We start from the raw sequence: 71,669 nt of genomic DNA on the forward strand, positions 1-71,669 counted from the left end.
AGGACCCAGACCTTATGACTGAGGAACTCACAATTTAGGGTACACGTTCTTAGCAGGGCAATAGGGCACCTCAGAGGGTAAACACTGGTTATTGGGTGTCAAAAAAAAAATAGTACAATCCTTTGTGGCCCTCCAAAGGTCAACTCTATTTGACAAAATCTTAATCCTATTTAATTTCTCTCCATGGGTTTTCCTGAATACCAGTACCTTTGACATTGACTTCATGGAAAATACACAAAATGTATGGAAGATTAGTGCTACAAAACTATGGTGATGAGATGGCTGTGATTGGAGGTCTTCCTTTCAATTGACTGCACCATCTTAGAATTGCATTTGGAGAGGTGGCCTATATGTGCTTGTTGGCTGAGATTAGCTGCCTTGTGAATACTGTTTGTGTTTGCCCCTCAGAGCCTTTGTCTTTGAGAATTAAATAAAAATAGTTAACTGAATAGAAATCTGTTTATTGTTTATAAATCTCTTTACAAAAATTATTCCACCAGTAATTAGGTCAAGTGCTGGAAAAAAAAGTCTATTAATGCAATATCAAATGAATATCTAGCAGCTAAAGCTACTTTCTCATATTGAGTTAAAATAAAAAGTTAAATTCACCACAAACAATTTTAAGAAATTACTTTACTTTCCAATTGTTATATTTTTGTTGGAAAAATAACTGTGTGAATGATGTTTTGAAAAATTTTATCACATTGATATTATTATTCAATATTTATATCAGTTGATTTTCACTGGTAATTTAATATATTACAATTTATGTAAAAGTCATTAAAAGTCACTCAGCAAGAGGAGTTACAGATATTATAAATTATAAACATATTAATATCTTTTAATTTTTAAGTTAAAAAATTCAACATTTGATTTAATCTTAATATTGCATTGAATAAAAAGTGAGCCTCATACTTTTAAAATGTACACACAGCATTAGACACTGTATATACTGTATGTATTTTTCTACATAGCACCTGAATGCATGGTAAGTCGCTTTAGTCGTGTCCAACTCTTTGCGACCCCATGGACTGTAGCCCACCAGGCTCTGCTGTCCATGGAATTCTCCAGGCAAGAATACTGGAGTGGCTTGCCATGCCCTCCTCCATGGGGGTCTTCTCGACCCAGGGATTGAACCCAGGTCTCTTGCATTGGCAGGTGAGTTCTTTACCACTACCACCAACTGGGAAGCCCACACCCAGCACAAACATGTATAAATATCTGCTGCGTACAAACATATGTACAACATATCTGAAACGCCCGCTCCACTTCCTCTCCCGGAATGTTACAATGGGAAACAGTAGCGGTGGCTGAGCACAGAGATCCTTCTGCTGAAGACTACCTGCCTTGGGCTCTTGGAAAAGGTTGTGGCAGTTTATAATTATGCAAAAGAAAAGGAAGATGAGCTGTCCTTTCAGGAAAAAGCCTTTGTGTTATCAGGAGGAATGACGATGGTATGAGGGAGCTCTGCATGGCATTGTCAGGCTGTTTCCCAGGAATCACGTTGCTTCCCAGGTGGCACTGGTGTAATGAACCCGCCTGCCAGTGCAGGAGACACAAGAGACCTGGGTTTGATCCCTGGGTCGGGAAGATCCCCTGGAGGAGAGAGAACACGGCGACCCACTCCAGTATGCCTGGAGAATCTCATGGACAGATGAGCCTGGCGGACTACAGTCCATGGGGTCCCAAAGTGTTGGATATGACTGAGTAACACTTTTACTTTCGTGTTGGGTTTACCAGGCATTATTCTGAGCTCAGCTCAGCAGGAGATAGGTCCACCAGATTATTATAAGGCCCTCGGGGTTCCCCTCCAGTGAAATGAAGGAAAGATACAAATGATAAAAATTATGTTTTTTTGGTTATCCCCTAGTATCAAGACAAAAAACAAGCTAAGCCTGAACAAATGAATCTTTCTATCATCATTTGCACTATACTGAGATGTCCAAATTAAAATAAAGTGACCATTTCCCAGTATGTTAAAAATCAATGGCATATTTTTTGGAAAATATACCACAAAAATAAGGCACATGTACAAATATATGTGCAGCTTACAAATACATGTTGATCTGTGGTGTTAATCTATCTCGTGATGATGGGGCCTGTCCACAGGTCGGTCAGCACTACCTAGCTGCAAATTAATTGTGTCTTTGGGACATCAAGTCATCATTATACACAGTGATGTATGAAAGGGCACCAGGACATGGACAGGGCAGGAAGAACCCAGAGAAGCCCGGGTATCAGATACAGGTGGCCTGCTTCCCTGAGCTGGTCCAGCAGGTCCTGACTGGGATGACTTGCTTCCAATGAGCCAAGGCTTTCACGCCTCCCAGCCTTTGCCCTCATGGTTCCTTCTGCCTGAAGAGCTGTCTCTGGCAGAGCAGGGCTACTCACCAGCTCAGGGCTCTGCTCAAAATTCATGTCCTCAGATTGCCCTGCTGGCACCCCCTCCCAAAGCTTTATTCTGTTCTTCGTTATTTTTAAACTTATGATACTTATCATAAGCTTATGATAAACTTATGATACCTGATGCAAAGAGCTGACTCATTGGAAAAGACCCTCATGCTGGGAAAGATGGCAGGAGAAGAAGGGGACGACAGAGGATGAGATGGTTGGATGGCATCATTGACTCAAAACACATGAATTTGAGTAAACTCCAGGAGTTGGTGTTGGACAGGGAGGCCTGGGGTGCTGCAGTCCATGGCGTCACAAAGAGTCGGACACGACTGAGCGACTGAACTGAACTTATGATTCCTATCATCACCTGACATCATAGTATGTGTCTATTTGGTTATTTTGTTTATTGTCCACCTCCCCCATTAGACTGTAATTGCCACAGGATGGGGCTTTTGTTTACTACTGTACCTCCAACTTGGGGGCTCTGTATTGCTTGAATGTGTTTCAACAAACCCATGAATGAATAAGGGAGACCAATCTGATTCTTCTTGGCTTAAACGGAGTACAGCTTGAATTTTTTTTTTTTTTGCATTACTTTAGGCCATGGGTCCCCAACCTTTTTGGCACCAGGGACTGGTTTCATGGAAGATGGGGTGGGGATGGTTTCAGGATGATTCGAGCACGTTACATTTATTGAGTTCACGGAGCGGGAGGCGGAGCCCAGGCGGTATTACAAGCAATGGGGAGCGGCTAGAAATACAGATGAAGCTTTGCTGTCTTGCCCGCTGCTCACCTCCTGCTGTGTGGGTCACGCTCTTGGGGTTGGGGACCCCTAGTTTTGGCAACCCCTCCTTCTGATTGTGGTAGCGAAGCTCCTGAATGAAACAGACATCTTTTTCTCTCTCTAGTTCTTTTTCTTTCTTGTACATCCTTCCTTTTTAAAAAAATCTCTCTCCATCACTTTTCACATTACAGATGGCTGATACGGTCTGAGACCCCATGGGAATAAACTTCCAGTGGACCCTCTCCTAACTCCTCCTCCTCTCTCTGCCCTGCTTAGAATAAGTCTGCAACGAAATGTCCTGGGCGAGCAGGTTTTGAAAGCGCTTTCTTCACCTGCTTGCAAAGGGAGAGACACCCATCCCTCGGTCACATACCACGGGGATGACCGTGGGCCTCTCGCCCAGCCCTGCCTACTATGTCCTGTTGCCAGGTGTGAATTACTGTGACCTCCTGGGTCTCACCCAAGAGTGACCACAGTCTCCCCCAGGAAGGCCATACGAAACATGTCCCTGGAATGTATTGCTCTAATCAATTTCAGACCTTGCCTTAGAGGTCCTCGAAGCTTCCCAGGAACCATCTGAAAGTACATTCCCATGAGATTCTGACCCAGGACACCAAAACATCTTGAAATTAAACTGCCTGATGAGTTTAGACATTTCTATGTACCTATTTTGGGAGAGATCTGCAAACACAACTTAATTTCTACTCTGGGACAGGGTTTGTGTTTGTCTATCATGTAAAATTTTTGCAAATGTATATACCTCTTTTATAGCCTCTAAAGAAACGAAAGAAATCAGAGACTTGGTTTGCTATTGCCATATGGATTATAGTGTGAGAAAAATTTACCAGCTTGCAAACCTACAATTTCTGGTCTTAAATCTTACCTATGACGTGTGTTTTTCTTCTAATATAATGGAAATCCCTGAACATTTAGATGGAGATTCACTTGCTTGTCCCCTGAATTGTAGTTCAGTGCAGAGACCCTTTTCACTGGATTAGATCATTTAAATCTCTCTAGCCATGAAAATGTTTTTCCTTTTCGTCCATATTTCTTTCAGGAAAGAGAGTAGGTCAGGAGGAGAGCTACCAACCTGACTTAACCTTTATGTCAGTGACATGAGTAGTACAGTGTCCTAGTTAAAGGCTGAGCTTTGAAGTTGGGCAGACGTGGAAGGGAATCTTTTATTCTCAACTTCACCAGCTCTGTAATCAGGGCAAGCTTTTGAAGCAGGTGGTATTGAAAAGCAGTTAAGAATGCGAGCTTCTAGGTATGACAACTTGAATTTGAATCTTGGTTCTGCTACTTATTTTACTTATTTTATGTGGTGGTTTAGTCACTAAGTTGTGTCCAACTCTTGAGACCCCATGGACTGTAGCCTGCCAGCCTCCTCTGTCCACGGGATTTCCTAGGCAAGAATACAGGAGTGGGTTGCCATGTCCTTCTTCAGGGGATCTTCCTGATCCAGGGATCAAACCCATATCTCCTGCATTCTATGTCCTTGGGCAATTGATTTTACCTCTCTGAACCCCCAGTTTCTGCCTCTATAAATGAATACTTTCCTGGGTGAGGGTTAAGTGAACTAAAGTACATGAAGTTCTTAGCACAGTTTCTAGCACACAGTAAGGACTCAATCCATGTTAGCTGTTATCATCAGCATCATCCATACCATTAGTAACTGTGGTGTTAGTTAAGATTACACAGCTAAACCAGCACACAATTGCACTCATCTCACATGCTAATAAAGTAATGCTTAAAATTCTGCAAGCCAGGCTTTAGCAATACATGAACCATGAACTTCCAGATGTTCAAGCTGGTTTTAGAAAAGGCAGAGGAACCAGAGATCAAATTGCCAACATCTGCTGGATCATTGAAAAAGCAAGAGAGTTCCAGAAAAACATCGATTTCTGCTTTATTGACTATGCCAAAGCCTTCGACTGTGTGGATCACAATAAACTGTGGAAAATTCTGAAAGAGATGGGCATACCAGACCACCTGACCTGCCTCTTGAGAAACCTGTATGCATGTACGGTTAGAACTGGACATGGACCAACAGACTGGTTCCAAATAGGAAAAGGAGTACGTCAAGGCTGTATATTGTCACCCTGCTTATTTAACTTATATTCAGAGTACATCATGAGAAACGCTGGGCTGGAAGAAGCACAAGCTGGAATCAAGATTACCAGGAGAAATATCAGTAACCTGAGATGTGCAGATGACACCATCCTTATGGCAGAAAGTGAAGAACTAAAGAGCCTCTTCATGAAAATGAAAGAGGAGAGTGAAAAAGTTGGCTTAAAGCTCAACATTCAGAAAACTAAGATCATGGCATCTGGTCCCATCACTTCATGGGAAATAGATGGGGAAACAGTGGAAACAGTGGTTGACTTTATTTTTCTGGGCTCCAAAATCACTGCAGATGGTGATTGCAGCCATGAAATTAAAAGATGTTTGCTCCTTGGAAGGAAAGTTATGACCAACCTAGACAACATATTAAAAAGCAGAGACATTACTTTGCCAACAAAGGTCCGTCTAGTCAAGGCTATGGTTTTTCCAGTAGTCATGTATGGATGTGAGAGTTGGCCTATAAAGAAAGCTGAGCGCCGAAGAATTGATACTTTTGAACTGTGGTGTTGGAGAAGACTCCTGAGAGTTCCTTGAACTGCAAGGAGATCCAACCAGTCCATCCTAAAGGAGATCAGTCCCGGGTGTTCATTGGAAGGACTGATGCTGAAGCTGAAACACCAATACTTTGGCCACCTGATGCGAAAAGCTGACTCATCTGAAAAGACCCTGACGCTGGAAAAAATTGAAGGTGGGAGGAGAAGGGGACGACAGAGGATGAGATGGTTGGATGGCATCACCGACTCAATGCACATGAGTTTGAGTAAACTCCAGGAGCTGGTGCTGGATAGGGAGGCCTGGCGTGCTGCCATTCATGGGGTCGCAAAGAGTCAGACACGACTGAGCGACTGAACTGAACTGAATGATGGAAGTGAAAAAATCCTTAGATGCATTATTCTTGGCCAAGTGATTTTTCTATTCAAAATATGTAGACTTGGGAGAAGATGTGTCTGCGTGTGTGCATGTTCAGTTGATTCAGTCATATCTGACTCTTTGTGACCCACAGACCACTCGCCAGGCTCTTGTGTCTGTGGGGATTCTTCAGGCAAGAATAGTGGAGTGGGGTGCCATGCCCTCTTCCAGGGGACCTTTCTGACCCAGAGATTGAACCTGCACCTCCTGCGTTGTAGGCGGATTCTTTACCCTTGAGTCACTCGGGAAGATGTGGCAAGAAGTTAAATAAATGAGGATGGAGATGATATTAGTAATGACAATGATAACCTGAAACATAGTTTTCTTGACAGTAGTGGTCCTCATCCTTGGTTACCTACTGGAATCATCCGGGTGGTTTCCAAATACTGATGCCTGAATTTCATCACTGAAGATTCTGATATTAATGGTTTGGAGTGCAGCCTGGGTGATGGGATTTTTAATATATCCCCCAGTAATTCTAAGCCAAGATCAGGCTCCAATGTTCCTGTTGAGGAAGACCAACAGAGGAGTTTTATTCCCCAGTTCCCAATTCCCAGCTGATGTAAGACGGAGAGGGAAGCTCAGTGCTGGGAGTCAAGACAGGGAACCCACAGCTGCTCATTGCCTCCCCACCTGGGAGCAACAACCCTGCATTCTCTGCGCGTGTCTCTCTCTGCACCCGGCTGTCAAAGGCTAAATCAGAAGACAGAGCATCCACATAAGGGCCCACACATGTTTAAAAGCATATTAGAGATTGCCATGAGAATCTCAAAATGCCTCTGTATGCATGTATGTGGGAACATGTATACATGCATGGGTGTGTAAATAAAATCACTACAATCAATCATTTCAGATTCCCCTATATTCAACCAGAGTCAACATAAAACAGCTAAATTATTTACAGTTATTTATGGGACGGGGCTCCTGATCTTGAAAGAACCTTGAGGCTGCTCTGAGTCACCGGGTAGCACCGTGTTGCCCGTCTAGCTTCCCGCCTTCTGTTTCAGAGGGTTGGTCAAGTCCACTTCAGGATTCATGGTCAACATCCGTCAGGACGTGATCCCGCTTTGCCCAGGGCTGAGTGATGGGAGCTGGGGCCTGCCTGGCTTGAGCAGATCTTGTAAAGCTGAGCTGATGTTGAAATTGGGACGTGTCCAGTCGCAGAAAAGAGACTCAGAATTACATCCTCGAGGAGTCAGGAGGGGAAGCTGGGGTAGCAACTCCAAGAGCCAGGGTTCTGCAGCAGGAACCAAGCTGTGGAGTCCAAAAGAGATGCTGTGATATCAGCAAGGCAGGGGGCCAAGGATCAGAGGAGCCGGAGACACAGAAGGGGTCTCGGAGCAATTCTGGGGAAATGTACCAAGGCGCCTTCTTTTTTAGGGAAGCAGGGACCAGAGTGCAGTGCACAATTATATTTGTCTACATAGCTATTATAGTGTTTGTCTTTTGAAACACCAGATACTTCAAATGGCTGAAGCTGGTGAGTTTATCAATCCACCAGTCTCTTCTAAGCCACTGTGGAGTCTCGTCCATGGACGCTGGGTGCTTCTGGGATCCTCACTTTAGTTATTATTTCTCAAGTCAACCTGCTTTTCTCCCCTCCGGCTGTTCCTTACTGTTAGGAGCCACTCCTGCCCTTGCCGCCATGACATGGGACCATTGTTTCTGCTCTGTGCCCTGGTCAATTTTGTGTCTAGCACAAAATTCACTCTGTGACCAGCTTAGAAGAGCTTAGTCTGTTACCCTTTCCTGTAGGGTATTTGCCTTTATATAGAGAAAGACATTAAGGTGGAGGTGTTCTAAATAGAATTGCAGGTGCCCGTCATTACACCAGCGACAGATGATGGATACTTTTGGAAGAAAGGAGAAGTTTTTTGAGAATTAATAAAAAAAATTCTCATGGCCACATTCTATGCCTGAGAGACAAGAACTGTCTGAATGTAGCTGTCACATGCACGTCTGCGGAGAGGTCTGGGCAGGTGAGGCAGTGACCCAGCAAGGAGGAGCCACCACTGAGAATCAGAAACCTGAGCCTGAGAGCAACTTGGCACCGGCAGTGTGACCGGCAACAGACCCAGCCTTCCGGAGTCCTGCGTCTTCATTTGACCAATGAGCTCGGCCAGCATCATTGAATGACCATTAAGTTCCAGTTAAGCTTGGGGTTCAAAGCGAGCAGCAGTTACCGAGGGAGAGCGTGCCCCCAAGACAATGCTCTTCTAGACGTGCATATAAGAGAAGTGGAAGAAATGTATTAACTCTGCAGGGGTGCTGGGTACGTCATCACAGAGGAGAACCTCTGAGCACTTCATTCTGGAAGCAGCCTCAGGGGCTCTGTGACAAGGGGGTTAGGAGCTATGACGCTGGCGTCCAGGAGCAAGCTCGCATCCAGGCTCTGCCACAACTGTTGGGAATGTTATCTGAGAAATGTATACATCCTATAGGTGAGAAGTAAGATGACACAAGTCAGAATGATGCTTAGTGGACTTGCCAGGTGGTGCGGTGGCTCAGACTCTGGGCTCCCAATGCAGGGGACCAGGGTTTGATCCCTAGCCAGGGAACTAGATCCCGCATGCAAAGATGTGGTGCAATCAAACAAATAAATAATAAAAATAAATACTTAAAAACCCCTAAAAAGTTGTGGCTGGTACCTAGGAAATACCTTTATCATTTATCACTGTATATATATATATATATATATACACATACACTCAGTCATTTCAGTCATGTCTGACTCTTTGCAACCCCGTGGACTGCAGACCACCAGGCTCCTCTGTCCATGGGATTCTCCAGGCAAGAATACTGGAGTAGATTGCCACGCCTTCCTCTAGGGCATCTTCCTGACTCAGGTATCAAACCTGCATCTCCCGCATTGCAGGCAGATTCTTTACTGCTGAGCCACCAGGGAAGCCCATATATATCAACCCACTCCAGTATTCTTGTCTGAGAAATCCCATGGACAGAGCAGCCAGAAGGGCTACAGTCCATAGGGTCTCACGAGTTGGACACGACTTAGCAACTAAACCACTGCCACACATAAGCACGCAGGTATAGGCCGCCCCACCCAGCCTGTGGGATCATAGATCCCCAACCAGGGACTGAATGCAGGCCCTAGGCAGTGAAAGCGTGGAGTCCTAACCACTGAACCACCCGGGAATTCCTTATCATTGACTATTGAGTAAACAATACAGAAGGGAGAAAAGAGATTGGGGCCAAGCATGCTAGATGTAAGAAAAGAAAGGCAGAAATACAAAAGGGAATGAAGTACTAGGGTACAAGAGGAGCGAGGCCGCCCTGGGAGGGTGAGGACAAGCCTGCAGAGGCAAGTGGGGGCCGGACCTGGGCAGGCCCTGGGGGTCTCTCTCTGCAGAGTCAGGGGAGCCTTTCACGGCAGTGGGAGGGTTGGAGGGTTCTAGGAGGAAGTCTCTGGCAGCTCTGGGGTAGCTGGGCTGAGGAGGGAGGCTGTGACAGGGATGTGGGACGATCAGATGTGAAAAAAGCTCATTTGGAGGTGCATAGATGAATTTGAGAGGTGTGGAGAGACCAGGGCGGGGCTGGGAGCCTCTCTTCCTGGGAGAACCTTTAGGCAAGAAATGTTTTCTTGCCCTGGGGGGAGGCAGGGTTGGGGTCAGGCTCCTACTGCCCTCTGCCTGGTGGAGCTGGTGGCAGGCGGCTGCAGGCCGTGGGATGGTGACTGAGAATTCACCCTCCTATCCTATCAGTCTCTTAGATGAAAAACTCCCCATTAACAGCTGTTAACAGACTCAGGATGAAGTCTCTAAAGGCAGTCTGAACTTGAATCTGTTTCTCTCAGTTACTAGGTCTATGACCCAGGCAAGTTTCTTAACCTTATACTAATTGCCTTTAGCCTCAGTTTTCACATCCATTAAATACAGTTAGTAATACCTACCACATAAGAACCCAATGAGGATTATGTGAATTAATATGTGGAAAGGACTACAATGGTACCTGATGCAGACTAAGAGCTAAGTAAGACTTTGCTCATTAAAGTATGTAGAATGATAATAACTGGACCTGCTTCAAAATTTATCATGAAGTATTTGTGGCCAAAGTCTGACATATCACAAGCCCTCAGTTAAGTTAGCTGCTACTAATACAATTCCAATAAAGTCAATCCTAAAGGAAATTAGTCCTGAATATTCATTGGAAGGACTGATGCTGAAGCTGAAACTCCAATACCTTGGCCACCTGATGCGAAGAACTGACTCATTGGAAAAGGCGCTGATGCTGGGAAAGATTGAAGGCAGGAGGAGAAGGGGATGACAGAGGATGAGATGGTTGGATGGCGTCACTGACTCAATGGACATGAGTTTGAGTAAACTTTGGGAGCTGGTGATGGACAGGGAAGCCTGGCTTGCTGCAGTCCATGGGGTCGCAAAGAGCTAGACATGACTGAGCGACTGAACTGATTACTATTCCAAGGGATGCCCCAAGCTCAGGGAAAACCCAGAGGGCAAGTTAAAAGTGTGCAGGGGAGGATATTTTCCATTTCAGTCAACACACTTGAACACAGGACTGGCTTTGCTCTATTTCTACTTGAAATTTAGTTGGGTGTATTTATTTGTCAATCATTTTTTTGCATTTATAGATTTTCCCCTATATAATCAGCAAGTTCCATCTGTGAAGAGATATTTAGTCCCTGCTCCTTACAGTAGGACAGGTCTTTATCTGCCTGAAGCTGTTTGAGTCCCCTGCCCCCCTCCCCCGCCTCGCCCCGCTGCCACCAGCTCTGTGGCCAAAGGATGGACTAAATGACCTCCTCTCACCCTAAAGTTTCTTTTCCTGAAAGGGATGCGGCAGGTCAGATTTCCTCTGCTGTCTCACACGTCGCCCTGCACCTCTCAGCCCATTCAAGTCAATGGTTTTGCAAGATAAATGCAAGATCCCTTCTCAGTTTCCTGGAGCTGCCCCCCTGAGTTGGGAGAGAGAAGAGCCACGGGGAAGGAGCCTCAAGGAGAAGAGAAGGTGAACATTTCACAAAAAAGCAGCGAGGTCAACAGGCACATGAGAAGCTGGGGGAATTGGGACATCACTGCCATCCAGGGGCTTCGTGTCCCTGGCCCTCTCCCATGAAGAACAGCATGCCCACCCTCAAGAGGACTGGTCTCCTGGGGGGAAGCCCAACTGGGGTCCTGGCTCCATCTCTTGAGCTACAGGGTCTGGGGCTACTTACCTCTCTAGCTTTTTCTCATCTGCAAAATGAGAACAACAAGAAAACAACAATATGCCATGAGCAGTTAGAAGGATTCTGTCTTTCTGTTTCCCAGACATGCCAAACTTCTTCCCACCTCTGGACCTTTGCACATGCTGTTTTCTTGGCCCAGAAGGCTCTCCCATCAGATTTGTGTGGTGAGTTTCTTTTCCTAATTTAGGCCTCAGAGAAAATATCCTCTCCACAAAGAGCTCATTTCTGACCACCCCATCAAAAATGGCCATTCCTGAATGCCTTTATCACACTACTTCATTTTATTGTTTATGTAACTCTTATCACTATTTGAAATGGCCTTTCCTTATGTACTTGGTTATGGTCTGCCTCCCCTTACTAGCATGTAAGTTTCACAAAGACATGTCCACTGCTGTATATCCCATGCTTGGCACATTCAATGAATGATTAATGTATTAAAAGCACTTATATTTTCACTCAAAACTCAATAATAGTATTATTATCATCATTAATTTCATTTCCAGAAAAGGACGGTCAGGTTGACTATTGTCTTGCTTTATTTCTAACAATCCAGAATTCTCTAGGCTTTGATCATAGACAACTTCAGCCTATGTCCCATTCAAGTCTCATAAAAATCCATCTTTGGTGAAAAATGCCTACAGAGGCATGCCATTCTTTCATTTTTCTAAGCATTCCAGATGCTACATGATCGGAAGAAAAACTACTTCCTCATCCCTTGGACCATTAGAGCCCATTGTCATGATTTTTGGAACAACTGGATGGGCAGGGTTCATCCTCTGGTGGCTGCCATGGAGATGCCCACTGCCAGAATGGAGGCCCATTCTAAAGGGCACCCACTTCCTCTGGGCCAAGTCCACGTGCTGCATTTGCTGCTGGCTGGGCCACTCTGAGGAGAAGGTGGGAGGATAGCAGGTACCTTTTGATGGGTTGGATCACTGCTGATTGGGAGGAAGTCAGGCTGGGCACTGGATTCCCCATTATGCAGACGCATGGAGGCCAGAATACTGGCTTTGCCTTGCTGTGGTTCTTTCCTCTCCAACCCCTCCCCACCCCAGGCTCAGCACTTGCCTCTTTAATCACTTTATACCCAACACCCAATGCATCTACGCTACACATTCTTCTTAGCCTCGTCTCAGCCGAGATACGAGGGACATGCTGAGTGTGGGTTCGTGGGGCATTGTTCTCTCCAGAGCCCGGGAGGACCGTGACATTTTATATTAGTTAATCTTGCAACAGGAGGCTGATTTGACCTCCCAGCCAGCAAACCCCCAGGATGATGCTGGGCTACCAGGCCACGTTTCCAGGGCAGCGGTGCTGGACTCTCCCCATCTCAGGCAAGAACAGGACTATCAAGTTGTGTTGAAGACGGTTCCTCTCCTGGGGGCATTAATTGATTTCCTCCCCCTGCCCAAGCTTCCAGAATTTCAAAGGCTCACGTCGCTGTTTGAACACCAGAGGGCGCCATCAGCCTGGTTTCTGGAGTCGCCGCTGCTCCGATCAGGGAACTTGACAGGTATAGCCCCGTGAAAGAAAACAATATTTTATTTTATTTTTTTTTTTTTTTTATGGGTTGAAATTTTTTTTTTTTACTTTCTTTTTTTTAATTATTTTTTTTTCCAGTGGGTTTTGTCATACATTGATAGAGTTGATAATTGGCTCATTGCTTTGAAGTAAGGCCACTAACAGTTAAATAAGGCAGCATTTCCTTGATTCCTTCCTGTCTGATCTTACGATGAACAAGAAACCAGGAGGCTGGTTTTAAATGGTTTTCAGGGAACTAACGGGTGGCTCAGTGGTAAAGATTCCGCCTGCCAATGCAAGAGAGGTGGGTCGGGAAGATCCCCCGGAGAAGGGAATGGCAACCCACTCCAGTGTTCTTGCCTGGAGAATCCCATGGACAGAGGAGACTGGCGGGCTATAGTCCATGGGGTCACAAAGAGTCAGACACGACTTCGGGACTAAGCAACAAGAAGAAGGAACAGATAATTCCAGGCATAAGGACAAATAGTGATTCTGGGCATGAGAAGCAAGTGGTTTTCTATGGAAGTTGAGGAAGGCTTTGAAATAATTTCAGGAAGAAGCACTTCTGAGATCTGCCTCTTCATTCATCTCGAAAGAGTCATCCTTGCCCTGGCCCTGAAGAGCCAGCATTCCGTCAGGCCGCTGGCGTCCAGCACTGTCCCCAGAGCCTCTCTCTCCAGGTGAGTCCCCACGGGGGTCAACAGCAGCCATCAGGACTCTTCTGCTGGGCCTCTTTTTGAATCTACCTGACCCACAGTAGGTTTATGGAGAAGGCACTTTTTAAGCCAACGAACACTGCAAAGGTTGCTGGGGTGTGTGATCCAAAGCGTTTGGTCCACAACTTTTTATTGTGTGTAAACAGACTGAATTCATAAATGACTCTCAACAGGGCCATAAAAGCTGGTCTCATCAGGGCCTTCACTTGGAAACGCTGGTAGCTGTTATGGTTTAAAAAATAATAAAAATACATTAAGAAAATTCGTAACTCAGACTCTCTGTTCATTCACCCACCATTCAATTAATTACTCTTGAAACACCACTCTCCACTGTGTTCCATAGGCACCCCTTTGCCCCGGGTTCTTCACTGTCTTATGGGGGATAAATATACATGAAAGGCAACTGAGGTGCAGTGCGGTGAGGACTGGAATGTAAACAGTGCTTCTGCAAGAGAGGAAGAGAACAACGTGGTCTGGAGGGTGAAAGACGCCTTTCTCCTTCCATCATTCTCTACCTGATCATGCTCTCATTCATTCTGCACATATTCATTGCATGGCATCCAGGTAGCAGGCATGCATGACAAGGTCTGCAGAAATCAGGGCCCTATAAGCTCTCCTTGCAAGAAAAATTATGACAAATGCAGACAGCATATTAAAAAGCAGAGACGTCACTCTGCAGACAAAGATCCGTCTAGTCAAAGCTATGGTTTGTTCCTGTAGTCATGTACAGACATGAAAATTGGCTGAGCACCAAAAGAATTGATACTTTCAAACTGTGGTGTTGGGGAAGACTCTTGAGAGTCCCTTGGACTGCACGGAGATCAAACCAGTTCATCCTAAAGAAAATCAACCCTGAATACTCGTTGGAAGGACTGATGCTGAAGCTGAAGCTCCAATACTGTGGCCACCTGATGTGAAAAGCTGACTCATTGGAAAAGACCCTGATGCTGGGAAAGACTGAAGGCAGGAGAAGAAGGGGATGACAGAGGATGAGATGGTTACAGAGGATGGCATCACTGACTCAATGGACATGAGTTTGAGCCAACTCTGGGAGATGGTGAAGGACAGGGAGGCCTGGCATGCTGCAGTCCATGGATCATAAAGAGTCAGACATGACTTAGTGATTAAACAACAAGCTCTCAAAACTAACCAGCCGACGCTCCTGTGTAGGACAAGTCCCTCCCTGAGGAGAAACCTCTGGCAGACTCCTCCGGTCCACATGGAGCTGACACTCCTGTCTTTCCTTTTGACCTGAGAGGTGTTTCTTTTTCTCTTTTTGATCATATTCATAGAAGGAAATGGGTTGTACTTCTCTAGAGGAGGAGCGGAAACAGTATTTCTCCTGAGGGCCACCGACTCATGGAGAAATTGAGGAAAGAGAAAATGAATCTAGAAAAGTCAAATACAAGTGTCAGCAACCCAGCCCGAGCAAGCGTACACTGCAATTAGGATCCATCAGAATGCACTCTTGCTATGACTCATAGCCCCGAAAGAACACCTGACCATGCTAGCCTTGGGCTTGCGTCTGGGGACCTCAGTAGCTGGAAGCAACTTTCGAGTTACTCAAAACTCTTTTGATTGCAAGTGACAGACACCTGACTGAAACCAGCTTCAGCTGAAGAGGGCAGGGGTGAACTACAGATGGTGGCTCTAGAGACTCCTTCCCTCTCTGGGATGTGGGCTCCATTCTCTCCTCCAGAGAGCTAGTTCTATCTGGAGGACGAGAACCAAAGCTGCTGGCAGTTCTTTGCCGACATCGTCTCAGCTTTGTCTGTGTAGCGTAAAGCGGTCCTCCTTCCTAACTTCTCTTAGAGGAATCTGGGTGTAGATCCTCATTGGCTCAGCGCCCATCTTTCTTCAACCACAGACCAATCACAGAGGGGATGGGGGACGGGTCGAGTATGGAGGCTGGCCCAGCCTTGGTCCTACACCTCTTCCTATGTCTGTGGTGAGCGTGCTTGGGAGCAGAGGCTCAGAAAGCACTTCGAAAAATTTGTTGCCATTCTGTGTGGTGTAGGGGGGCTCTCCAGGTGGCGCTAGTGGTAAAGAACCCACCTGCCAATGCAGGAGATGTAAGAGACAAGGGTTCGATCCCTGGGTCGGGGAGATCCCCCGGAGGAGGGCATGGCAACCCCCTCTAGAATTCTTGCCTGGAGAATCCCATGGACAGAGGAGCCTGGCGGGTCATAGTCCACGGGGTCACACAGAGTCAGATAGGACTGAAGTGGCTTAGCACGTGATGTAGGGCCCATACAGATAACCTGACCAGGCCTCCGTGGGCACAGTTACTCTATCTTATAATTACGGTAGCTGCTTTGGTGATCTCCATGATAGTCATCAGACTGTGAGTAGCTTATCCTCAAGAGAGGGGTTTAAAATTCAAGTTACCCCAGAAGCAGGAAGCTATGATTCCTTAAGGGCATTAGCATAGACATCTCCAGATTTTAACGTCCTTGTTTTAAATTTTGAAAGAATCAATGTGTCCTCTGGCATATTACCAAAATAACTATTTTCACTTGTGATTCATACCAGCTCTACTTTCTTTTAGGTTTATCACTTGAACTAGGTTTTAAACATAATGAGATTCAGCATATGATCACCAAAATTCCAAAGATGTTAACTGCAACTAAAGGAATGGTTTGGGAAGGCAATTTACAGCATTTACAGAGTTTTATTAAGTGTCAGACACATGCATTATATCTCACAGATGTTAACATTGGTATTTGAACCTCAAATTACTTTTATTAGGAATTTCTCCCCAAAACTCTCATGTGAGCTATAGCCGGCCCTATAGTAAGAACAACAATAAAGACTTTAATGGGGAGACCTATTTACAAATACATGATTTTTTAAAACATAGTGTGATGAGAGGGAATTTAACTTATAACTTTTATTATGACTGGTTTGTCCAGCAAGAGAACTTGTTTATTACTTCTTGAGCATATCTTATTTTTCCCGGGAAAGTCACATGGATAGTCCTCAGATATGTGAGTGCTCATTGGCCTTGGGCAGAGGGCAAGTGTAATCAGATTTTTTTGTGGCCAAGCAGAGATGCTTTTCCCAATGCTCCTTGGTAGATCTGGTGATTTGGGAGCAGGATGGGAAATATGCAAGAGTTACAGTAGGAGGAGAAGAAATCAAGACTTCAGAGCCCTTCCTTTCTGATTAGAATCTTTCTGATGGATTGAGGTGGTCTCAACTAAAGTCTGTGACAGAAAGGACCCCAACGATCATTGAAGAGAAGGCACAGGAAGGAGAGAGGGAGAGTCGGCGTATATTGGAGTCTGGGAGTCACTCTTGACTTTGACATCTTGTCAGAAAGGCAGAGTTGAGAACAGAACCGGAGCACAACCCTCAAAGCTTTAGCTGGAGAACCTAGATGTTTAGGAGCTAAATTTTGGAGAAATAGGGAAAGGCTGGCTCCTTTGGACTCAGTTAAGTCTCTGAGGTTCTCAAACCATTCAACTGGAGGTGGCGAGGAGGTAACGGGAGAGAACAAGAGAAACTGGGTCTCTGTTAACAGCAAATGATTACTTGAAAAAGAAATGAGACCTTACTGGGACATCAGGCAGGTCATACTAGAAATAGTGAAATAGTAAAAATATTAAAACATAGCAAAACAGAGAATTATCATCCATCTCAGATTTACAGGGCTTCCCTGATAGCTCAGTTGGTAAAGAATCTGCCCGCAATGTGGGAGACTCAGGTTCGACTCCTGGGTCAGGAAGACTGTCACAGGTTTTAAAAATCAGTTTCTGAGTCAAGAAAGTTTTTGAAATATCTATAATAGAAGAGGGTAAATGCTATTAAATATTAGAAACAAATTTTTTACAAAATGGATACCACTTCTGCATTTAAAGATTACATATTTCAGGCCAAGGTAAGGATGCCTTCCTCAAGAATGTAGCCCCGATTCAAAACAAAAAGCTAGAAAACCAAAGAAAATGAAGCTGTAAATTGCAACCTGTTTGCAGGCTCTGGTATGTAATGGGTGGAGGCAGGCTCTCCTGGGTGACTGTTGCTTTGTAAGGTATTTTCATGGGCCTTGTTTCTTTTGAGCAGCAGTGAGGGAGGAGACAGGAGTTGATCTGATTTATATAATAAAGAAGTGGAATTTTGAGATTCCCAGGACAATCTACAAGAGAAAGGGGTGGTGGTGGTGGTGAGGAAACAGGGAAGAAGCTAGGAGGATGGAGAAGAGAGAGGACCAGTGAAAAGGTCTCAGAGGTGGGGTCCAGGGAGTACCGCTCAAGGGCAAAGACCTCTAAAGTTACTTTATCAGTCACCTTCTGGGCCTTGCGGCCCTGTAAGTTTTCTACACCTTCAGCGTAGCATGCCTAGCATACGTGGCATCCTGAGTGCTGTGGGGAGCCAGGGATCAAGGGATGATAATCACATTGAAGACAAAATAGCAAGAAGGAACAGAGAAGGATAGAGCAAATGAGTATTCCTCCTGAAGAGGATCCTGGAACAAGAGGGAACCGGGGAAACCTACTCCTCCATGATTCCCCAGAAATATCGGGAGCAGGAAAATGCTGGTTTTCTAAGCATTAACCTGAGATGCAGGTTTCAGATGTTTTAAGGTGAATTATTAATGAAAGGATGCTCCCACAAGGACAGCGAGGTTCACAGGCACCCAGATGGCTGGCCCTTCCATCAGGCGACCATCCCTCAGGCTCTCTGCTAGGGATTTCTCATGGGTTTCTTCACTGATTTCCTTAGAGACATTTGACTATCTGGGTCTAAAGCATGTTAGTACACCCTCAAGATATCCGGCATGGATTGAGTTTTTCTAAATGAGTGAATTTCAGAAACAGGGATTTGATGGGAGTCAGAGAGAGAGCTGGGTTTTCCTGCCTGCCAATGCAGGAGACATAAGAGACATGGGTTTGATCCCTGGGTCAGGAAGATCCCTTGGAGAAGGGCATGCAACTCACTCCAGTGTTCTTGCCTGGAGAATCCCTATGGACAGAGGAGCCTGGTGGGCTATAGTCCATGGGGTCACAAAGGGTTGGACATGACTGAACGACTAAGCAAGCACTTAGCACGCATGCATGCAGGTAAAGAGCCAGGAACAACCAGGTTAAGTTTGCTGCCTATGTATTTGAGCTTTATGAAAGAGAGTCTCGAATGAAATAATCACTTTGGACAGTTGCTGTGAAGATCTCTTCCAGTTTCTCTCTGTGTGTGTGGGGGGGTGGTGGTGGGGCTAGGGAGAATGGCAGCTTGAATTAATTGGCCTCAGTTATTGGTTTGCTTTCATCTGCAGCCACGTAAGAAAGATAACCCCAGGACTGTGCTAATTGTAGAGCCATCGGAACAATTTGTTAAAAGGTAAGCCTAGCTGGTGGAGCCCTAGCGATTCTGTAAACATTTTGTCAGTTTGCACATTTTGCAGACAACCTTTAAGGAAACATCTGCTTGTTTAATGGGCTTCCTTGGGTGAGCTCTGTCCTGGGAGACACTGACTCCAGCTTTTAATCCTCCTTGCATTCGAACTGATGGCCTCTAATGTTTTTTTTCAGCCATTAATCACATGGCCAATGCAACCCGTCTTGCTGGAAACTTGGAGGCTATGGTCCGGGCTGGTCCCAGATGGTTTTCTGGAGAATGGCCACTGTGAGCAGCCCCTCCCCTTCCCTGGAAACTGTCCCCCCCTGCCCCCCCATACATGACTCCTCTGTTCTCCTGTTCTTTTGCCTGGAATGAATGACACTGTTGAAGTAGGTGAGCACTCAGGCAAAGAAATTAGTAGAAAAGGGCATTTATTCCAAAGGAACAGCTGTATGCCTTGCTAAAAAGTATTGTGGAATCCTTTCTAAAAAAAGTACTTTTAAGAATGTTGGACTTCCCTGGTGGGGCAGTAGGTAAGGATCTGCCTGCCAGTGCAGGGGACACGGCTTCGATCCCTGGTCCAGGAAGATTCCACATGCCGCGGAGCACCTAAGCCCGTGGGCCACAACTCCTGAAGCCTTCGTACTCTAAGGCCCTTGAGCCAAAAGTCCTGAGCCTGTGTGCCACAGGCGCTGCATGCGAGAAGCCGCTTCAATGAGAAGTCCAAGCACCATGACGAAGAGTAGCACCCCCACCCTGTCGTCCGCTGCCTGTGGCAACGAGGTAAAGCCCTTGCGTAGCAACAAAGACCCAGCAGCTCCCCCAAATTTTTACAGGGGCAACCCACAACACACACACACACACACACACACACACACACACACCCCCTTTGAACAAAAGTCTTCCAAGAGAATATTTGTACTATGCAGCATAAGACATGCTGGTATTTCCTATCCTATTCTATTTGATTCTATCCCATTCCATTCTGTTCTTTCAGTGAAAAAAAGCCGCGGGCCATGACTCATGACTCCGATGTGATAACCCACTAATGTGTTACAACCCACAGTTTGTAAAACATTGTAATCTAGAGCATTTGGAATTGGGTCACAATATTAAAATCCCATTTGTTTTTAATCCAGCATGCCTGGAAAGTGATTAGGAGGCATTAATCAGGCTCTCTACACTCCAATCAGTCCTCTTTCTGATCTAAAAAAATCAGCCTTTCGAATCAAGTTGAACTTCACAAAGGTGCAGCCGTCTTTCTCTTACCTGGCAGAACGGGAGCTGGGAAGACCTGGTTTTGCAACCCAGCTCTTGTCCCAGTTCTGCCACCGACTGTGAGACCCTGTTCAGGATACACCTCAGCCTCTTTTTCTAGTCTGTAAAATAACAATATTGTTAACAGTTAAGATGTTTCTATGTGCTGGTCTCTATTCCAAGTATTTACGCGCACAATTCACGGCAGATCTGCCAGTGAGATGCTGTGTTGGCCCCCATGTCATAGCTGTGGGAGGCAGGCCCAGGAGAGGTTTTGCTAAGGTCCACAGGCTAAGGCTGTAGACCTGCACCAGGAGAGCCAGGATCTGTGCCTGGGCGACCTGTACCGTTATTATACACCACCTATTTGCATGCACGCTGAGTCCCTTCAGCCGTGTCCGACTCTTTGCAACCCTATGGACCATAGCCTGCCAGATTCCTCTGTCCATGGGATTCTCCAGGCAGGAATACTGGAGTGGGTTGCCATGCCCTCCTCCAGGGGATCTTCCCAACCCTGGGATGGAACCCGTATCTCTTATGTCTCCTGACTTGGCAAGCCGGTTGTTTACCACTAGCACCACCTGGGAAGCCCACACCTATTTGGGGCCCATTAAAAATAAGTGACCTCTTAGGTCTTCCTTGAATCTAACTTTCTGTGCCTCTCCTTGTCATGGTGCTTGGGAGTTTCTCAAAGACTCAAACTATCCTCCTTGTGGGTTTTTTGGAAAAGCTCTGTGATATATAGTCCTAGAACATTATTACCTCTATACGATGAACCTCAACCCATGTTTCTTACTCTCAGAAGAGGTGTGAGTGTATATGTAGGTGGTCAGAGAATCTGGAAGGCAGGGAAGCTGATAAAATCATTCAAGCGCTTTTGTTTCTTCGCCCTTCATCTCCACACCCCCACAGTCCACATCAGGCCATATCAGGCGCTGGCTGGAAGTGGGCACCGTGGAACTGAAATTGTTACTGCTAAGCGCAGATGTAGAGAGGATGCAGACAGGCCAGCCTTCCAGGAAGTCAGTGGTGAGGATACACGGGCGGGTCAGAGGTTCCAGGACACCAGGTGTCAACAAGAGCTGCCAGGTGTAACGGGAGAGAGGTTAGGGCTAGCCAGCAGTAGGAGGCTTGAATGCCAGGAGAATTGAAGATGCTTCTAAAAGAGACCATTAGCAATGAAAATCAAAATTCCAAGTATTACTGTGTTACACTTCTACATTGATATTCTTGGCAAGTCAGGCACTGTCTAATGTTGCTAAAATATGAACTGACTTCTAACAGAGGGTCAGACAATCCACGACAGCCATTTGAACCTTGAAAAAAAAATGCAGCACGGGAATTGTCATGTTGGTTCCACCCAATTATAAAAATGTACTTCACAAGGAAGCAATCCATATTTACTTGATGCTCTGTTTAAACAAACATCAAATAATAAAATCCTCATGGAGGAGATAGGGTCCCCCCCCCCCACCCTTTCAGGACCACTGTGGGAAAAGAAATCTCTTAAGGGACACACGTTTAAATAAACGGGAAAGTAGATTAGTCTCAAGGGATAGGTTTTTTTGGTTTTTCTTAAAGAGGAAAATATAAGGTTTGATTCATTTGGTGCTTTAATTAGGATCAATGTGAAAGGAAAGTTTTTAAATGGGCTGCAGTTCCCGATGGCAGCTAGTTGAAGGAGACTAGAAACAGCGATGAAATGAACAACAGTGAAACACAAGGCAGGGAGAAAGAGGAGGTGGGGGTGGGGGTGTAGGGAGAGACTCTCGGGACCCAGGAGCGGGGCAGGCGACCGCTGGGTGCTGAGCTGAGTGGGAAGAGCTCAGGGCGAAAGGGGCGGTGGCCGAACGTCTGAAGGAGGCAGGAGCGGAAATAACTGAAGGCAGAGTGAAACGGTCTTATTTAAGGGAAAAAATAATCATATGAAGAAAAGGAATTTAGCATGGCTGCCATATATTTGGAGAGGTGAAGCAGGGATGGATTTTAACCCTAAAAGGACTAATGTTGTTTAGTTGCTGGGTCATGTCTGACTCTTTTGCAACCCCATGGACTGTGGCCCGCCAGGCTCCTCTGTCCTTGGAATTCTCCAGGCAAGAATAGTGGAGCGGCTTGCCATGCCCTTCCCAACCCAGGGATTGATCCTGCATCTGTTATGTCTCCTGCATTGGCAGGTGGGTTTTTTTTTTTTTTTTTTTAACCACTAGTGCTACCTGGAAAGCCCCAAAAGACTAATGGAATTTTCCATTGACATTTGTGTAGATAGGCATAAATCCACTCCTGGTTAGGCATATTGATAGGTTCTGTGTAAAGGCGTTAAAAGCCAAAATTGTCTACAAAGCTGTCTACAAAGTTCTGCCCTTAAGCATATTGTTTTATAAATGGGCATTTCTTGAATTGTTTTTATTAAATCTTTGTATTTTTTTTATTGTGGTAAACTACACCTTAAAAGGGACCATTTTAGCCCTTTTTAAGTGTACAACTCAGTGGCATTCAGTACATCCAGGTTGTTGTGCAACCGCTATGATTATCCAACTCCAGAACTTTTTCATCTTCTCAAATTGAAACTTTGTACCCATTAAACACTAACTCCCCATTCCCTCCTCCCCCCAGCCTCTGGCAACTACTATTCTACTTTCTGACTCTGTTTTTTAAAGACCAATTCATTATAAGTTGTAGCTGTGGCATTTCATCATCTTAGCATTTGGGAAGCAAAGTCATGGAGGGAAAGCTTTTCAAGGAAAAGTAGGGCTTATGGTGACATTTCAAACTCTTAAATCTCATATTTGTTAATTTCCAAATAACGTTTCAACCATTTTTCACGTCTAAAGTATTCATTTAATTAATTCTAAATGAGTAGACAGCAAAATTGTCTTTGTTTTAGTGATTCCTAGGAATGGATACATTGAAGTATCTTCAAAAAGAACATGAAATTAAATTGTTGTTCCACCAATCCTTTCTATTTGACTAGAATCTACTGAACATAAGTCAGTATGGGCTCCTGCCCTAAATTCTAACAAAATATATGGAATTGTTTCTATAATGATTGAGAAAACATTCACCAAGCTAATTGTTCTTTGCCATTTCTTTTACAAGTAAAGCCTGGGATATTAACAAACAGACGAGAGCAATAAACAACAGATACTGTGATCATTTAGCTAATTCTACTTAGAGTTCGGAAGCAAGAATAGATTATGATACATTGATAGTAAACATGACATTCACAGCACATGTAAATAAACCCTGAATTTGAGAACCTCTGTTTTCCCAGAGCCCTAGTAAATACACTTTTAACAGAGATCTCATGTAAAGTAGCCATATGCTTATAATTATCCAAATATTGTAGATCCCCTGTGTGAAATTTCACATCTTTATTGCTTCTATTTTAATGTTGACAAAGTTGGTAGTGATTTTTAAAACCAAGTCTGATCCTAAATAGGAAAGACAATTTCCTATGTAATTATAAATTTTCTATGCAAGATTTGGCAAAGATCAAATCATGTCTAGAGTTTAATCATCTTTACTCTCATAAGCATACTAGATGCTCATTTGAGAAGGCATTTTGTCTGCTCAATTTAAGTATCCCAATACTTATTAGTGAACTGCAATGTGTTTTTAATCTAGATGATTTGGACAAACATAAAACATGTTGAATCATTATAGAATAAAAGTGTTGCCACAAATTCAGAGTGAAATACAGTAAAAGATCACTATGTCAAACAAATTAAGCCTTTTTAGAGAAGCAACTTAACAAAAGAAATTCTTAAGAGAATATGAGAGCTGGTTAGATTGAAGTTTTAAAATGTAATTCCAGGGCGAAAGTATAAAAATTGAGAAAAAATTACGAGAGACTTATTTGACATTTAAAAAATCCAAGTGGCTGAGTCACTAATAGTCACCATATTTACATATGGGTTTCCCCAATGGCTCAGCAGGTAAAAGAACCCACCTTCAATGCAGGAGACACAGGAGACTCGGGTTTGATCCCTGGGTCAGGAAGATCCCCTGGAGAAGGGAATGGCAACCCACACCAGGACTCTTGTCTGGCAAATCCCATGAACAGAGGAGCCTTGTGGGCTATGGTCCATGGGGTTGCAAAGAATCAGACACAATTGTAGTGACTGAGCACAGTGTATACATACATGCATCTGTAATAAGAATGTGCATAATTTGCAGTATGCAATCTGCATAAAAATCCCAGAGGGATGTATTTTTACTTCCATCTGAAGTGACAGAACTGAAAGCAGAAGGTTTTGAGTTCATATAGCTAAGAAGTGTCAAAGCTGGAATTCTGGTCATCTGCTCCAAGCCCCTCCCCTTTCATTCCATAGTACACAAGAAAGTGTCTACAGGTTGCTTCATCCTGATACAGTTTCTGTCTCCCTCCCGGGTTCTAAACAGGCCCAACCCTTCTTATTTTTAGAAATCTGGCCCAACTAGCCACAATTTGACCTGATATGAGTGGGCAATTAATATACACCTGGTTTGCATGGGGAATGAAAATTATTCGCTCATTAGGAATGAATCATTCATTTAAGAATAAAGTTACATACGGTGCGTTTCCTTTACAACTTTCTCTTAAAGATCAAAGCATTTGTTGAAGTTCTTGGCAGGTAGCTTGCCTCTAATTTCATAGTGTAGACCGACGGTTCTCAAACCTCAGCCTGCATTAGAACCTCTCCGAGGGCTTGTTAAAGTATAAACCTCTGGGCCCTGGTTTCTGATTCTGTAGATCTGACGTGAGACCTGAGACTCTGCATTTCTAACAATGATGCTGCTGGTCCAAGGGCCATCCTTCAAGAGCCCCTAGTGCTGGCAAGCTGACTCCGTCATGGCTGAACGTCTACGTGCCCCATGGTGTAGCCAAACAAGGCCAGCAGTGACTGGGCTGCTCTGATGCCCCCTGATGGGTGTTCACGCTTCTTTCAACATCCAGAACTGGAATTCGAATTCCCTGCCAATCTCAGTACTGTCGGACTGGAGCCAGGCACAGGGCTGACCTACGGAAAGTGTGAGTCACACCTGTTCAGCTGATAGGGTGGGGAAACTGAGGCTCAGAGAAGGTATGAGCATTGTATCATGGGGCACAACTCTTCCTTCCACTTCATTTAACTTGTCTGTAAACCCAGCCTGTGAAAAAAGGGGATCGCCAAAGCAGACAGAGCTAGTGGCGTGATAGGTCTCCATATCACACTGGGGAAAGCAGGGGAATCAGAGGCTGGTACCTCTCAGGCTAAATTGTGCAAGAGCAGTTTTATCTTCATGTGCACCATTTCCTAAGGGGCTTTTTTTTTTTTTTCTCCCCTCTCTTTTGCCTTCTCCACCACTTTTCTTCTTTCTTCCTGTTGCTCAGGACTCCGTTGATTTTTCACCCTTGACCTCCTTTGAGGAAGACTGCTCAGTACTCTAAGTATTTTCTTTTTTCTTCTTGGAGGGACTTTTGCCTGAAGATGAAGTCAGGAAAGATCAGAAACACAGAGCAGGGATGCTCAGCTTGTGGAAATGTGGGGCGCCGGGGCCTCAGTGGTAGGTTTTCTCCTCACGCCTCTTGCTGGAAGCTCTAGGAGCTCAAAGGAAGAGAATTTTAAACGTACTGACCTGGTCCTTTTCGTCCATAACCTTCTTTTAATAATAAAAAAAAACCAAAACCTGCCAGTCTCATTTCTCTTGGACCACACAGGTGTCAAGTAGTTACTGTTCTGATTATCAGCTTGTCAGTTTATTTGGAATAGTTCAGTTCAGTTCAGTTCAGTCCAGTCTCTCAGTCGTGTCCAACTCTTTGCGACCCCATGAATCGCAGCACACCAGGCCCCCCTGTCCATCACCAACTCCCGGAGTTTACTCAAACTCATGCCCATCGAGTTGGTGAAGCCATTCAGCCATCTCATCCTCTGTCGTCCCCTTCTCCTCCTGCCCCCAATCCCTCCCAGCATCAGGGTCTTTTCCAATGAGTCAACTCTTCGCATGAGGTGGCCAAAGTATTGGAGTTTCAGCTTCAGCATCAGTCCTTCCAGTGAACACCCAGGACTGATCTCCTTTAGGATGAATGGGGATTGTACCTGATCCCCATTTGTTTAACTGGGACATTATGAAAACAGTACCACAAACTAAAGAAAGTATTTCATTTGTGCAAATTTCAGGTGTTAGACTATCCTCCTAGAATATATTTCAAGAGATTTTACAGAATGGTTACTTCCCCTGTGAGTAGGGCCCCCTTCCCCGATGGCTCAATGGGTAAAGAATCCACCTGCAATGCAGGAGACACAGAAGATGTGGGTTTGATCCCCTGGAGGAGGAGATGGTAACCCACTTCAGTATTCTAGCCTGGAGAATCCCCATGGACAGAGGACCCTGGTGGGCTGCAGTCCATAGGGTCGCAGAGTCGGACATGACTGGGCGACTAACCACACAGGGCCCATGGTAAAAGTTAATCTCCTCTGTCACTTCTGTCATAAAAGCTGCTCTTCCAGTGATAGTCTAATGGAAAAGTGGCATAATGCAAGAGATAAGCTCATTTTAAATTAACATATTATTTATTTTAATTAAGTATAGTTGATTTACAATGTGGTGTTAATCCCTGAGGTACAGTAAAGTGATTCAGTTATATACATTCTTTTTTATATTCTTTTCCATTATGGCTTACCACACGATATTGAATGTAGTTCCCTGTGCTGTATAGTAGGGCCTTGTTGTTTATCCATTCTCTCTATTTATGTCCCTAGTTTATATCTGGCAACTCCTAATTCTCACTCCATCCTTCCCCTACCTTAAGATAAACTATTTACTTAAGAGAATCTTCTCTCCCTGGGTTAGTATGAAATAATGCTTTAAAGACAACAACAACACAGATTTCAGATAGTAACAGGGCAATTCTGTTTGCTTTGATTCTGTATCTCTGGGCAGGTAGATCTTTATTTATGGATGTTTTGTGTGCTTCACACACCTAATAGACGACCCTCTAATTTCTCAAACTAGTGTTAATGTCAACGTCACTATCCCTTGCTTATCTTGCAAGCCCCTTGAAAACTTCGCCAGGTCCCGCACTGTTTTGATTCACCACCGGTAACTCCCTCAGTGTCCACACGGGGGCAGGACACACCATACTGCACAGTTGTCCGTATTCCCTTCTCTTTGGAGGGAAAAAAATCTAACCATGAAAAGAGTACCTATTAAGCTGCTAAAGCTGCCTATACCAGATCTTCTCATTTCAGCTCAAGAACCTCTCCCCCTTTTTGCTGTTCCTCATAGAAGAAACAGCTGAAGAAATTACAAGAGAATCTAAGACTGGACAACAAATAGCTGAAGAAATTACAACAGAATCTAAGACTGGACTGAAACATTCTACAACATTGTTTCAAATTCTCAAAATGTTCTGAGAAGGTCTAGAGGCAGATCTTAGTAGTTTGTTCTCATATCTTTATTTTTTACAAGACATAAACACACACGCACACGGAGCAAAGGCCTCAGTGTGGCCTTGTTAATACTGAAATTTTTATTTGAAACATATCCACGAGGGAGGAAGAGGTACAGCTTTATCCCTTACTGGGGATCATTGTCATAATACTTGAGATGTGAAATGCTTTTTAGTATAGGGAAAGCACTGGATTAAGAGTCAGAAAGACTTGCCTCCCTCCTAGTTGTGAGTAGATCCCTGACTGGCTTGTGACCCTGGGCCCCATTCACTGAGTTTGTCCATCTGCTCACCGGTGTCATGAGAAGTGCTTTCAGGCAAAGGAGAGCCAACACCTCCTTTACTTGGCCCTGAGTCTGGTAGCCATGCAGGAGGATAATATCTGCACCAGCGGAATCCTGCAGGGAGAACAGACCACATCCTCTGTGGTCCCTATCCTAGTGTCTTATCCTCTTACCCATGACTCCATCCAGTGCTCCTAAGATACAATAGGCTGATGACTTTGGTTCCTGTTTACTGATAACTTGTGGCAGATAATAATTGCCATGAGCAAAAAGAAGAGAGAACATAATAGGACAGTGGCTGCAGGCAGGAAGCCTTCTTATTGACTGGGGGATGGAGAGAGACCGCAAGGAGGAGGCCTCTCCGGATTGACACGGGAGAATACAAGCGGCAGGCGGGAGGGGAAATGCTTCCTCTTCAAGTGGGAAACAGGGGGTTTTAGTTTGTGGTTTGGGAGAGGTGGCGTGTGCAGGCAGGGGGAGGGCTGGTGGGGGACAGAAAGGACACGGAAGACACACATCCAAGGAAACGGCCTTGGCAATAAAACCAAACCAAACCAGCAAACGGAAAGAAGGACCAGCAGACATGCTTTGGACATAACGTTAAGTGACAAGGGGTGGATACGACATAACATCTGTCCCCGTATGGCAATCATAAATACACAAAAGACAGAGACAGATTACAAGGGGACCCATAATGGCAAGCACATTTTGAAAGTCTGTTGTAGTGGCAAAAATCTGAAAAACAATTTGTTTTGTTCAGTTCCACTTCCTTTTATGTTGTTAAGTTTGTAAAAAAATAAATAAATAAATAAATAAATAAACTATTTGGAAGCCCAGAGAAAGGAAGGAAGGAAAGGTTATGGTAAGACATCTTTGAGTCTAACATCTCAGAGCTTGATAATCTTGAAATGAAAACTGGGACATAAGTAGGCCTGGGATACAGCCAAATGGGACACCCACGGCAGAGACTGAGAGGAGAGTGGCCAGTTCATAGCCCAGCGGTTAAGAGTCAGGTTCTGGAGCAGTGTGAACTTGGCCCTCAGTTCCCTTAGCCGTAAAATGGGGATAACATAACCCTGATCTCATAAGATCGTGTTGAAGATGAAAGGAAACAGGTTCTTTCGGGTGTTTGCCATTACCTAGGGAGGCCAGTGTCCAGACCTCAAGGAAGTTGGGAACGAAGGGAGCTAGGAAGCAAAAATCCTTCTTTACGCAGTCAGGTGACTGGTCTCTGCAGGGACAGAAGGAGGAATGAAATAGCAAAAGGGAGAAGGGGGAAGAAAGTGAGAGGGTGGGAAATATGAAGACTGGGAACACGTGCGCGCACACACATGTACAATGCAGTGTGGGCGAGGAAATCATCTGACAGCAAGTAAAACCATAAAGAAGAGAAAAAAGCAAGAATGAAGTAGAGACATCGGCCCAGGAATGGGACGAGCACTGGGTCTGGAGCCTGCGCCCTCAGATTCTGTTTCTGGCCGTACATCCTGTTGGCGGAGCGTCCTTGGAAGAGTCATTTATCCCCTCTGAGTCTCATTGTTTAAATCTGTGAAAGTGGAAAACTGGAAGGCCAACCTCCCATAGAGTCTGGGGCGATTCAAGAGAATTTTACGGTCGGTGCCGGGAGCACCCAGTAAACGCACGGGGAAACTCGACGTCCACAGCGCTCCAGGGGCACGCAGACCAGCGAGTGAGAGGCAGCCCCTCCGCCTCGATTTCAGCCGTCAGGCCCCGGAATGAGCGAGGCAGTGGGTGGAGAAGACAGGCACGGGGAATCTGGGGACAGATAACGTGACCGGGCGAGGCTGAGCTGAAGAGAAACAGATTGGGGAAGAGCTGCAAAGGGAGGGGTCCACCGAAAGGGAAGGGGGGGCGTCCGAGGAGGGAGAGGGTGGGAAGGCAGAGAGAGGTGGGAGGGCGGTGCGGGAAGAAAAGCAGGCTGGGGGAAGAGGGATTGGAATGCCGAAGGAACTTGGGGAAGGAGGAAGTATGGAAGGCGGGAGGGGAAGAAGAGAGGGGAAAATGGGGACGCATTGGAGGCGGGGGCCAGGCCTCGAGAGGGGAGAGGACCGGGGGGACAGCTGGAGGAGAAAAGAGTCGCCTAAACCCAGCGTCCGAAGAGGCTGGGGACTGCGAGGAGAGGGGCTGGGGCCTGCACGAGAGCGCTGCAGCTTTCAGCATCCATCCAGACTCCAAAGACTCATGGCCTTTGCGTGACCTCGAGGGTCGGGAACAGACGCCCGGTCTTTGTGGAAAGCGGGAACCCCAGCAAGAGAACGGTGCTGTTCTGGGCTGAGCCCTACGCCTGGCGCGCGCGGCGAGAGGCTTCCCTGGCCCCTGGGCTGGCCACTGCGGGGGCGGGGGGGGGGAGCGATCGACTGTCCCGGGAGGCCGGGGCCGGGAAAGGAAGGTACCACCGCCCGGAGTCGACGCGCAGTCGGCTGCAGAGGCGCCTGCTCGGAGCTGTCTCTGGGGGGCGCCGCCGCCGCCGCCGCCGCTTGCCTCCTCCCGGGGCTGCACGCTCCCAGCCAAGTGGAGGCGACCGAGGTGGGGCGGGTGGGGGGAAGACCGGGAGCCCGCGCAGCGCGGCGCTGCGGAGGGACCGAGCTTCGAGCAGAGCTGGAGGGGCTCTGGCGCTGCGCAGGACCCTGGCTTCCTTGCCGCCGAGCGGCCTCGCGCGCCTACTCCTGCCCGCCGCGCCGGGCCCCGCTCCGCGCGCACCGCCCGGCAACCCCGCGCGCGTCCCGCGGGGGTGCTGCGTGCCCCCTCCCCGGCCACCCCGGCCCACAGCGGCCCCTTCTCCCCCACACCTCCTGCCCACACCACCAGCCTCTCCTCCCACCCTCTCCTCCCCTCCCCTCCCCTCCCCTCCCCTCCGTCCTCTCCCCTCCCCTCCCGGCGAGGGGCGGGAGGGGGCGTGGCAGGGCCGGGATTTGTGTGGCTGGGACCCGGCTCCTCGCACTCCGAGTCCGCCGGAGGAGCCGGGCCCCGGCCGCTGTCCAGCCGCTCCGTGCCGCCCCGCGCGCCCGGTGCCGCCGCCTCTCGGGGAGCCGCTCGCCATGGATGCCTCCAGGGTCCTGCTCTCGGCCGTCTTCCTCGTCAGTTTCCTGTGGGATCTGCCGGGAGTCCAGCAAGCTTCCATCTCTTCCTCCTCGTCATCCGCCGAGCTGGGCTCCGCCAAGGGAATGCGAAGCCGCAAGGAAGGAAAGATGCCGCGGGCGCCGAGAGAGAAGGCCACGGCCCGGGCGCCCCTGGATCGCCAGGAGCCCCAGCCGAGGCCGCAGGGGGAGCCCCAGAGGCGGCCGCCCCAGCAGCCAGAGGTTCGGGAGCCCCTCGGCGGGGGCCCGCGCGTGGTGCCTCACGAGTACATGCTGTCAATCTACAGGACTTACTCCATCGCCGAGAAGCTGGGCATCAATGCCAGCTTTTTCCAGTCTTCCAAGTCGGCCAATACGATCACTAGCTTTGTAGACAGGGGACTAGGTAAGTGGCAAAGAGGACGCCCGACTCCTTTCTCCCTGGAGATCAGCCGCCAGGGCTCAGCTCCGGCGCTGGCAGGACGCTGCATCTGTGAATTTGCCTTCCCGCTCTGCATACCTCCTTTTCTTTTCTTAAATTGCTTTTTCTCAAGCCCAAGAACGTTTCTGAACGCGGCTGCAGATTTTATTCCAGTGTGCAATTCTCCCTGCCTCTCTCTCGTCTGTTTCTTTCTCTATTCCTTCCTTCTTCCTCTCGCCTTTTGCAGAAAGCAGCGTGGGGGCCGCACGTCTGGTGGCTGCTAGAGGAAGCGTGGAAGGTGGGAGGTGGCGGGTAGATGACCCGGGCTGGAGAGGGGTCGCGGAGGGGACTGATGGAACCCGCGGCGAGGAATCCCGGATGGTACCGGGTGCGCGGTCCAAGGCCCGGAGCTGCGCGGTGACGGACCGAGCGGCCCTGGGACCCGAGCGAGCGCTGGGAAGCCCCGAGCTCCCATCGGCTCCGGGAAAAGCCGGCAGAAGGGAGTGCCGCGGTCCGGAGCAGCGAGTCCGCGAGCGGCGGGTTGGCAGTACTCCGATCCAGCCGCTCCGCCGGTACACAACGGCTCCCGGCACTGGGTGTGGGCATGGTCAGCCCGCATAGGAGCCCCGAGACGTCGGGGCCGCAACCAAGTCATTTCTGCAGAGGCAGCGGCAACAACTGGCTGGGAGAGCCGGGAGCAGAGGCAAGTGGGCTCAGTTTGGGTGTTTTGTTGGTACTTAATCCACGTGGGTGCCTGGGTGTGCTCACCTACCTTTCTCAGCCAGGCAACTCGCCTCTCTCTGCGCTTCGACCCAGGGGCCCCGTCTTTGGGCCCCGCTGTGGGCTCGGGTGCATGTGTGGGTGTCTGCGGAAACCCCTGAGCCCCCTCCCTGCCACCCGCGCGGGTCTGCAGCGTGGCAAGTGTCTTGGAGAGAACCGCGCGCTCTCCTGGTCCCAGAAATTGGGGAGGGATCCGCCGGCGCCGGGCACTCAGCTCCTAAAGAGACGATAACGTGGAAGGAGATGGGATGAAGGCGGAAAAAGCAAAGGGGAGGTAGGGGGCGAGGAGAAAGGAAGGAGGCATCGGTCCACTCCGCCACCCGCCCAGACGTAGCTCCTCGGCTTTGATATACCTTCCCCGCCTCCCACTTCCAGGTCAGTGAAAGTGGGGTCGCCCAGGAACTGGCCAGCGCCGGGGTTCGGACCGAGAGGACCACCCGGCTGACCTGGGGACTTGGCACGCCCTTGAAATTTACAGAGCAGGCCCCGAGCCCCCCAGCTCTTTCCAGGCTTCAGGCCCCAAGCCCCCTTCCTTGCCGCCGCCTTCCTGACCCGCATGGGTCCAGCCCACGAGGCGTTCCCGTCTGCAGCCGGAGGTCAGCGAGGTTCACGAGCTGCCGAAAGGTCTGGGCGGCAAATTAACGCCAGGTATTTTATGGTGATTTCAGGACTAGTAAAGCCACCTTGGCAAATACAAGTGGCTTCTTCGCAGCGTTGCATCAGGGTCCCCGGCCTCCCTGCTGCCGGCGCAGTTCGCCCTGACCCCACTTCCAACCCTAGCCCTACCTCTGTTGTTTCTCTGCCTCCAGATGCTGTGTATCCTTCATCCTCTCTGATTCTCTAGTCGAAGACTTACCCCAGACTTCCCCAGTCCAGAGACTGAGGAAGAACAGAGAGGATTACTCTAAAGGCCTTTCCCCAGGGGAAGAAGTCCCGGAGGCCCAGGGTGGCCGGCGTTGGGCGCGCCTTTTCTTCTCCCGCGGGAAGTGGCCAGAACCTCTGCCCCTCCCCCAGACAGACGCCCCCTAACTCGCAAGCTGCCCCCCAAGAGTTTGGCACAGGACCAGGGGACGCTGCGGGCTCCTGGGAGGCGTCTACCGAAGCCTGCGGCGTCGGGGCAAGTGTGGGAGGTCTCTGGGGACTCCAGGTCGGGCGCAGACGCGGGCTCGCTTCACCCCGACTTGCGCGGAAGCCTCTCCCCGGGCATCGCGCTGGGCGCCCCTGGGCGCCGGAGGTAGGGAGGGGACTGGCTGCGCGCCCAGCCTGAGGGAGGCGGGGGCTGGGGGGCTGGCGGGGGGCTCTGTTCCCGAGCCAAGCTCTTCAGGCTAGCCGGACCGAGATCCAGACGTCCGGCTTCCACTCCCGAACGCGGTCCCCAGCCGGAGGAGACGCGGCCTGACCACCTGGCCCGCCGCGTCCAAGGCGCGGTCTCCCCCGAGCCTTCAGGTTCCCAGAAAACGGGAAGAAAGGCAGTTCGCTGAGCGGGAAGGCTGTGCGGTAGCACGCCGCGCGGGGGCGAAGGAGTGCGAAGCCGCGGGCTGGAGGGGGCGCGCGGAGGAGGGGGCGCGCAGGGGCGGGGGTGCGTTGCGGGCCACAGCCCCAGCTTGATAAAGGGAAAGCCTCACTTTCCCTCTCACTGATTTTGATTTGATGTGTCACCGGCGGTGACCTCGGGCTGGACCTTCCGGGGCTTGCTTAGCATCGGGCCCCTGATTGGAGTGTTTCAACTCAGCGATCTAATTGAGGGTTCATGTCATAACACATCAAACGGTGTCTAGTCTCCCGTGATGGAAGGGACCCGCCAGCCGCGCATCCCGGGCTCCTGGCGAGGACTTCCGCCCCTCTCACGTGGGGACTCTCAAACCGCGCCAAACCCTCGGGCCTCCCCTCCCCCAGCTGGCGATGGCAGGACAAGGAGCAAAGAGAAGCGGCCAACCGAGAGCCGCGCCGGCCGCGCTGACTTGGCGCCTTGCCTCGGGGATGTTTAAATCGCCGTCGAGTGTGGCAGGCTTGGCTTTGAGAAGCAAGGGGTCCCGCAGGGGAAGGAGCAAAGACCACGTAAGGAATCCTGAAGCCCGCTGTTGAGGCCTGGACTACTTAACGTACAGTATTTCTAAAAAAAGTCTTCCTCACCTGGGGACCCCGGAACCCCAAAAGTTACACCCAAAGCTTGCGTTTTAAGAATGGGAGCTTGCGGATGAACTGCCCAGCGCGGATGGGTTCAGAGCGCTTTAGATCTGTGACGACTGCATGTTCTGTATTGCCTCGCTCCCTACCTCCTTCTCTCAACCCGCCAGGAGAAGACTTGATGGCAAACTTTTAAAAATATGTCCACCCATTCAGTTTGCTTTCCCATATAACTGGGATATATTGACATGTTGAGCATTTACTGTATACCGAATGCTTGGCTAACATCTGTTACATGAATTATTTCATTTAATTCTAACAACACCTCCCTCCCCCAGGAAGAAAGTGCTACAATCCCTGCTTTACAGATGTTTTTAAAGAAGGCAGAGAGGTTGTTCAAGGTCACACAGCTAATGAGAGCTGAAGCATATAGCCAGTTCTGCATGCTTACCTCTGGCGCTATATGGATAGAGTAAGGCAAGAGGAGATTTCTAAGGGATGGTGGCAGGAAACAGAAGTAGAAAAAATTGACAGACTTCCTACCTCTGTAATCTCTCAAGACGCAGTTAGGAGTTGGAGTGAAACTTTGAATTCACAGGTCTAAAACTGAGATGCACCTTGCTTCTTCTTTGATATCCCTGTAAAAGGCAAAATCCACCTTATCCCTGACCTTTAATTTTTAAAGGTAATTTTCACATAGCATGTATGTGAGTGAAAGTCGCTCAGTCGTGTCCGACTCTTTGCGATCCCATGGACTATACAGTCCACAGACTTCTCCAGGCCAGAATACTGGAGTGGGTAGCCATTCCCTTCTCCAGGGGATCTTCCAATCCAGGGATCGAACCCAGGTCTCCTACTTTGTGGGCGGATTCTTTACCAACTGAGCCACCAGGGAAGCCCTGACCTTTAAGAATGCCTCCAAATTGAACTTTCAAGATGATTTTGGATCCACAGAGATGGGAAAATGTGTGCATGTGTGTGTTGGCGCAGTCATGGGATCAGGATAGACCAGGTTGGATATACAGACATTGCAGTTAGCACATGATAACATTAAAAGACCACAAGTACAGGAGGCTTGGATCCCCAACCCCGGGGCCTGGGAAAGGCAGACGGTGAGAACTGTGAGTTCAGTGTGGCCGTAAGATAGAGGGTGAGGGAGAGCGAGATGAAACTCATACTTTTTTACCTAGTGAGAAGCACCACGTTAATTCCAACAAGGGACCCCCCCCCCCAAAAAAAAACAGCCTCTTAAGGATGAAGAAAATAAAATGAATCTAACAACACTGCTATGAGTTAGGTTTCCAGATAATTTTGAAATAAGAATACGCTTTAAGTTTTTTGGTTTTTTTTTTTTTTTTTTTTGGTTGTTGTTACAATAGCACTCTCAGAAAGGAGGCAGTAGGGAACAGATGAAAACCAACCAACCAAACAAACCAAAAAAAAACAAAAAAACAAAAAACCGAGATCTGAACATCCTTGAAGAACTTGACACCCTGGAAATGAACCTAGGGAGAGTTTGCCTGGGATCGCTGGCTTCTAGGTTTACCTTCTGGGTCGCGATTGCCAGGGGGCAGGGCAGGACAGTCTTGGGGATAGTCTGGCGGCGGGAAGCACTTCTAAGAGCGGCACCGTTCCCTCCTGATTGAAGTGAGTCTGGCGCGGTATGTTTATGCAAAACAGCGAGTTTCTGGGTGGACCTGGGCCGCAGAGTGGTGCAATCAACGCAGCCGGGCTTTTGCCCGAACCCTGTTGTCGTTGGCAAACGGAAAATGAAATATAAGCAGGGAAGTATTTTAATGGGGATGGAGGGAATTCACAACTGTTAATTATTTGGTGACCTTGTATTCGATTTGTTTGAGTCCCTTATAAAAACACTAATGCAGACCAGACGGCCAAGTGAGGAAGCCGGCAGAAGGTTCCAATCTAGGCTTTATTTCCCCGGAAAGAGGGAACAGCCTTGGGAAAGGACTGCTGAGCGTTCAAGTGCGTGCGGGTGAGGACGCGCCCCCGTGAGCCCCGCGCAGGGTTTGCAAAGCCCTCCAGATTCAGGATCCCGCTCAAGTCCAGTGAACGGGCAGGTCCTGGAACTAACCCCGGGGGTAAGGGAAGGAAGCCTGAAACCAGAAGTTTGCTCTGCCCTTCTGGATGGGATGACTAAAACATTTTTCAGGCCATAAACCTAACCCTTGGCCACGGGCTCGTTGTTAAACGGCAGTTACTGTCACTCCCATCCCTAAGGCCTTAAGGGCCGCCTTACAAATGCCGCTTTAGCAAGAGGCTAAGAACGCCTAGTGTCGTCTACAGCGAGAGGGCAAGTATCGCCAGAATTCTGGGCCGGGCTTCCTCAGCAGGAGAGACTAATCAGAAAAGGACAGTGTGCTTTTTCCTGGCGCGGGAGGCTCTGGGGCTCCGGGAGTTTGCGAGTTGCTGGGGGGGAGGAGGAGGGGATCGAAAAACGTGCTCCAACATCCTTGTCGTTTCTGCACATTAAAAAAAAAAAAAATTGCCTTAGCCACAACCCACTACAGGCCTTGGGAATCCCTTCCCGCGCAAACTGAGTCAAGACATGAAAGCTCCGCCTTCTGACCAGAGTGACCTCGGAGAACGCAGACCGTTGGACTGATGGGCGCTCTAGTGCACCCCGTTTTTTTCTCCCAGCTGGAGCTCTGGGGTTCTTGCCGCACACCTCGGGGAAACTGGTGACATCTTCCTGGGGGCGGCGTGGTCGGAGAGGGAGAAGGCAACTGAGCAGACAGGTGGGGGAAAGATGTAGTAGGGCAGAAAGAAAACTTTTGTTTCCTGCCAGGACTTCTGCTTGTATCCAACGACCCAGAGCAAACCAACAATAATCCCTGGGAGCCTCTTAAGTGCAGAGGAGGGCTCTAGTTCTAGAACTCTGCGGGTATGGAATACCCCTGGGTAAGCGATGCTCTCTGGACGTGGGAAGGGGTCCGAGTGGAGGCCGCGAGGGGTGGCGAGCAGGAATGTGGATTCACAGCGCGATTTCCTTGCTCGCTACCTACCACCTCCCTCAACCCCATTCCCATCACTCCCACTCCCACCCCCGCGCCCTTAAAGCCTGGCTGTTTATTTTTAAGCTCAGTGCCGGTTAAATGGTGTCTCTTCTTTGGTGGTGGTGGTGGTTTAGTAGCTAAGTCGTGTCCGACTCTTGCGACCCTATGGACCAGAAAGCCTGCCAGACTCCTCTGTCCATTGGACTCTCCAAGCAAGAGTCCTGGAGTGGGCTGCCCTTCCCTTCTCCAGTCTCTTGTTTACAGGGATCAAATAGGTCCTCGTCGGCAAAATGCGTTCCAGAGAGGCTGCTACCTGCCTTCCAGGACAGTCCATTAGCGCTGCTGGGGGCCCACGGTTGGGTCCGCTGTGTTTGAGCTGCTGCAGGCTCTGGGAGCCGGCGGGCTGAGCGGACCGGCGTTCGCAGGGAGCCGCGCCGCTGCGCCGCCCGTGGCCCGGGAGCCTGGGGGCCGGGGAGGGTTTAGGGAACCGGTAGTGGGCGTGCGTGCAGGGGAGGAGAAGGCGGGCCTCCGGCCCCGGCGGGCGCGGGTCTGACGGCTGGAGCGGAGCGGAAAGCAGGAGCAGTGGCAGCGCGGAGGGTTAACTTTGGGGTCGATCGGGAATGGTTTACCCTTCCCCCTTCCCCTCCTAAATAACCTCGGACCCGAAGAGAATCCGTGCGCCTGTTTTGTAAATCTGGCTTCCGGGCAACTTGGTCCAGTCGCGATCCCACTTCTCAGCCGACCGCCGCTCCCACGCCCAGTGGAGCGGTGGGGCGGGGCGGGGCGGGGCGGGGGGGCGGGAATTGAAGGATGCTAGACTATGGGCCATAACTGCCACCAGGAATCTTGTTTATGCTAGCGCGTTATTTCGGGATTCAGCCCGAGGTGAACGCAGTGGAGCTGAGTTGCCACGATGCCGGCCTCAGGAGGAGTGTCCGGCTCAGCACTTGAAGAAACTGAGGTTTCTCCTGCGCAGGAAACCCCCCACCCCGTCCCCGCCCCCGCCCCGGCCTTGACCTTCCAATATCCCGCCCATAACCGTAGGCCAGTTTGAGACCGTCCTCCCACCTGCAACTTCAGGACTGGTCGTGGAGGGGAAACAACGTAAAAAGGGAAGCTTTTCTTCTAGTTTGAATCTCCAAGCTCTCAAGTCCAAAGGCCACGATCATGTTCCAGCCCAAAAGGCAGTTTCAGGGCTGCGATGTTACTCCCTGGGCTCCCAGGTGACCCTATACAGGTCGACATAGCAGGTGGGGAGACCTTGGGCAAATCAACCAGGTGTGGATCCTGCTCCGAGGGTCCAGGAGACAGCAGTGGCTTGCAGACGATGCTGCGGCTGAAGACGCTGGGCACAGGCTGCTTAGCGGCAGAGGAAAGGTACGCAAGGTCCAACGTGTGGCGTGCTTCCGAGCTTCTGTTTGGATTTCAACTGCGGTGCTGTCAAATTAAGATCTGAGCCACTGTGGTCAAGAGCCGAGGATAGGATGTCAGTGAAGAGAGACGCCTGGTGAAGTGTCCTTCACATCTGGGCTTTGCATCTCTGGCTCATGGGCCCCTGCGGCCAGGAGAGTTTGCACCACATGCGTGGAAACTGCTTTATAAATGAATCTGTTTCATCCTGAGAGACAAAAGGAGTCTCTTCGAAGTACCTCTGGACTCCTACTAGGGGTGCCCAGCGCCCAGAGCTCAGGTAAAGGGCTAGGCTGTCTCCTTCCAGAAACTTGCTGAAAGCTCCCTGGGAGAGCGAAGTTTTTCCCAGCCGGGTGGAAACCGGGGTTCCCCTTCACTCCCCACCCAACCTCACTGGTTTGCCACAGGCTGAGTGAAAACCTGCTGTGGGAACATTGAGGTTTCTCTTCCGGATGGAGGCTGGCCACCAGACTCATTCTTTGTGGTTCCTAAGGCCCCCCTGGCTAGAACCAGGGAGACGGGGCAGGGATGTGCTGAGGCTTTGGGAAGAGGGTGGAAAAGTCCTCTGTGGAGGATTTCCCGGGGCCTTTCTGATCTGTAAAAGGTGGAAAGAAGCTGAGAAATTCAGGGCAAGCTATTGGGGAAAGCACTGGGGAAGCCAACAGTCCGAGAGTGAAGGCTCTTTGGGTGAATGTGTGGTGAGGAAGCGCTGGCCCAGGGGAACTTCTGAGGGACTGTGATGCCACGGCCTCCTTGCACTGAAGCCCAAGGCGTCATTCATGGCTATGACCCCTTCTCCTCCAAGCTGCCTGATGAAGCTAGGGAACACCTCTCCTGTACCCTAGATTGGCTCTGTGGACAGTCTGTGCCCCACAAAGATACCAACAGGAGAGTGGGAGGTGAGGGGCAAGGAGACCCGTCTCTAGGGCTCTCAGGGGTGTGGTAGATTTGCATGCTGCCTACCTGCTTCCTGCAGAGGAGGGCCCCATCCTCGATTAGGTTCTGGCTGGAGGCTGGTTGTTCACTTGGCATTGTGGGAGGGACCCAGGGCAGTGGATAAAGCCTAGGGACTGAGATGGAGCAAGGTGATGGGGGTGAAGCTGAAACCCTTATGGGCCTGGCCCTTCCCTGGAAGCCCTTGTTTCTCTCTTGACCCCTCTGCCCTACACCTCCCCTCCACTCACTTCTGAAAATCTTGTGGAGAGAACTGGACTGCATCTCAAAGAAGGCCAAGAGGAGGACAGGTGCATCTTCTCCCCAGGACCCCTTACCTGGCCGTAGGTAGTTATAGTAATATTGGCTACATTCGTTGGGTGCTTCTGTCTGTAATGCACAGCCGACTCTGGTTGCCTCCACTCTGACCTTTACAATGACTCTGCGAAGTTGGGGGTCATTTTCCTGCTTTACAGATGAGGCATATGATGCTGGGAGAGCTTTTGTGCTTCAGTCCATCCATGACCATCCAACCAGCAAGTTACAGGTCAGGATCACAATCATGTCTCAGACTCTAGATTCCTATGCTCATTCCATGTCGTCAGTAGTAACTAATATGTACACATATCCTCGAATGTCTTTCTTACTCTATCTCATTTGCCAGCCTTCCCCCAGTGACTGTGAGCTGGCATGATGTTCTCCCTTTGCAGATGAGAAAGTTGTTTCCATCTAAGTTCTATTTTATAAGTCCCATTGTTGGCATCCCTTTGGTTCTGCTGATTAGGAAGTGATTGACACTTGGAGATCAGGGGTGGAGGTCCTCCCCACAGTCATGGGCAGCACAAAAGAGCTGGAACATTCTCAGGGTCTCTACCAGACACACAGGTCAGCGGCTGGGAAGTCCAGAGTGGTGGCACCAATACTGCAGCCAGACTGCCACATCTACCTCTGTCTTGGACAAGTGACACTTGAGCCCTGTGTTTTAGTTTTCTGAATCATGACATAATAATGATATTTTTTCTTTCTTCTGTTTTGAAGAAAATGACTTAGGTCATTTTGAAGCTTAAATGACTTACTCTAAGTCTAGAACTTAGATCATGCCCAGCATATAGTGGGCTTCCCAGGTGGCGCTAGTAGTAAAGAACCTGTCTGCCAATGCAGGAGACATGAAACATGTGTTCGATCCCTGGGTCAGGAAGATAGATCCCTTGGAGAAGGGAATAGCAACCTACTCCAGTATTAAGGGGCCTGGTGGGCTACTGGTAGGGTCTCAAAGAGTCAGACACGACTGAGGTGACTTAGTACGCACATAGTGAGTGTTTGCACCAGAGTTTACTTGTTAGGATTATGCTGGAGGTGAGCAAAAGCATCCCAGACAGGGTGAATTGTGCGGGTGGCCTCATGAATCAGTGGGACTGCTCAGCAAGGTCAGCAGTTTGCAAAGCTCAGATCTTGGTGGAGGCAGGGCTCAGGACAAGAGTGTGTGTGTGTGTGTGGGGCGGGGGGGGGGGGGGGGGAATGACCAGGAGATCACTGTCCTAGGAGAGGGTACTATTTGGAGCAGAAATTACTCAGAGACCTTCATACCCCAGCGCAGAGAGGACCGAAGGCTCCTTTTTACTCGCCCAGTACACCTGGCTCTATTTCCAAATTGTGGACTTGGGCAACCTCAGGGCCGAGTGCCCTGGGAAGAAGAGGTTCCAAGCCAGCTCTGAGTTCCCCGCTTGAAGGTCTTCTGATTTCCAGTAAAGGGGGGAGGGGAGTGGGGGGGTGAGAGGGGGAGGAATTCCTGGCGGTGCCCAGCGCCCTTTGTGTTGGCGGCTTTGTGATGGTTGTGTGTCTCTTGGCCTCCCTCTTCGCCCGGCCGCCCAATCAGAACCCTGGAAGAGGGGCGTGGCCTCCGGACCCGGAGCTTCGGTCGGAATCAGGACTTTCAGATCGTGTCCCCCTTCCGAGTTGCAAGACCCTGGGCGAGGGATGACTCCTCGCGGAGCCTGCTCTCTCACCTATAAAAGAGTGAGTGCGGAACAGTTAGAACGGGCCTCGAACGCTGTCGCTGAGGATTCACTCACGGGACCGAGGCCACCAAACCCTGAGCACGTGCCCGGCACAGAGGCGCTCCCGGGAGCATTCAGGGATGCTTTTGAAGTGGGGGGTGGGGGGGAGGGAAAGGCTGAGCAGCTAAGACCCCCGGAGTCCCCTTTGTGAAGACAGGCGATTATCCTCCCTGCTCCGCCCCCACGTAGAGGACTAGGGGTGGGAGACCTCGATGTCATCGCGGCTTTCTGGGCCGCAGCCCATCGCCGAAGGACAAGCGGCAAGACGAGCGGTGGGCGGCCGGTGGGGGCCCAGCAGTGGCCGCTTAGGTCACGGCAGATTCAGAGGACGCGAGCGGGACACGCGCTATTAGGCAGCGTCCTGGAGCCCAGGGTCTGGGCGCGAAGGGCCTTGGGGGGCCAGCTGGAGCTGCAGGGCGCCCTCGGGGCCCCGCAGAGTGACGCGCGATGCAACGTCTCTCAAGACGATGCAACGACTCTCAAGAGGGACCTCAAGTTGAGGACATATGGCAAGACGTCCTGGGGAAATGCAGTGCGGGCCGGGCCCTTTCCGCCCCAAACCAAAGGATGTTTGGGGTTTTCGGACGCGTTCTGCAGGATGGCGCGCAGGAGCGGTCCGCATCTGGATTAGTGCGGGTGGGCGGGGGAGGTTGCCTTACGCCGCTCTCCTGGGTATCCTGACTTAAGGCGCCCTCGGGTATCCTTTTACTTTACGCTCTGAGATTTGCTTCTTGGGCGTCCCTGGTGGCTCAGATGGTAAAGAATCTTTCTGCAATGCAGGAGACCCGAGTTCTATCCCTAGGTCAAGAAGATCCCCTGGAGAAGGGAAGGGCGACCCACTCCGGTATTCTTGCCTGGAGAATCCCATGGACAGAAGAGCCTGGCCAGGCTACAGTCCAAGGGGTCGCAAAGAGTCGGACACGACTGAGCCACTAACACTCCAATGATGGGAGAGGAGGCTTGTGGGAGGGAGTGTGAAGGGCTGGTTTTCTACCCACAGATGGCAGGACAGCGCGAGCCAGGCCTTGTGATGCCAGCATTGGCAGGCAGAGTGTCTGCAGGGTCACAGTGGATGGTGTGTGCACTCCCCAAGCTGGAAGCCTCCTCTGGGGCTATTTCTGTGATGCATGCCTCCAGAGCAGGTCCAGACAGGTGGAGAATGTGGTCTGCAGGGGAGCTTCACAGACCAGCCACGAATGGTGGATTAGAGGTTCTGGACACATGTGGCTGTAAGAGTTAAAAAACAAAACGTGGGGGTGTCTGTGGCAGGGACAGGAGGGGCAGGGAGCAACAGGAACTTGGTTCTGGTGCTGCTGCCTTAGCTCCTGCCCTGGCCCTGCGTTTTATCCCAATGGGGCCCTCCCCACCTGGTGGGGCATCTGAAGAGCCCAGGGGGTGGGCTTGGCTAGATGTGTGGTTCCTACAGTGGGGACCCAACCAGCATCACAGGGGAACTGAGGAAAATGCAAATTCTGGGTCCCACCTCAAACCTCTGGGGCCCAAGAGAGTATGCATTTCTAACAGGTTTCTGGGGAAAGCTGATGATGCCTTTTTAGGGACCACTGCAGGGTCAGTGGCTTGGAGAACTATTCACACTGCTCTGCTCTGGTGCCTGAGCCACCGCATTCTCGCTCACGTGGCCCTGAGCCCACTTCCAGGCCCTGGTCAGCTGCTTCTCTCGGTCTGTCCTAGGGGTGTGTCAACTGCCCAACGTGTGCATCTGTAGCTGGGGAAGCATGAATCTGTGGCAAGTGTGTCCATGCAGGTGAGGCCCCTCAAACTGTGGGATGGAGCTGGTGTAGGAAGAAAAGAGAGCAGGATACAGGTGGAAGCCCCCATTTGTATTCTTTCTCCTAGCTCTGGAATGGGTGGGGAAGCAGACTGATCTTGCTAGAAAAATCACATGAATCCCAAGGCTGCAGAACCAGTGGAAACCTCTGGTTTCCTCTGTTTTGACCCCTCTTGAGGACTAGAAAAACATGACTCAGCTGTGTAGACTAAGCATTTATTAGTTCACACTTTTACTTTTTTTTTTTCACACTTTTACTTTTTAAAATTTAAATTAAAAAATTTTTTAATAATATTGTGTTGATTTCTGCCATACAACAATGCAGGTAGGGAGGGGAATTAAGTATAATTATGGCTGATTTGCATTGTTGTATGGCAGTCCATGCTTTTAAAAAAAGGAATGAAAACAAAAGCAGGCTGATTTCTCTGTGTTGCATCAGAGAAAACTAAATAAATCATCTTTTACACCTGCCTCTTCTTCCCCTATACCTCTCCAACCAGTGACAAATTGTCTCAAAAGTTATGTAAGCAGAGATGGAAATGATTTCCTAAAGGATCCCAGGTTTGATTCCTACTAAGCTCTGAAAATACAGTTTGGACTGTATGCTTCATCACTTATACCCTGGCCACTCCCAGTTGCCTTGGCTCCAGGACCTGGATTCTAATGGATAGGCAATGGGGGCCATGGGTTGCTGCTGCTGCTGCTAAGTTGCTTAGGTCGTGTCCGACTCTGTGCTACCCTGAAGACGTCAGCCCACCAGGCTCCTCAGTCCCTGGGATTCTCCAGGCAAGAATACTGGAGTGGGATGCTATTTCCTTCTCCAATGCATGCATGTATGCATGCTAAGTCATTTCAGTCATGTCCGCGGACTCTGTGCGACCCTATGGACAGCAGCCCACCAGGCTCCTCCATCAACAGGATTCTCTAGGCAAGAATACTGGAGTGGGTTGCCATTTCTTTCTCCAGGGAGCCATGGGGCTTACTGGCTAAATGCTCCAACTCTGGTGCAGTAGCAGCAGGTTTGGGTCTGAATACCACTACTTACTAGTTGTCAGACTTGGGTAATTAGTTTTTCCAAGCCTTGGTTTTCCCATCTGTAAAATGGGAACAATATGAGTACTTACTTTGCAGGACCGATCTGTGCTCGTGGATAAAGTAAGGATGAAAAATATGTCAGCCCTCAAGACATCGAGCTGGTGCAGCAAGAACCTTAGGTTTGTCCCTCTTATCACCTCCTTAGTTTGGGGAGAGAGAAATTTGTGAGACAGGAAGGGGAAGCCTCAGGCAATAATAGGTCCAGAGATCTGGGTGGTGGTTGAATGTTGTCAGACACAGGTTTCTTTAAAGGAGAATAAAGTGTGCTGAATTCCCACTGGTTTTAATGTGACCCTGGTCGGTTTGAAGGTCTCGGTTTCCATAAATCAAGTGCCTCCAGCGACTTTTCCCTTTTCACCTCTCTAACCCTTCCCACAGCTCCATCTCAGGTCCAGACTTGCACGGCTGAGTGAGGTGGCCGGCCGCCCAGCGGTCAGCCTGGAGTGGGGACTGGGTGTGGCAGAGGCTCCAGATCCAGTGCCCTGGGGCCACATCTGGATAGGCATCGAGGGCCGGACCCCAGGACCCGGTGACACTTTTACTATTGAAGTCTACCCCAACTTTACTAGCTTCTGGGGCAAGCTGGGGGCTTTGGGGATTTTTGTATTTGCTGGGTTGTAAATATTTTATGAGAAGGCAGCCCAGGAAAATCTGGTTAGCTTTCCGCCTTGCACACTGATGTGGGATTGGCTTCATGCACAGATGTGTCAAAAAAGAAGTCCAGTTTTGCCTGGGTCCCCAGGAATTCACCTTGAATTTTAAAAGCCTGTTATTGTCCCTCCTCCAGGTGCCCCCATTTTTTTCTCTCAGTGGTAACCAAAAATTTTATCTTCAGGATTAGTTGCAAAGCAAGACGATTTCAGATTGGGTAGGTGGAGGAGGGGAGAATGTCACTCTGTGTGTGCATGCGTTGCTTAGGTTCTTCTCCTTGCTGATGTATTTATTTCTCATTGGCTGCAGGATCTTCTCAATGGATAGATGCCTGGTGTTAGGGTTGATTCATTTGCACCCTTGCAGACTTTGGAAACCCTTCTTGCTCTTTTGTTTGTTAAGTGACTGATGAATTTAAAAAAGAAAGAAATTGCCTTGCAGCTCTGCATCCTGTGAACTTCATACTCGGCCTGAAGGTTTCAGCAAGCCTGTCTGCTGGGCAGCACCTTCCACCGTTCCCCGGACCCCTGGGTTTCAACTTGGGCTGTCCCTTCAAATCAACTTGGAGCTTTTTTTTTTTTAAAGCAAAGTTAAGAAACCCCAACAAAACTCTAATACTCAGGCCCTGTCCTCAGATATTGATCCAGTTGGCTGACGCACGCCCTGGTGCTGCCATTTTAAAACTCCCTAGATAGTTATAAAGGGCAGCCAAGAAGTTCCCCACTTACTGACTGGCGTGTACCCTAGGTCAGACAGGCCTGTAGACAATGCGGTGAGCAAGACTGGCCCGCACAGGGGGCTAGCTCCTATGGGCTGCTGGAGGTGGGGCATGGCTCTTGCTGGGAAAGGCAGACCATTGAGACAGATACAAACGAGGTCCTTGTAGATCGTGCTAAGCGCCGGGAAAGTAATACACCAGGGTCCCCTGGTAGTGACCGAGGGAGTCTGCTTTAGATCAGGGTGGTCGAAGATGGCCCTTTCGGAAGAGGTGACCTTTGAACTGAGACGGGAATGATGAGAACAAGCCAGCGGAGCGGAGGTGTGGAGGTATCGCGGCCAAAGGGCGCATTAGTGGTTACGCAGGCTCCTGGGGGTGCGTGGAGGGGGGAAACCTGGGAGGCCGCTGCGGTTGCCTTCTCCACCGACTTCCGCGCAGGGTGTCCCGCGCTGATGGGGACGAGGGGGCCGCCCTGGTGCGCCTTCCTTTCTGCCGCGCTCCGCCGGGGCGGGGAGCCGGGGTGGTCAGCCCCCCGGGCGGGCGCCCCGGGACCCCTACCGACCTGCCCCGGCTCCATCCCAGGGGCGGCCGCAGAGCTCCGGGCTGATCTCCCTCTTAAGTGAAACTGACTGTAATTATTATTATTATTATTTTTATCTCGCAGACGATCTCTCGCACACTCCTCTCCGGAGACAGAAGTATTTGTTTGATGTGTCCACGCTCTCAGACAAAGAAGAGCTGGTGGGCGCGGAGCTGCGGCTGTTTCGCCAGGCGCCCGCTTCGCCCTGGGGGCCGCCGGCCGGGCCGCTCCGCTTGCAGCTCTTCGCCTGCCAGTCGCCCCTGCTGCTGGAAGCGCGGAGCCTGGACCCGCAGGGGGCGCCCCGGCCCGGCTGGGAAGTCTTCGACGTGTGGCGGGGCCTGCGCCCCCAGCCCTGGAAGCAGCTGTGCTTGGAGCTTCGGGCCGCGTGGGGCGGCGAGCCGGGCGCCGGGGAGGCCGAGGCGCGCGCGCCGGGGCCCCAGCAGCCGCCGCCCCCGGACCTGCGGAGTCTGGGCTTCGGCCGGAGGGTGCGGACCCCCCAGGAGCGCGCCTTGCTCGTCGTGTTCTCCAGGTCCCAGCGCAAGACCCTGTTCGCCGAGATGCGCGAGCAGCTGGGCTCGGCGACCGAGGTGGTCGGCCCCGGCGCGGGCGCCGAGGGGTCGGGGCCGCCGCCGCCGCCGCCGCCGCCGCCGTCGGGCACCCCGGACGCCGGGATCTGGCCGCCCTCGCCGGGCCGCCGGCGGCGGCGCACGGCCTTCGCCAGCCGCCACGGCAAGCGGCACGGCAAGAAATCGAGGCTGCGCTGCAGCAAGAAGCCCCTGCACGTGAACTTCAAGGAGCTGGGCTGGGACGACTGGATTATCGCGCCCCTGGAGTACGAGGCCTACCACTGCGAGGGCGTGTGCGACTTCCCGCTGCGCTCGCACCTGGAGCCCACCAACCACGCCATCATCCAGACGCTGATGAACTCCATGGACCCCGGCTCCACCCCGCCCAGCTGCTGCGTGCCCACCAAATTGACTCCCATCAGCATCTTGTACATCGACGCGGGCAATAACGTGGTCTACAAGCAGTACGAGGACATGGTGGTGGAATCGTGCGGCTGCAGGTAGCGGCGCCTTCCTGCCGCCTCGGCCCGGGATGGCCCGGGGGGAGGTCCGACCGCGGAGAGGCGGAGGGGAGCTGGCCTCCGACGAGGCGGAGAGCGGGGCCGCAGCCTGGACTTTTTTCGGCTGGTGGGAGACCAGGGAGTTCTGCCTTCCCAGAACCTTCCACCTGCCTGCCCAGAGGGAGAGAGGAATTTCACACCTTGCCCGGGGGGCCATCCTGGAAAAACCAGCCAAGGAGGATTTCTTCAGTTTTTTTTTTTTTTTTTTTTTGGTCGTTTTTAGTGTGGGTTTGGGTTTCCTCGTGTGTCTCCACAGATTTCCATGGGAGGTGGGGGAAGGGGGGACGCGTACCTATTTCTCAACTGCTCCAAGGATTGGGTGGGAGGGGGTGGTTAATAGTTTAAGAGGGGAACCTGTGGAAGGAAGACTCACCTTCGACCACATCTCGGTCGGATTGTTTTCTACTTGTGTAAAGGAGGTGAGTCTTTCTGGCCCTGTTCAGTGACCCCGACCCCGCGCCCCTGCAGAAAGTGTTAAGGTAGAGATATTACAAAGTCAGAAGGGGTCCTCCCTTGGAAGAGCTTTGCAAGACAAGAGGCGGATGCAAGCGGGCCTTTGCCGCTTGCTTGTATACCCAGCTCTGCCCCGGCCTCTTCCGGTATAGAGAAGTGGCAACCTGCATCTCACTCCAGGGGGCTCAGGTCACCGCCTTCACTGGCTTTTTCTGGGGGAAAGGGGAGCTGGTATGGATGGAATGACAAGAATGAGTCCAAATGGAACCCCCTGAAGGATAATGAGACACCACAAGACCAGCCTCTGACGGGCTGACACCGAGGTGCCTTGGCCCAGGCTGGAGGTAACCTATGGAAAAGCCCTTCCCCATGTCTGTTTCTCACTGATTTCTTTAGGCAGAATTTGCCAAAATTCAGACATGCCCTTTGAAGGGGAAGGAGATTTCAAATTAAAAAAAAAAAAAAAAAGGCAGAACTGGGGAACTTAGAACTAAAGTAAGAGATGCAGAGGATGGGAAAGTGACCCAAGAGGAGAAAGGGTGAAGTTTGGAGGGGAGGTGGTTGCCCCCTCCCTCCCCTAGGATGGGGATGGAGGGGCAGGCCCAGGAGCTGGGAGGAGAGGGATGAAAGGAGGCACACGGCCTTGTCTTCGAAGTTTCTTTGGAATCTCTCTTCCCTCCCCTCTCTCTGACATTCCTGAAAGATTACCAGCCAGCAATAGCCCAGGGCTCCCCCAAAAGAATTGTTTCAGATTGTAATTACCAGTTAGGCAATGTTTTTAAAACTTAGTAATGAGAAACTGTGAAAAGAGCAAAGTGTTACATTGAGCTTGGGGTGGGAGATGGGGAACGGGGTGGTGAGGAAGAAGGCAAGGGTGGAATTCATCTTCCGGAAACAAGAGAGAGCCCGGTGCAAGTTAAATACCCATCCTCAGGTTGCCAAAAGCAGGAACTTTCCCCAGCCTGCACCAGTGTTATTTTCAAACATTGCCCATAAGTAGGCCCTTTGAAGAGTTAGCTTCCTTCTTGTCTTTGACCATGAAATGGTTTAAACAAGGGAACTTGTACCAACCATTACAAGACCTTTTTTGTTCTGCCTAAGTGGTATTGCTCTCTCTGGATCTAAACCTGTTGCTTGTTTGGTTCAGAGAACTACAAACTATCCAAGAAAGGGTGAGACTGATAATAAATGCTAATATAAAATGCTAAGTAAAAAAGAAAAAAAAGACTTGGCCAGGAGAAATAATTTAAAATGCACATTTGCTTTGGATGCACTGTTGTTCTGTTAAGGCTGTATATATTTGTTTATTTAAGGTAACTGAAAGTGCAAAGAGGAAATGGACAGCATGCAATTCATCTTAATGTACAAACGTTATATGCACTCAAATGTTATAATTTCTAATATTTTTAAAGTTTATATTCGAGTTGTACAAAGTTAAGCATTCATCAGATATTTCATTCTTTCATAATGTTATCATTTTCTTAAATATTATTACAAAATTTTAAGTCTGTCTAATGGAGAGTTTTTTTAAAACTGTCTACCTCACTATAATACAAGTATTTACGACACAAAAGTTACCAGAGGTCAATTAATATTCAAAACCTTTTTTTACAGTACACTTTTCCTGGATGATACTCAATCTAATACTGTATTATTAAACTCATTTTTTCCCTTAATAAATCTGCCTGGTTTATATGGATCTATTTATAAAAATCATGTTCTCAAGGAATTATTGTCAGTGATATTTTGGTCCAGTATGGGACTGAATGTCTGAAAAGGTGTTGATGATTTTGAAATCCATCTTTCAGAGCATTGCAGTTTCTCCTCACAACTCTTCCATAACTCTCTTTTCATGAAATTTTCATTCACTAGATTAAAGCCAAATCCTTGTCAACTGTTAGAACAGCGTTTATGAGCCTGTAACTCATTCCAACATCTCAAAAGTCCAGATAGGAACTGGATTATTTCTTAGTTTCTTTAATGTTGAAAAAAATTGTAAGTTAGCTAGGCCAGCCAAGATGTCCATAATTACCACTTACATTATGGCATAGGGGGAGCAGAAGATATGAAATGCTCCTTGCTATAAGTTAGGGAGCCCGTGTATAAGTGTAACTCTGCATGTTCACGTTGTGTTAGGCATGATACTGTCCATGGATTATCTCATTTAAACCCCTCAGAAACTCCACGAAGTAGGTGTTATTATAACTCCCATTTTGCAGATGAGCAAACTGAGGTGTGGCAAAGTTTAAGTAACCTGGCTGTGGTAGTTAGGATTTAAACTTAGTTCTTTCAGATTCTAGAACCTGAAGAATTAACCGCTATACACTTTTACCGTGAGACGTCTATCTGCTCTCTAATTGGTCCTGAAATGGGGGAATTTGCTGTTAGCCACTATCGTTAGGAATGGCCAATTGGAGGAGTTGCTGCTCCAGGGGCCACCAGCATTGTTTGAAGTTTTGGAATACGTGAATTATGACTGCTGGAATCAGGAACCTGAAAAATGGGTACGGATTGCAAAATCCTGGGAGTTCTCAGCTTAGGGCTTGCTCTGCAAATGCATGGTTTAGGTCATTGCTGGGCTTCTGTAGCGTCTCTGCAATTTTCTGGAACTGCCTTGGGTGTGGTTTTTGTGAATTTTGGTTATCAAAATACTGATTAATTTACAGATAGGTTATGTTTCAATAGACTGGTTTTAAGAGGACTGTTAAGAATTGAGAAACATTTTCCTTTGGAAGCAATGTTGTTTGAGTTGCCAGGTCATCTTGCAAAAGCTTTATTTACCCTGATGGAAATTCTGCCCCCCCCCCCCCCCCCCCCCCCCCCCCCCGCCACCCCATGGAAGTTTTTAACAAAGCAATTTTGACCAGTGGGTTTTGGGCACAGACAATCACCTGAGAAAGCAAAAGAGAAGCTCCTTCTCTTTCCTGCGTGGAGTTTCTTTTTGAAATAGCTGAAAATTCTTTGCATTTTTCCACCACTTTTTCTCTACCCCTCACCCAAGTCCCTCAACCTCCCAACTGCCCCAGGACTTCCAGCCCTGCCCCCTACGATGCTTCCAATACAGAGATTTCCTTTCTCTGCATAGATATTTTCATCCCCAAAGTAATTTTCCTCTCTTTCCTCTATCAGAAGATTTATTTCTTAACTCACATGTTAGAAGAAACAATCTGATTGAATTACATGAAGATGTTAATATCTCCAAGCTTCCTAAGCTTGGAGACATTTGCAGTTTAAGAAAAAAAATCTTGCTTAGCTCAAATCTCTTGTGAGTGATGTGAAGTCAATATAGGAGGACTCAACACAATTTTGAGCTAGGCACTAAGGACAAAAGGATGAATGAAGACACTTAGCAATGTAAAATTTTTTGGTGTCCATTTGGGGGACATTTTGTGCAATAAAGAGACTATTTACAGCTAACATTTAAAAATTAATATCCAATGTATTAAAGCAAGCAGTTAATAACTTAGTTCTTCTAAAGCTCGTTAAGTTTAATGAATGTAGGCCCCATGAAGCTTTTTTTTTGTGGCCTTGTTTTATTTCTATATTCTTAGTATATAGAATAGTGCTCAACATATGGCATGCACTCAATAAATATGTTGAATGAATATTTACAAATCCAATTTTACTTTTAAATCTAGTAGTTTTAACAAGCATTTTCAAGGGAGCCTTTGATTTCTGTCTTTTCAACTCAAGTTGAGTGGACCAACCTCCCTTAATCAACCAATTCTGGTTACAAACCTAGTTAATAAACTTCTTTTAAATATCGTACATTGCTTTTGTCAATTTAATATATTCATTTCCCCCTCAAACCCTTCACATTTCCCTAAAAGGAAAAAAAAAAAAAATCTTCCCACGTACTTAAACCACTCTGATGATTCTTAAGTTCTACTAAGTATTTCAGTACCGCTTTCACCATTTGATTTAACACTGGGTGGGAATCTAAAGTTAATTGCCCAGTTGACCATTTAAACTGGCAACAGAAGGCTGATACCTTAATAAGCCACATTTTCTTCAAACGTGCAAACATTTAAAATATCAAATACATATAGGTTGTCTCAATGATTAAAAAACATTATTTTAGAACTTTATATAAAGTATTAATAATTTAGATTCCAATCAATCTTTGTACTCTATTCCAAAGTTTCTTTGGGTTAAAAACACTAACCTACTACTGACAAAGTATAGTTTCACAAGCAAGTGAGGAGACCATGTCAACAGACTGTGTGGTTTTTAATCTACCAGAGGTTCAGTCGAGGAAGGAGATGGATTCTTCTGAGAGGCCAACATGCCAACTCCTTCTTAATATTCACCACACCAACAGGAACTCCAAAGCCACGTCTTTTATGAGTTGGTCTCTCTGGGTTCAAGAGAGGCTGTTAACCCATCTTTCCTTCTGATTTGAGTAAACTGAATTCCATGCTCCCCATTAAGATTGAAGCTTTTTTTCATTAATGAGCTGGATTTCATATTTATTTAATAACCTTAGGACATTTCCTTGTTTTCACCTTTGGCTTTAAAATTACTGCCACTCTATTGAATTCTTCTGCCCTTCCGTAATTTTTCCACCACCTCTTCCAACTTTATCATCAAACTCTGGTAGTCAGATTTCTGTAATCTTTTTCTGCATCTGTCCTGTCTGGAAAATCTATAACTCTCTCAGTTATGAAAATGACATTAATGGAAACTGCACATGCTCGTTCCTTGCCTGGTTCTATGGTTCACCATACAAAATTGTAGGAATGAGAACACAGTCCCTGCGCTTGAGGAGTTCACAGGAATATTATAATTGTTATGTTTACTATTATCTCCTTGGTTAATCATTACAAGAACTCTAATTATGATTGCTCTGCTTTACAGATGAGAAAACTGAGGCTTAGAGAGGTTCAAGCAATTGCTGGGACGAAGCTAAGATTTAATCTGATAGACTCCAGAGCATATTTGCATCTGCTCAGGCTTTCGATGGTTATTTATTAAGTTCCTGTAGTTTGGAAGGCTCTGTTTGAGGCTCAGAGAAACTACAAATAGAGCTAGAGGTAAGGGAAGCTCCAAAATTGAGCTGAACTTCCAAGACTTTGCAGACTCCTAAAGGCAGACTGCTCTCTCTACCCAAGTTCTGCTTTTAATGGCTTATTTCCTTTCCAACACACAAATTCTCTGAAAGCTTTAGCCTCCCTCCTCCAGAAATGTTGAGGAAGCAGGCAGAGTAGGATCAGGAGTTGAGAGATGAGGAAAAGGGCAATATTTGCAGCCATGGGTTCTCTGTACCATTCAGATGTTCAGAATTACAAAGGGTGTAACGCTAACCCTTCCAAGAAAGTCCAAACTTATTAGTAATAAAATGTGTTTGATTTAAAAAGAAAGAATTTAATAAATACTTATTATATATTAGTGTCATCTGTGACTAGAGGCAGAATTCACCAGATGTAACAGAGGATGATCACATGAGTGGAAATTAGAACCTCTTGAGGCAACTTTGTTTTTGAAAATTCCTCTTTCCAGTGATGATTCCTTTACCTCTACTGGGAGTTCTTAAGCATGATAATCACTCAGAAGTAAGAATGTGAAAACTAGTTAATATGCCTTTTCTTCTCAAACCAGCTAGGGAATCAACAGTATGTGCACAGGGAATTTTAAAACAAGTTTAACAGGATTATTTACTTTTGACCTAGGCAATGACCAGAGAAGGCAATGGCACCCCACTCCAGTACTCTTGCCTGGAAAATCCCGTGGACGGAGGAGCCTGGTGGGCTGCTGTCTCTGGGGTCGCACAGAGTCGGACACGACTGAGGCGACTTAGCAGCAGCAGCAGCAGGCAATGACCAATTGGGATGCATCCCTGATGCAGAGATTCAGCAGTCCACACTTCCAAGTTGGATTGCGTTTGCAACAGAGAGAATCTTCTGTTTTTATATTGAAGACTTAATGGTTTACTTGGGATTACCAACTGATTTACACCAGCCACGTTTTTTTTTTAAATTTTCTTGATTTGATTTCTATTTTGTTAGAATTTATTAGTAATTTCTAGGGAAATTATGTTCTCCAATTTGTCAGAAGGAAGAGACACTTGGATTGCAAAATATCTTCCCTTTTTGCCTTTGAAACTAATGCAATCATTTACATGGAGAAATACTTACCTGTCTATGTTGAGACAGTCTTAAAGTCTCAGAGTTTCTGTTTTAATTTTGAAACTTTCCTTTATCTCCAGTTTTATATCTAAAATCTCCAATAAGTTGAGCAAACCATGGAGATAATTAACTTCAGAGTTACATTTTTGTCCTTACTAGTGGTTAATGCTCGTTGGATACCAATAGCATTTACGTCGTGGTAGAAGGTTAAAATGTATTCAAGGCCCTTGGTAGAGAGCTCAGTTCATAGTTTATTCTCATCAGAAAGAATTTTTAATGTGGCTTATTTTAAAATTGCTGTCCAGAACAAATGGACAAAATCTATCTTATAAGAATGTTTGGTTTAGGCTTAAATAATTTTGTGTGTATTCATTCCAGATTTTAACTTTTACTAAAACCTGACTACTAAAGGTTCTTGGGAATGAACTTCCAGTGAGAGAGAGCCTCTGCCACTACAGTGAACAAATGGTTTTTCCAAATAAACAGATGATTGTTTCACTAAAAAAACAATTTTCTGTTTTCTAACATTTGCTTGTGTTAACTGGAAAGTGACATCTCAGCCAGCACATTGGTAGGTGTTGTTGCCTAGCTGGCAGTGAAAGTGTCCTGGGTTGAACAGTAGGACAGCAGAGTGGTTGAAGAATACCAAGCTCCGAACAACCACTGTGTCTTAGAACTCCTCCAAGTTATCCCAAATCTTTGGATTTGGGTTATTTGTCTAGAGGTGGACTGCAGGTACAGGCAGATCTAGTTTCCTATTACTGTCTTCCAATCTCTTGGTGTGACAGCAGGTGGTCTGTGGGCTGCAGGTGGTCACTCTATAATCAGGTTTCCTGGGTCCTTGTAGGTCCACGCATGTTCCTTAGCAGGGAAGTAGCCAGGAAAATTTGTATCTTCCCTAGCAAGTAAAGAAGGTGAAGGAGAGGTTATAAGGGCAGGAACTTTGCTCCTCCTGTTGGCATGTTGGTGGGTTTTGTGGTTGGTGGTGAGCTTCAACTCTCTGCTATTTACATAATGTATAGACAATGGCAGTGGTAATGGTAGTTGCAGTGTCAGTCAGTTTAACCATTCGGAATTAAAGATAGGGACTTCCCTGGTGGTCCAGTGATTAAGACACCACAGTTCTACTGCAGGTGCATGAGCTTGATCCCTTGCCAGAGAACTAAGATCGTGAATGCCATGCATGGCCAAAACATAGGATAAAAAAGACATTTGAGATAAATATATGATAATGATAGAATCAATTAGGCCTATTCAGTTTTATTTAATAGAAACCCTTTGGTTAAGCATAGCTTAAATAAGGAAAGTTAGTTCTCACATAAAAAAGGAAAAGTTTAATGATAGGCAGTCCAGGGTTTAATGAGGATTCCACAATGTCTTCAGAGTCTGAGACTCCTGTCTGTCTGCTCCATCATTCTAGCTCATGTCTTTCATATTCAAGGTTAGCTCATGACCCAAGATGGCAGCTGGAGTCCAGCAATCACATCCCAACTGGAAGTCAAAGGAAAGAAAACAGCCAGAGGGAAAAAAGGACTTTCCCAGCTGGTTCAGCTCCCTTTAAGCAGGCTGCCCAGAGGTCCCAAACATTTCTCTTTAATTTTCATTGATCAGAACATACCAAGAGCTGGCTTTGAGGGAGACTAGGGAAAGTAGTCTTACTCTATATAGCATGTGGCCATCCTTTGGTTAGGCAACAAGTAGCCTTGTGATCAGAGGGGCTTCCTTGGTGGCTCAGATGATAAAGGATCTGCCTGCAATGCAGGAGACCTGAGTTTGATCTCTGGGTTGGAAGATCTTCTGGAGAATGGAGCGATATCACAACCATAGATCCAATCCCATCACTTATGCCTCCTATTCCCTGGAGGTTTCCTAGCCCTGAGTACTCCTCATGTAGAGCAGAGTTAAAACCACAATGAAAACCAAGTGTCCCTAAAGTGATGGTTGAGAAGTGCAGGCTCTACAATAAAAGCCCGACTAGAGAACCAGGCTGAGGCTGGGAAGACTAAAACCCTTTACTCCCATCCTCCAGAGCTAGAAATGCACACCAGCCTGATTTAGCTATTTAACTGCAGAAAAAATGACAGTTAAACTGAAAGACAAGAACAAGCACTTATTAAGGAAAATGTTCACTGGGAAGGCAAACGGTTGACTTTGACAGATCAGATTAGGAATTCCTCCTCCTGTGAGAAAGTGCTGATAAGGGAAACAGCATATGTGGAGGATCCTATCTCAATATCAGCTCTCTTATTATAGGTGTTGATATTATGCTGAATGTATATCTAGCCATACATAGTTATAGATGTATAAATAAGCCTATTATTACATGCACATGGATATATTCTCTATCTTTATATATTCCATGTACTGTATGTATTACCATGCATAATGTTATAACTCTGAACTTTGCAATCAATGGGCCTGAAAGGATTATAGTTGTGCTGAGATACTGGATCTGTGGCAATCAAAGTTTTAGCAGATCACCTCGACCCAAGAGCAGACTCTCTCTGTATTCTACCGTGATCTACAGACATTACCAGATGCAATGTATACTCTGACTCAAAAAATGCTGGCAGTCACTGCTAAAAATTAGTTTATTTTAGACAGTGTCATGGTATATACCATGAGAATATCACTTTTAAGTGTCATTTATCCATGCTGGGAAATAAGTAAAAACTCAAGTTAGTTGTAGGTTCTAAGCCATACTTGATTGAAATGCTTTGCTAATCTGGGCTCTTGATCAGGGGTCAGTGGATAGAAGTAAGAACTAGTCAGGCCAAACGTAATTAAGAACCAAAAGCTCCTTAGCCTCTGGACCAAAGAACTTTAATAAGATAAATGAAAAGACCAGGTAACTCCAAGAAATTACAGTGTCACTGATAATTTTGACACCGTCTATATAAAAAACAGAACCCAAAGCAGTCTTCCACTGCTTGGATGTTTCCAGTAGGATTTCTGTGAAGTTCTGTGAATAATGCATCAGCATTCAAACGGCATCTTTTGCCCCACATCTCAAACATTCTACCTTATTCATTATTTAACACTTTGGCCTTTACCAGATGGGCAAAATGATAAACTTTAATGATTGTTAACAGAGGAGTTTCATTCATGAACCAAGCTTTGAGGGCTCAGTAGCTTCATATGTTATTTTGCTCAAATGTAGACTAGAGAACAAATATTTCTCCCCAAAAGTATGCTCAGCAAGATGTTCAGAAGCCAGTTCAGGTGGTTGTGGCTGTGGGGATAAAGAGGAGGAGCTTTCAGTGACCATGGCACCAAATGACATGGCTTCTTTTGATAGTATGTGCCATCTGCAAGTGTGGACCATAGGCAGAGCTATAACATAGAAATGTGCACACACCTATGTTTAACTCGCTTATAGGTTTTTTTTTTTTTTCCAGTTTAACAAATGAACTAGTACTTAGAAGATACTGTCAATTATTGTTGATTATCATCATCATTATTATATTGCTTTTGGATATATTTTTGAATGCTGTGTTCATTTTTGACTGGTGATAGAAATGACAGTCCAAACGAGCTGGTCCTAAGAAACAATCATTTATTCATGAAAGAGTTATGAGTACATTTTTGGCCTCTATCATATGCCAGATGCATGCTGCTGCTGCTGCTGCTGCTGCTAAGTCGCTTCAGTCATGTCCGACTCTGTGCGACCCCATAGACAGCAGCCCACCAGGCTCCCCCGTCCCTGGGATTCTCCAGGCAAGAACACTGGAGTGGGTTGCCATTTCCTTCTCCAATGCATGCAAGTGAAAAGTGAAAGTGAAGTCGCTCAGTCGTGTCCGACTCTTAGCGACCCCATGGACTGCAGCCTACCAGGCTCCTCCATCCACGGGATTTTCCAGGCAAGAGTTATGGAGTGGGGTGCCATTGCCTTCTCCATGCCAGATACATAGGAATGACTTAATAGGAAGATCTCTGTAGAAGAGAAGACTTGCTAAAATCACTGGAGCATGATGCAGTAAGCATCATTAGATAAGTCAATGCAGAGAATTCATCCTAGGGCCAAAAATGTGTCAGAATCAGGTTCATCTACTTAAACAGAAAGCCCCAAGTAACAGTGACTCAAACCAGATAGTTTGCCATAATTTTGAGAAAAAATAAAATTTTGAATTTGACATTCCAGGGTTGATATAATGATATTGATATAATGATTTCTTAGTCGTTAGGAAATTTTTTTCATCATTTTTTTTTTTTTTTTCATCATTTAAATGTGGTTTCTATCCTCAAGTTTGCCACATAGTTCAAGATAGCTGCTGGAGTTCCAGTCATCACATCCATGCTCTAGCAGGCAAGAAAGGGAAAGAAATACAAAAATGAAGGCACCTGAATCCTATCAATGTCAGCTACCTTTATGGTCCCTTTCTGAAGTTTCACATAACACTTTTACTCACATCTCACTGACTAGAACTTAGCTGTGTGATCTTACCTGGCTACAAAGGAGGGTGGAAAATGTAGTCTTTTACCTGGGCACATAATTGCTGGGAATAAACCAGTTTCTGTGGTCATGGAAAGAGGTAGCACGTGGATATTGGGAAGATACTGGTTTTTAAGAAGACTGTCAGTACAGATTCTCCCCGGAAGTATGGGACTTATCACTGGAAATAGAGAAAGAGTAGCCAGGAATGTAGGGTTAGCTTTAAAAAAATTAAAAAAAAAATTGAGATATATAGTTGAATTACAATGTTGTGTTACTGCCGTACAGAAACGTGACTCAGTTACACACACACACACACACACACACTCTTTTTCATGTTCTTTTTCCTTATGGCTTATCATAGGATACTAAATATAGTTCTCTGTGCTATTGAGTAGAACCTTGTTGTTTATCCATTCTAGTATACCAGTTTGCATCTGCTAATCCAAACTCACTCCCAATTCATCCCTGTCTCACATCCTTTCTCCTTGGCAATCACAAATCTATTCTCTATGTTCCAGATTAAAAAAAATTGCCTATTTTCTCAATTATGACGATGATTTATTTTTAATATTGTTTAGTGTTATTGTACAATGTACTGTCAGATACTGCTTTCTTCAATTATCTGGAAAAAACTGTGGCCCCATGAGGGGAGAAAGCTCATGTTACAGAAGATAAGGGTGAGTGCTCACTTACTTGCCCTGAAAAGCAGTAGCAGCTGGGTTTCCTAGTCTCTGAACAGCACTGGAAGGGTTAACCAGCTAGGGCTTACCCAGGACTAGAAGATGAAAACCAGTAGGCTGGGATATTACTTTTATTGTGTTGACACAGATGCATTTTTGTAAGGATTTATAAGAAACTTTTAATTTTTCAAAATACTCTGCCTCTTGCTTTTCAAATTCCATTTTACTTATGTATGTGTCATCGACGCTGCAGCCTCACCGGGGGGAGAACGACAACAAAAATACTTCTCTTTTCTTTGAGGTTTTACATTCGTGGGGAACATTTTTACTGAGTCAATAAATTGCTGCTTACCAGTGAGGGTTCCCCAAAGGAACTGATTTTCAGAAAATTTTCTGAAGTTTGGGCAATGTACTAATCATTTCAGGAAGAGGGAACAAACAAATTGAACCCGTTAACTTCCAAGAGAAGCAGGAGTTTTTGTGTGATAACATCACCACCACCAATAATGATTAAAAAAAAGGCAAAAAAAAAAAAAAAAAAAAACCCCACAAAAAACAAAAAGACCCAGCAACCATTTATTGACTGCATGCAGAAGCCAAGCTAAGTGTCTTCCTCGAATCCGCCCCTCCCCGCATTTCCTGCTGTCTTCCACCATCCCCAATTTACAGATAAGCAAACCGAGGTTCAGAGAGATTAAATTAAATGCCTGAGGAGACAGCGGGCGGGGGTGGGTGAGGGGGAAGCAAAGCTGGGATCCACACCAGGCAATTTGATCCCACAGCCCACAGCAGTCTGAACCACTATGTAATATTGTCTCACAAACATCCCTAAAATCTGCTCCATCTCTTATCACCGACAAAGCCTTGGATTTGCTGGTGGAGAGAAAAATGCTTGAAATCTAACTGGGCTCCTCTAGTATCTGTTTTGACAGCCGAAATTAATTGTTCATTTTCTGAGCACTTTTTGGCAAGTCTTTCTAATGACCCGAACTGCCGGCTCCTTCCTCTGGGGCTTGGCAGGTCTCCCCGGTGCGGAGCTCGGGGGTGGGCCCGAACTCCAGCGGTCCAGCGCGCTGGCAGACTCCAGGATCTTCTGGGGAAGGACGGAGTTGTGCTCGGCTCTCGGGTTGCTGAGAAGGATGGTGAGCAATCGCTGCGTCTCTGATGAGACTGCAAGCCTCAGAAAGCTGATTAAACCAAATGCGATAATTGAGTTGAGCCTATCTCACATCTGTGCCGTTCCTCTTGCCAAAGTACAATGAACCGTCTTTCTCACACCCCATCACAGCGCCCTCCGGGGAACGGGAGAGGTCGGTCCTTCCCCGGCACGTTCCCTCGCTGTTGACCAGAAGAGGGAGCAGCTTCCGCTGGAAGGTGAGGCGTAGACAGACACCCTTCGGAATGGCCACCCATCTTCCCAAAGGCTCGGACTTAGAAAATTTTGTGAAAAAATGCTCCCGAGGACAGAAAACTATCAATATTTTCTGGTAGTTCTGAGCCCCCGGGTACCATTTGAGGCAACTTGATTTAGAAAGTTAAGAAGCTGTCCCTAAATGTGCATTAATTATTTGAGAGACCCTCCACATACTTGATACTGTTATTGTCAAGATACCCACGTACTAGTGTCTGAAACAGAAGGCATGAGTCTTCTGTGCAAAGTACTAATAAGATAAAAATGTAAAAGAGATTATGTGGATAAATGCTTTAATTTCCACCCCTCCTTAATTTCTCTGGGTTTCTTTCTTGCCAATAATATAGGATGCAAGTAAATGGGGGAGGTTAATGTTTGGCTTTGGATGAGAATGTTTTCTCCCCGGATTCTTCACAGTCATGACAAATTCCTGGTAAAAGTGAAGACTTCAGGTTGAGTTTTCAGTTAGGAGGAGAAAAGTCCATTGAAGAAGGGAAAGTGATTCCTACAGGTGAGGAAGAAGAGATGTAAAAAAAGATCAGTCACCAGTGTCTGCTTATAGCCGAAGGAATAAAGAATTAGGATCAGGCAGACTTGTGGCAAACTGTGGGGGGAAGATGAACATGAATTTGAGGATGACAGCAGTGGGAATGACTGAGGCTTCCCTGAAGATTAAGGAGATGCTGGCAACCTCAGATAATGAGGGAGGCATTTAAAGCAGTGGGTCCCGGAGGGGAAAAATTCAAGAAGTAAAGCCAAAGATATTGGGGAGGTCAGATGTACTCATTAGCCAGGTAAGGTCCCAGTTTATACCTGCTGCCGGGGGAAACTTTTAATAGCTCCTTTGTTGACTGTCCTAGAATCCCGGTTTGGTTGGTAAATGGCAAAGTCATGCTAGCCTTAGTTTATACAGGGTTTATGGTCAAGGAGTAAAGCACCTACTTAGCTATGCATATGGAGAGAGAGGAATATATTCTGGAGAGATTGTCTCTCTCTCACACACACACACACATACGAGAAAAACCCTACCAGGTAGTGGGAACTGTGAAAAGTCACCTAACTGTTGATTCCTTGTCACAAGGGGACATAGTGTGGGGACCACGAGGGAATGGTGAGTCCCTCCCTTTGATAGCAGAATCCCCAGGGAAAAATGATATTTATTAAATAAAAGAATGTTGAACAAAAAATCCACACTTGTTAGATAAATGAAATTGTGCTCAGGTGGAGGGAGAAGAGCTCGATGTAAAGAAGGGGTGAGACCAGAGCCTGAGAGCGACTATTTGGAAGCAGGGTTGAATTTCCAGGAAGAAGCATGGAGGGCTCTGTGGATTCTCGCTCCGAGTGGGTTGGCCTCAGTGGACAGATGAGAAATACAGAGGCCATGTTTTGGGGCATGAAGGAGACGTAGAGCAGGTGAAGCTTCGGGGCTGGAGAGGCAGTGAAGACCTCACGTCTAGCGTGTGCCAGCAACAGCGCCAGGCGTGAAACAGCGGGGAGTGGTGCACGGGGCAGCCCTCACCGTGATCCTGGTCTGGCACTTAAAGACAATGACAAACAGCAATAAATCAGCGTGATAACGTTAGAGGAGGGCAGTCAGGAAGATGCGGAGAGACTCCTGCAGGGGAGGGGCTCATGCTGTGGCCAACCTTGGAGAAGGACTAGGGCTTCTCCAGAGGCAAAGTCAGCGGAGGGAGGATGAGGACATTGTGGAGGGATCAGTTTTGCAGAGAGCTGCAATGGGCATGGAGAGTGTCTCTAGGATTAGAAAGCAGGTGGAGGCACAGGGTGAATGGTCTTGAATTCAGAGCCAGAGCACATACATTTCATCCTGTGGCTCACCGTAAGTTGTTAAAGCAAGGGAGTATTTCACAAATCAGTTCTGAGCATTGGATGGAAGGACAAATTAAGGGATGGAGAGACTGGAACGAGGGAGACAGGTGAGCTGAGAAAGAGATCTCGATATAGTGGAAGAAACGCAGAGGAGGGGATGGTGCTCAGGGACTCTTGGAGGGTCTACTCGAAAAGTTCCAAGGCCAGTTTGGATGTGGAAGATGAGGGAGAGAGACAACTCAAATATTTTGACTATGAGGAAATTTGGGGAGGGTGGTGAAAGGAGACAGCCCCAGAAACAGAACTTCAGAGATGTAAGAAACGAGTTTGGTGAAAGAAAGCAGAGACAGGTTGAGAGAGCTTAAGCCTGGAGGGGTTGAGATGGGGTGAGAGTGTGATGGGGGGAGGAGACAGAGAACAGGAAGGAGAAGGGTGGAGGTGGGCTCGCTGCCAAGGCCGCGAGAAAGTGGTTTTGTCTTGTTTTCTAAGATGGATGGGAAAGCCTGGGTATATTTGGTTTTGATGGGGTTATAGAAACAGAAGGAAAAAGCTGATGAAAAATGAGGGAGATTCTGTGGTCACCCAAGAAAGCAAACAGTTCCAGCAGCTGTTACAGTTCTGGTAAGAAGTTTAGTACCAGCAGGTATTCTAATTCTTGAAGACGATGCTGGCGAGTTAAAATCCAGGTGAAGACTGGGGAAGGCAGGCAGAACAAGATGTGTTGCTAAAGAGGCAGAGAGCAGCCAAGGATAAAAATGGAACTGATGTGTGTTTGATAGGAATTAATATGTCAGTAGAGGAGGAATGAAAAAAAGAGGGAGGGTGTGGAATCCTGTGGGTGCTGATGACACAGGAAAAGATAAGAAAACCAGAAAGCAAGTTGATGATGACAGTGGGTGTTGGTTGTTTTTGTCACCTGACATTCTTACTTACTTCTTGAGGTGAGAATGCTCTGGGTTTGTTTTGGAGAAACCACCCTTAGTCTACGTTTAACTCACATGATTAGAGCTTGGTTGATTGCACTGAAGCCCAACATGGCAATGTGAGACCGAGTCTAGTCCTAACAGTGTGTTCTACCCTCTGGGCATGGTGATTGGCACATATGTATGACATGGCTAAGTCAGAGCGAGGGAAGCTCCACTCTGGGATTCATTATGGTGCTACTGGGGGAGAGAACACTTTGTTTAACCCTGGACTTGAATCTTGAAGAATATAAACTGGAGTTGCTACAGATACATTACAACTTTGAGGGGAGAGCCCATCAGAGACTATGGACAACATGGTGAAATGCACAGTTCGCAGGTAGAGAGAGAAAAACCAAGCCCCATGGTATCATCTGAGCCTCAAGCTTGAAGAGAGCTCTAGCTCTGGATGGCCTTTGGTTTGGGTTTTCTGACTTGCAATAGAGAGTTACAATGGATAAAATGATAGAGAGTGAATGTTATGGGAACACCAAAAGGTGACTGAAGAAGGAAGATACTTGAATATGGGAGTGGAAGAGAGGCACAAGTAAAAGAGATTGTTGGAGTTTATCAAGTCGATAGGGATTGAAAGGAGAGGATGGCCTGGCCGGACATTTAACATGCAGAGGGCACCCTTGGAATATAGTATATTTCACTGATGGACATCAGCCTGGGAATAGAAGCTGCTCTGGGGATTCAAATATATTTCTTTCATGAACACAAAGAGAACAACCTGTAGTGATGATCATTACACTCTGGTAAACTGATAGAAGCCCATTCTCTCATTCATTCATTTGCTTGGTGAAAGTTTGTTAGCATCTGCAAAGCACCATGTTGAGAATCAGAAGGTACAAAAGGCATCGTCTTCTCCCTCGAAGTGCTTCCTTGAGACAGGGCAGCAGCCAGATGTCATCATAGTTCTGGGTGGTCTGCAGACTGGAGAAAAGCCCATGAGCTTGAGCTCAGAGGGAGCCAGAGGGAAGAATCTACGTGGCCATAAGTTCATGCAAGTTGTGCATCTATCAGATGCCTCAGATGACTGCTGGTTTTGGCACTGGCAGTCTAGGTGAACTTTGTTCTCTCTTGGAGTCTCGGTCCCACATTAGAAAAGAGGAATGTGGTTCTCTCAGTTTTCCTGTTCTGTTTCTCTTAATGAGAATGGACACTGACTTATTAACTGTGCTAGCCTCTGGTTATTGTAGGATGCTGTTCGTTCAGGCAATCACATGTAGATTTTGAAAGTCCTCTTGATTTTCACCAACTGGTTGCACTAAGTACAGTTCTTTTTTTCAAAAAAAAATAACAGAACTATTTTGTATATCTAGGTCCAGTGGCAGGCTCACTCTATTTGCTTTTCAGAACCGTGTGTGTCTAAGCAGCTGCAACACATATTCGATGCAATGAAAAAGCAATTTTTGTCTTGAAAAGAAACACCAACATTTCTCCCTCTGTAAGCCTGTCCAGATGATCATAAGCCAGATAAGACCCTGAAACAAATTCCCTTTTACCATTTATAATGAAAAAAAAAACTCCTTTATTCCCAGCGAAGCCTCCCCTTTTCATTAATGGAAACACAGCTCTTATCTTGATGTATGTGTAGCTGGTGCTTCTTCAGTTCTGACAACAAGAAAAGTGAGCATCAGAAAATAATGGAGCCCTGAAAAATTGCTGTACTGATATCACTGAAATTTCTCCTTCTTTCAAGCCAAATCCACCCACGTGTCATGTTTGAGAAATGAAAAGCACGAGAGACATCTGTTAAGTCGACAGTCTGCAAAAGGGTTTTCTTTTAAATAGTCAGCAATTATTTAATCATTGGCCAGCCTTGAACACTCTTCTAGGTACAGTGACAGCTAATAGAAGGGAGAAGACATCCTCTTTTTCAGAAGCTTCTAACTTGAAATGGTCAAAAACTGTTAGGAAAATAAATGTAAAAAGCTTCAGCATTTCAGAACCCCTGGACTCAGATGTAGTGGCTGCAGCTTCCTGGGCCATGTGCCATTCTTACAGTGTGTGATAAGCAGAAAAAATGTACCATTCTCTCATTCTTCACATACTTTGAGGTGAGTGAAAAATAAAAATAAATTCTACCCTTGAGGGAAGCCTTGCTGACCCAAACTGTCCTGTGTGGCAATCAGGTGGTGCCAAGGTCTGGCTAGTGTTCAGTGATGAGCCCCCAGCACTTACCGTAGAGCACAGATCTGTAGCTAGTTCAGAGCTCCATTGTTGCCATAAAGCTCAGGTCATTGATGTGTTCTTCTTGCCATCTAGAATGATTAAAACCAAGGCCTATATAATATATTTGCTCAAGTCCTTTTAACTGGATCTTCAGGCTAGACAACCTTGTCTTTAGTTAGTCTGGAGTGGGCCAGGGCCACAGAAGGAGGAAGCAAGGATGAGCAACTCCATCATGAGATGGTATCCAGGGCATTTAGAGCTGTTACAGGCTTTGGGGTTTTCTACTGACACTGGGTAGGGGACGAGGGCTCTGGCATGGGCACCTCGCTCACTTGCAAGAGCTTGACTGGGACCTGACCACCTCATGGTGCATGCTTGCATGCTAAGTTGTTTCAGTTGTGTCTGACTCTTTGAGACCCTATGGACTGTAGCCCACCAGGCTCCTCTGACCGTGGGATTCTCTAGGTAAGAATACTGGACTGGGTTGCTATGCCCTCCTCCAGGGGAATCTTCCTGAACCAGGGATCAAACCCACGTCTCTTACATCTGCACTGGCAGGCACATTCTTTACCAGTAGCACCACCACCTCTTGCAAGACCTTGACTAGGACCTCACCACCTCATGGTAGCCTTACCCAAAGTCTGAGACACCTTGACCAAATACCAACTGCTCTGTCCACTGATTGGTGGTTAGTGAAGTGCTCTCATCTGCTCTTGAAACTTCAAGATGTGACCTAAGTATTATAGACTGCATATTTCCATCTCCCTTAAATCCATATGTTGAAGCCCTAATTCCTAATGTGATGGTTTTCAGAGATGGGGCTTTCGGGAGGTTATTAGGTCATGAGGATGCAGCCTTCATGATGGGGTTAGTGCCCTTATAGGAAGAGAAATAAGACAACTTCCTTTCTCTCTCTATCTCTCTCCCTCCTTCCCTCACTGTCCCTTTTATTCCCTCTCTCCTCTGTCTCCCTCTTTCATGTAAGGATTCAGCAAGAAAACATCTATCTGTAAGCAAAGAAGTGGACTTTCACCAGAACTGAACTGGCCAGCACGTAACATTGCTCTTGGATTTTTCAGCCTCCAGAACTGCCAGGGATAAATGTTCATTGCCTAAGCTGCCCAATCGATGGCATTTTTGTTATAGCAGCTCAAAGACACGTGAGTTGGTCTGCCTGTCTCTCTTTCCCTGGGCAGTTCAACACTAACTTCCATAGCAGATAGTCTGCGTGGTCCCTAATTCTCAACTTATTTCTTTACGCCAGGTTTCACCTCACTATCAGCCTAGCCAACTGGTGGTAATACTGAGTTCCAACTGAACCAAAGCTCACCCAGAAAACCCTTGATGCCAGTGCAGGATGGCAGCCTGAGACCCATTGCCATCATTTTCCGAGAGCAGAATTCTATGAAGGAAGTAGATAAACAGATGCTCAGCTGAAGAACAAGAGCAGCAGCTACTGCAAAGACTAGATCCCCAACAGCATCAAGACAACTATCTACAACATTTTGCCCAAGGGTTCAAGGCAGCCATCAGCAAAATCCACTATCTAGGAGCTCTTCAAGGGAATCTCCCAATCTAAGCAGCTTAGTGTCAAGTCCTGTCTGAAAGCTTTCTCTGTGAGCATACAGGAAAATGGATGGCTGACGTGGAATTCCTGGAGGATGAGCGCAGTAAGAACATGCTGTCTCAGAAAATCAAGAGAATCAGGATGTCACAAGACAGAATGAGTGTATTTCAACAAAGGAGGAGGATCTCAGTTCACCCAGCTTTCAACACAGGCCCATTTCTCCTCCAGAATTAGCATTTTCTGTCCTGGCCTTTCTTGGTTATACTGGGGGAATTTGAGGGAGGGGAACCTCTTTTATCTCTTTGGAAATTGAATTGAGGGGATTGCCATTAAAATTCAATAAAATATTTCTGTCTGTGGCTTTCTCCCACCCATGGGTCTACTGCCAAGTGCCCACAATTAAGAGGACCTGATCTAGCCCAGGTTATGGCCAAGAGGAAAAGAGAACCAAGATGGCTGACTCTCAGCCAGTAGAAGCTCAGGGTTCATCTGACTTTCCCCTTAATCCTGACTTTCCCCTTCATGTACTATCTCCAGGTGGTTCCCTGGTTTCCGTGTTCCCGTCTCATTCTCTCCCACTCAGCTTCAGGACTGGGTGTTGATGTCATTTCCATGTTGAGTTCGCCTCTGAATTCTGCTCTGAGCTTTTGTTTTCCTCTGGAGGAGACTCACGCTGTCAAAGTGATCTCCCTACTTTACTGTTCCTTGGGACCGCCAGGATTGGGGGCGGGAGAGAAAACCACCTTGACCTCTCAGCCTCTAGAGAGGAGCCCCTCCTCATGTTCCCTTGCTCATTACATCCCTGTTCATTGCATCCCCTCATCACAGTCTGATACAGGGCAGGGACTGTACTGACAGCTAAGAAGAAAGTAAAATATTCCCAAGAGGAGCTGGGTGTGGGTATCACAGGACACCCCACTGTCACCTCTTTGTCACTTTCTCTTTTTCTTTTACTCCTGGGGGCCTTTCTCTGCCTCCTGTTTTCCTGTTCTGCCACTCAGATTCTGTTTTGTGTGAAATTTGCTGCTTTTGGGAAAGATGATATTTTGCTACTGTGCAAAACCAAACAGAAAATGGAAAAAGAAAAGAATCTGAGCCAAACTACTTAGACTCACCTCTTGCTTTCATTCAGTAAACTTTCCTTAAGCATCTAGTGTGTGCCAGGCATCTTGCAGGGAGGCATATACACCACACCTCCCGCAGAGGGAGTTGAGCCAAGTGGGAGCTAAGGAATGGGCCACCCTGTGGAAGGCGGGGATTAGGGCTGGATGGAGGTGTTAAAAGTGGCCAACCAAGGCAGAACAAGAAGTGTACTGGGATTATTTTCTGTGACCTCATGACTCTTCAAAGCCTCTCTGGGAGGGTTGAAATTCCCAGTTTAAGGAAAGCTAGCACACACACACACACACTACCTTCCCCAGTGGGTCGTAGCCACGGATAGTCACACATTTATATAATTACTGATGCTTATTCTAAAGTCGTGGGGCTTCCCTGGTGATTCAGATGGGAAAGAATCTGCCTGCACTGCAGGAGACCTGGGTTCGATCCCTGGGTTGGAAAGATCTCCTGGAGAAGGGAATGGCAACTCACTCTAGTATTCTTGCCTGAAGAATCCCATGGACAGAGGTGCCCAGCAGGCTACAGTCCATTGGGTCTCAAGTCAGACACGACTGAATGACTAACACATACACATTCTAAAGTAATGGTTCTCAACCAAGGGATGTCACCCTCTCCCTTTTCAGGCACATTTAATAATATCTGGAGTCCTTTATTTTAGTTGTCAAGCCTGGGTGGGTAGGTGGAGGGGGGTAGGAGAGGTGATAGTTACCAACTTCTAGTAGATAGAGATCAGGGATGCAGCTGAATATTCGTCAATACACAACCTCCCACAACAGAGAATTATCAGGCCCCAGTGTCAATGGGGCTGAGGCTGAGAAACCCTGTTCTAAAGGAGACCCCTGACCTCACTAATTGTGCAGCGATACTAATAACTAACATTTGTCAACCCGTTGCCTGGTGTCAGACACTCTTCTTAGGATTTTACACATGGCCTCTCATTTATTTCTCATAAGAGATTACAAGGTAGGTTTTACAATCATCACCATTTTTTTTTTTTTTTTTTTTTGATGAGAAGAGTGAATCCTGGAGAGGTTAAGTGGTTTGCTGCAAGTCCCAAGCTTAGAAAGCAGCTGGATCAGGATCTGAGCCTCAACTTAACCACTTCTGTCTACCTTTCCTCCCATGACAAAGCATGCTGAAGTCCTTTGTTCTCGAGAAGGCAGAGTGAAGAGAAGATCTCAACAGCTTGTCTTTATAATGGAAATCACTGAGGTTTCCAGTCTCTAAAGGCTGCCCTGGGTAGGGGGGGAGGGGGAGGATACTGGTGAAGAAGAAGGAAGACACAGTTGGGACCCACGTTCATGATAGGACACAGCGTGGTCAGGTCAGGTGTGGTCGCCCTGCTCCGCTGGTGTCCCTGCAGCATGAACCAGACCCAGAAACCTTTGGAATACCACTTGGAAACTTCTTGGCAAAGCCTAATAATGGAAAAGCATAAGCAGATCCCAAATTACCATTATCATTAATCGGGCTTGACATGAACAAGCCCCTCCTAAGTACTGTTCAATCATTGCCCCTTTTCACGCTTTTCTCCCAGATTCCCACAGGCCTCCTTAGACTGAGGGGTACCTGAGCCCTGCCCCTGTGTGTGGTCCTCAGTGGAACAATGGAGGCAAAGGAATCTCTGACAGAGCAGGCTGGGACCTTGGACATAAAGCAGATACGGGGCCCAGCCCGGGCCCTGCAGTGTGAGAGAGGGCCATAGGGCGCAGGGCAGGAAGGGGAAGAGGAAGCGGGAGAGAGGTCAGGTCTGAAGGGGTGGGCTGGGGGCGGGAGAGCCAACGACGGAGCAGGTTTGTGTTCAGACACATCCAGAGTTGTCACTTTAATGGACTCTGCAGGAGGAGGCAGGCCTGCTTTCCAGGTAGCCTGGGAAACCAGCTTCCCATGAGAGAAGAACTTTTAAAAAGCCCTTTATTCAAGAAATCTATTTGTAAGTTATTGTTTTAGAGCGTTCTTCTTTTTGATGTATTAATTATGCTTCAGATTTTTTCTCAACCCATGCAGGTTTTAGGGAAAGGCTGGAGCGCATCTCTGAGCTGTCTGCTCCCTTGTCCTCTTATTCTGCAAATATTTGTTGAGATCCCACCAGGTGCTAAGCACTGTTCTCAGCATCAGGGATACGGCTGCAGACAGAATAGACATGGCCTTGCCCTTGTGGAGCTCATATACCAGAGAGGAGACAGGAGGAAAAAACAGTAAGTAAAATAAAACAATAAATAAATAACTGATGTCTGTGCATCAAAGGCAGAAAAGGCAATGGCACCCCACTCCAGTACTCTTGCCTGGAGGATCCCATGGACGGAGGAGCCTGGTAGGATGCAGTCCATGGGGTTGCTAAGAGTTGGACATGACTGAATGACTTCACTTTCACTTTTCACTTTCCTGCATTGGAGAAGGAAATGGCAACCCACTCCAGTATCCTTGCCTGGAGAATCCCAGGAACGGCGGAGCCTGGTGGGCTGCCGTCTGTGGGGTCGCACAGAGTCGGACACGACTGAAGCGACTTAGCAGCAGCAGCAGCAGCAGTGCATCAAAGGACCCAATGAAAAGAATGAAAAGGCAACCTTTTCATGGAGTGGTTGGAATGGGAGGAAAAAAATGTGCAAATTGGAGGAAATGGGAGGAATGGGAGGAAAAAAATGCGCAAATCATACAGCTGACAAGCGGTTAATATCTAGTATATGTAAAGAACTCCTACAGCTCAATGACAAAAAAACTCAGCCAGATTAAAAATGGGGGAAAGAAGATAAACAATTAGTCAACAAGCACATGAAAAGAGGTACAGTGGCACTAGTCATTAAGGAAATGCAAATCAAAACCACAATGAGATTCTCCTTCACACTCACTAAGAGAGCTTCTGTAAAAAAATAACAAATATTGGTGAGAATGTGTAGAAACTGGAACCCTTGTGCATTGTTGGTATGAATGTAAAATGGTGCAGTGCTTTGGAAACAGTACTGTGGTTCCTCAAAAAAGTAAAAACAAAATATCATATGATTTATAAATTCCACTTCTGGGTATGTAACATTGGGTTGGCCAAAAAACTTGGGGTTTTCTATAACAGATTATGAAGAAACTCCAACGAACTTATTGGCCAACCCAATATATTCAAAAGAATTGAAAGCAAGATCTCAGATATTTATGTCCCCATGTTCACAGCACCACTATTCATAGCAGCTAAAAGGTGGAAG

At 47.4% G+C, this 71,669-nt stretch overlaps 1 protein-coding gene across 1 annotated transcript; it reads left to right on the forward strand.

Annotated features, from left to right (window-relative positions):
• The first annotated feature begins 30,891 nt into the window (after positions 1-30,891).
• Positions 30,892-48,659, forward strand: GDF6 (growth differentiation factor 6). Its single transcript, XM_043484482.1, has 2 exons — positions 30,892-31,420; positions 46,674-48,659. The coding sequence occupies exons 1-2, from the start codon at positions 30,997-30,999 to the stop codon at positions 47,657-47,659; spliced, it is 1,410 nt and encodes a 469-aa protein (XP_043340417.1). The 5' UTR covers positions 30,892-30,996; the 3' UTR covers positions 47,660-48,659.
• Positions 48,660-71,669: the final 23,010 nt, after the last annotated feature.

Source organism: Cervus canadensis, chromosome 12 (assembly GCF_019320065.1).
Source record: "Cervus canadensis isolate Bull #8, Minnesota chromosome 12, ASM1932006v1, whole genome shotgun sequence".
Lineage (NCBI taxonomy): Eukaryota > Metazoa > Chordata > Mammalia > Artiodactyla > Cervidae > Cervus > Cervus canadensis.

What these genes read in the sequence shown, in the direction of transcription:
- GDF6 (XM_043484482.1), top strand. Translation starts at nt 30,997, where the DNA reads ATGGATGCCTCCAGGGTCCTGCTCTCGGCCGTCTTCCTCGTCAGTTTC. An exon ending in CTTTGTAGACAGGGGACTAG is followed by an intron (nt 31,421 to 46,673) that starts GTAAGTGGCAAA and finishes TTTATCTCGCAG; the next exon opens with ACGATCTCTCGCACACTCCT.